The 59516-nt window shown below is 35.5% G+C and overlaps 2 protein-coding genes across 6 annotated transcripts; both read right to left on the bottom strand.

Moving 5' to 3' along the window:
- Positions 1-1883: 1883 nt before the first annotated feature.
- Positions 1884-6712, bottom strand: LOC119644443 (troponin C). Of its 5 annotated transcripts, none has more exons than XM_038043997.1 (5): positions 6653-6712; positions 5938-6024; positions 4012-4039; positions 2027-2422; positions 1884-1953 (listed from the first exon to the last, which is right to left on the bottom strand). In XM_038043997.1, exons 2-5 carry the CDS (start codon positions 5938-5940, stop codon positions 1925-1927), a joined length of 456 nt encoding a protein of 151 aa, XP_037899925.1. In that variant the 5' UTR covers positions 5941-6024; positions 6653-6712; the 3' UTR covers positions 1884-1924. The 5 variants fall into 5 exon arrangements, with proteins under 5 accessions (XP_037899925.1, XP_037899926.1, XP_037899924.1 ...); XM_038043998.1 differs by having other exon boundaries at positions 6675-6695; XM_038043996.1 differs by lacking the exon at positions 6653-6712 and adding an exon at positions 6267-6356.
- A 21012-nt stretch (positions 6713-27724) lies between these two features.
- Positions 27725-55692, bottom strand: LOC119644442 (protein Wnt-5-like; the record flags this gene model as incomplete). The annotated part of the gene is made up of 5 exons (XM_038043993.1): positions 27725-28015; positions 28091-28258; positions 30871-30973; positions 51919-52200; positions 54799-55692. Coding segments are annotated over 5 exons (1635 nt in total), but the record flags the coding sequence as incomplete, so codon positions are not given.
- Positions 55693-59516: the final 3824 nt, after the last annotated feature.

The raw sequence follows: 59516 nt of genomic DNA, 5'->3' as shown, positions 1-59516 counted from the left end.
CACAGACCGACAGACACCCTACCCAAGGTTTGTTCGCGGCCGTTACAAGTTTTCAATTGCCATATGATGGAATGTTTAAGTTTAATGTAATAGAGAACCTAAGTCTCGAAAATTGCATAAAAAAACTTTTACACTATATCCTATATTTCTTTCATGTCTTATGTATTATAAGATAATAAAATGTAGTATTAAGCGGCGGGCAATGCGTACCGAGACCTAAAAAGATCTATTGTACTCGCTCGCTTCTTAGGTGCGGATCGCCAGAAGAAAATGCTCGCCAAACATCAGGTATATGATCCTGCCGATGACTTCGTATTCGCCAAAAGACGTCCGGTGTTATAAAATTGTCGCCAAACTTCAGGTATATGATCCTGTCGATGGCGACGTATTCGCGCAGAATATGATGGGTCTTTTGGTTCGCCCCTCGCAGAATCTATATGAATCTGTGTCTGAGATGCCGATAATATTGTGCACGTGATGCCTGAGAGAGTTATAACCCACATAGAAACCAGTTACAAGACGTATGCCGCTCCTCCTTAGCTTCAGTACCTTGTGTGCTTTGCTAGAGAATTCGAGGAATCTTTTAGCTTGCCGTTGTCCTATAGTCTGCTTCCAATGGTTTACTGATTTTTTTATGCCCCATCCACTTCATGTGACGCGGAACACGCCACAGAAATGTCACGGTCCCGTCACCTTCCCTTGGTCCTCTCTTCTTCTCCTTCAATGCTTGACTGTACCCAACTGCACTTCCTTGTGCTTCCTTAGTTCAGTCAGGATTTGAAATCAGTCGAGCACAAGAAGTTACTGCTTGCCCCCAAAAACATGCTAAGCATGTTATAAGTTATTTTTTTTTTTAATTTTCTTTTTTTTTTTATTTTGCTCTTTTTTTGTGGTAGCACTTTGGGATTAAGAATTGTACCTTTCATTAGAACGTCAAGAGTAAAAGTATGTGCGCTCGTCTTTTTTTATTTCTATCATTTTCTGTTTAACTTTTCTATTAAATAATTTAGCGCAAGCGATCAAACCACACACACACTGCATTTTTCCCGGTACTTGTCCGCATGGTTTCTTACAACCTTCCTCGGTTTCTCTTGCAAGCGCATTTTCCTTTCCCCTTTTTGAACGCATATAGTTGATCAATTTGTGAGCCCTGACTGCTTGGGTGCGGCCCTTCGGGGAGTACTCGTGGTGGTTGTGGTTACACTGTTCCAAGCCAAAGTGGAACAAATCGAGTTCAGGTAGGCCTCAACACTGGCCAGAGTGGGTTTATTGATCCATACACAATAAACAATCTGGACTCTGGCCCCTAGTTTATAGGGATTGTCTAACTCGCCAGGGGCATGGGTTACGCTTAATAACCCCCGTGGCATGGGCCACCGTCAGGTTAAGCCTTGCTGGCAGGAACTCACGTTAAACCCATGCTGCAGGATAAAAAAAAAAAAAATTTTGAAATTTTTGAAAGCACAAAAAATTACATTAAACAGGGAGCAATTTTTGTTGTGACAAAGTTGATGAAACCATAACCATACAAGGTCCTTTAACTGCCAGATAATAATTTTTCAAAAAAAAAAAAAATTAATATATCAAAGCATGAACTTAGTTTCATCTAAGAAAGCATATGAAAAGTGAAGCGTGCGAAGATTTAATCAGATGTACCGATAGAATTAGGTTGAAAGCTTCCCGAAAAGGTCCCGCCCTTTTTTTACAATAACTACAATTCAACTTATGTAAAATGTAGACAATGAAAAGCTGGACGAGCCGAGCTCTCCGATATTAAAATCGTTACGTCTTGTTCTCTCTCTTTCCTTATATGATATAAATTAATTTCTTTTTTATTTTACAATAAATAAATTATAATAAATTGATTTAGATTTGTTTTTTTGTTTTTGTTTTTTAGTTTTTGAAGAAGAAATAAAATCATGTCTTATTCGCCAGTCATGACCTCCATGAATTCTATAAAAAACAAAATTAATTTAAACGTTAGTTACATTTGAATAATTAATTATATGTCGATTAAGGCGCATACCATCAAAATCTACGGTTCCTGAACCGTCAGAGTCAATTTCCTCAATCATCATATCTAAATCCTCATTAGTGAGTTTGTCGTCTAATTCACGTAGGATTTCACGTAATACACCGGTCGTTATATAACCGTTACCCTCTTTATCGTATAAGCGAAACGCTTCTTTGAGTTCTGCTTGCATCGCTTCAGCATCTTCTTCAACCAGGAAACGAGCTGCTAGCGTGGTGAATTCTTCAAACTCAATTTGACCCGAGCCATCCTCATCGACTTCAGCTATAATTTCGTTTAAGGTAGCATCGTCCAGCTGATGGCCCAACATACTCAATATTGTGCCAACCATCTGAGTACCAATATAGCCTTTCTTCTCCGGATCAAAGGCGTTGAAGGCATTGCGCAAGACTATAATGAAAAAAAATAAATAAATAAAAAACAAATATTCCAATAACAACAATTATCGAATCATGACTTTCACTTGATAGCATGATTACATGTTCAAATTTTTCAATAAGCTTTTCCATGAAAAACATGTGTGTTTTTGCAGTAATTTAATAGCCGCAAAAACAACAAAACTCGAAAATACATAATTTTTGTTTCTATGCTTTCATGATAAACGCCGCAGACTTAAGCCAGACAAACTATGTCAAATTTTAGTCGTTCTCCTGTTTTTTTTTTTTTGGTTTTTTTATTACATATTTCTAGCACAAAAATTATATGTTTATAAAGTAACTAAACTAACTGCTAGTGCATATACCTGTGTGTACTAACGTACACATATGGGCCTAAGCAAGCACACATGCAAGCATGTTGTGTGTAAATTTGTGAAAAAAAGGAGCGAAAAAGTAAAAAAAAAAAAATTTTAACGAAAAGAAAAACATACAACTTATGAGCACAGTGGGTGCAGAGTTATTGAAATTCATGGAAATAATGAATTTAACAACAACAACCTACATAAGCGAAGTCTTGAAAGAGTTTTAACACCCGACACCATTTGCGGTGCAAACGTGTATTAAGTTTATACCTATGTAAGCAAAGTCTAGGAAGGCCTTTGATGAGCACATCTTCTTGATTCTCGATCGATTCAGAGTGACTTTCTGAAGCTAAACTTGTCCGTCCGTCTGTCCGGTTTTTTTCTTCTACAACCTGTAGGCCGCAATTGTTGAGATATTTTGGTGAAAGTTAGTATACTAACGTGTCCGCCCCGTTCAGCTGTCCGTCCTTCTGTCTTGTTTGCTTGCGTGCCAGCTGCAAATTTGTTGCACTGACGCGTTTGGACGAACGCTATTGATAACGGTTCGAATCGGACAATTTTTTGTGGAGTGTAGGATATTTAATGGCCGCTTCTATACCATTATAAAGGTTTTACTTTTTTTTTCCCAATCTGTTCAAGCCACCGGCCATATAGCAAGCAACCAGAAGCCGTACATTAAATTCATTGTAACATATTTGCAAGTCATAGTAAAAAAAATTAGGGAATAAAGCAAAATTACTCCACTGAACAATCGCGAGATTATATACCCTACACTAACAGTTGCAGTTAATTGAATCAATAAGATCAGCAACCCTACCCTAACTACCATTATTTAATTTAGTTATAAGAGAAGATTCATTGTACTCACTCACTCTCTCTCTCTCTCTCTCTCTATCTATCTATCTATCTGTCTCTCTATCTCTATCTCTATCTCTATCTCTCACTCTCTCCCTCTCTCTGGATGCACATCAACGCTCCAGCTGTGTCTTATTTTCTGCTGTCTCTTGGCCTACCGCATGGTGCGATTTGTCTTACGGTCTTTTTCGATGAAATCGCGTGGGTGTTGTTTTTACATTACATTAAAAAACAAACATAAATTTTTCGCTTATTGTGCGAATAAACGATACTTTGTCTCTTGTCTTTTAAACATTTGTTTTTAACTGCCCAATTAGTTTAATTTAATGTTAATTGTTTATCTTATGTTTATGCAAAAAAGAAAAAAAAAAAAGAAAATACTTACGGGCAATTTGTTCTTTAGGTAATTCCTCCTGAAATACAGAAATTCAGAAAAAGTCAAAATTAAATTTAGTAAAAAATTTATTGCAAGTTTCATAAAGATAAAGCTATAAAGTTTTCATCGATTTCGAGGTGAGCGTTTTGACCTTCGAACTGTGTGAACAAATTGTCATCAAACAATTGAATAGAAGAAGAGTTTCGAAAGACCGCACGACTCGAAACATTTCATGGCTACAAAAGGTAGCCATGAAATTCTTATATATGGGGACTACCTTTTTGTGGTTCCGAAAGTGAAACATACTTCTGACTAAGATTTGGATGAAATTCTTTTCCAACCTACGGTTAAGTTCCATGCATATCAGATGAAGCTCATATTTGGCTAAAGGATTTCATAAACAAGGATTATTGCCCGTTTGGTGTAAAGGAAATACATCTTATGTTCCCAAAGGGTTTGTACATTTGTTTTTTGTGGAATAAAAGTGCCATTCGCTACAGAGTATGAAGACTCTTTTGAAGAATTCTTCTCATTAGTAATGTTGTAATATTCATCGAAAAAAATTAACATGAAAACGTGATATTTGTTTATATTAATTAGGTAAGGAGGCATATTTAACATATTAGGTGTTTGCAGATATTTTGATCAGCGACTTTTACAGATAAAAATGATAAAGGAATGGGAAATGCCATTCCTGTACACAATCCTTTATACTGGATATTTTGACGTTCCCCTACCTAAACTAGCAGTTTTCCATTGAACATTATTGATTTATTCAACGCGGGCCGACGCTGACCAAGGGCTGCTCAAAAATTCTCCGTCAAAATTCGTTACTTTTGTTGCTTATTTGAAGCAATCTCCTGCCGAAGCCCACCAAACACGTTCAGAGGCTTATGGTGATGCGGCTCCATTGCATCTCAATTGTCGGTTTAGGTAGCAGCGACACGAATTGTCTGAAAATGCCTTCTTTTGTCCGCTTGTTGCAAGAGCCATCCAGGATGACGCGGTCGGACTACCACTTGTTCGGAATGATGCAGCATAGCTTGGCTGGTCGGTGATTTCGCGAATTGAAGACATGAGAAAATGGATCGGCGGGTGAATCGGCGGGCTACCAAATCGATATAAATTCTTTCGAAACGATATCGTCATGTTGCCAGAAATATGGTAAAGCGTTGTGGAAAATGATGGAAAATATTTTGACTAGCATACGTTGTACCAATTTTTGCCAATAAGTGTCGAGTGAAAAAATGATCAAAATTTTTGCAAACACCTAATATTTGAAATATTTCCCATTAACTGTTCGACTCAGCCTAATGGATGTTTAGGCTTGTGCTAAAATAAGTAAATATGTTTTGTTGTTGTTTTGGAAGTACACACAAAAGCCAATTTTCTTAACATATTCTTTGCAAGGATTCCATTTTCTTGAAAATATTGCTTTCTATGGCAGAGACCGCAAACGTTCGTCGGTGCCGAGATGCAGTGTCTCGTTGCTTTCTTGCCACGTAAGAAAATAAAGAAAAAGTTAATAAACGCCAAAGCGTGGTTCAAGGCCGATAACGAAACCTTCCTGCAGTCAATCGTAATCGATTCCAGGGAGGGCATTAAACCCACTGCCCCCCAAGTTGACTTCACCTTGCTTTACATAATTGTAAAAAAAAAAAAAAAAAGCGACGATAATATCCTAAGCTATTTGGATTTTGTCATAAGGCTGAAGCTTGCAAAGAACTGCACAAAACATTTATTTATTTATAGATTTTTTTTTTTTTTTTTTGTATTTTATTTAAAAATAATGCACAGCAATAACATAAATTTTATGAACACATGCATCAATTAGCTCGTAGTAAGATGACTCAAGCGATCAACATTTACGAGTTAATAAATTTTTTTTAAATTTTCGCTAAATATTTAAAAAAAAAAAACACAGAAAGCACTTACCATTTTTAGTTATTACTTGGTAATGAGACGATGAAGAAACACTGACACTGACAAACACACAGACACAGACAGAAACGAAATCGAATCCTTTATAATGAGAAAAGCAAACGAAAACGGTATTGCAAGCGATTTTTAAGAAAAAAAAAAAGTAAATAAAAAAATAAAATCAATTTTTTTTCCGCTTTAACAGGATAACAGAGAGGATTTCGGTTTTCTTTTTTTTTTTTTCCTTCTTTTTTTTCTATTATTTAGCTATTTACTGATTATGTGATATGCTTTGATAAATTGCCTAAATGACCTTTTGGTTTGTTTTATGAGGAACACCGTACCGAACCGAACAAATGCGTTGTTAAACGTTTGGCAGAATGTTATGCTGAGAGATGATTTAGAAGAACTAAATCAATTACAAGATTTTAAGCCTTAATGGCATAGGTGCAAAAAGAAAAAAAAAAAAAAACAAACAAAAAGCAAAGAAAGAAAAAAAATTAATAAATAAAATAAAATAAGATTTATTCCTCTGGCTACATAAGAAAAAGAAAAAAAATATTAAAAATTTTCAGATAAATTAGAAAAAAAAAAATAAATAAATAAAAAATAATAATAATAATAAATGTTTAACGGGAAGTGGGTGGAGGTGAAAATGCGGCCGCAGCAGAACAAAACAAAATTTTGCAACAAAATTGTTTTTAAAGAAAAAAGTAAAACCAAATCGCACCAAGGAATCTACGAGCCTCTACCGTTAGTACCCGCGAACCGCACACCACACATTCACCGACTAATTCACCTATAGACAATTGTAACCGAGCAAACCATGCCATCTATCCGCCAATATTATTCTATTTCTACATCTTCTTCTTCTTGTTCTTGTTTTTGTTCTCCTTTTACGATTTCGTTACACTTACAAATTGTTGTTGCTACTGCTACTGTTACGGGGACAAATTATGAGATGAATGTATGTAACAAGTGCCAAAAATATAATATATTTGTATGCGTGCATTAACTCTTTAAGTGCCCAAAATATAAGCCAAGAAATCGAAGGTATAGGTGAAGCCACAGAAGCCCTTTACTGGTCATGTTTTACAAAAATCTACAAAGAGTTGACAACCCGGCACATCACTGAATAACTTCGTAGCATCTAGACTTTGTCACCATTAAAGAATTTATATGATTTTTTTGGGTAGTACGAAGCTATTGAGTGATGTGGTTACACTACCTATTAACCTGCGAATCGCTTTCAATTGTCATCAATTGATTTAATCGAATATACCTCGAATTCGTCTTAATAATTAATTGCAGTGTGAGGGATAACTGAGGACTCACGACCAGTTGGGGGGCTTCTTGTTTGAGTCGAAGGGTCTTCGATTTAAACGAAAATCAGTTTCACGTAATTCTCTCTTCATAAACCCAGTGATTTCCTCTCAAGGTACCGTAACGATTGTGGCTAAGGCCTCAATTCTTTTGTGTGAGAAATATTAAATAATCCATTTACGCAATCGTATACTAATTACGTAAACTCCCATAAATCTTGTTCTGTGATATAAATTTCTCTTAAGTGAGTATAGCGTGGAAAATTTAATACGATTTAAGGGAAATATGAAATTTCCAAAAACCATCAATCAACAAAACCTATCAGGGGCTGTTCAACTCACCAATTATGCCTTCAGAAGTCTAGCTATAGTTTTGCTAGGAGGTGCATGTCAAGCAAAACAAATAAGACTACCTTCTGTACAGAAGTATTAAAGAGTTTTCGTACGAAGGGCTTACTAGCCTATTATTCAGACTTATGAACAGAAATTTTTACTCTTAAGCTACTTGGTAACAATGCTTCGAAAAGTTGGATTGGTGAACTAAATCAATAACACTTAAACCCTGCGTGTAAGTTCTCTTTGATGTCGTCAAACTTTCAACGAGACAGAAGCAAAGATGAATAACTTGAGATAAGGTGTCTGAAGATAGAGTGCCTCCACATCTGAAACTATTCAAAATGTATGTACTTCCAATATAGTAGTAAAATGGAACGCTTAAACTAGTTATGATGTTAAGACGAAAGAAGTGTAAGTGAAATTTTTAAGTTTTATATCCCAATTTTTGCGATATTCATGGTTTGATACTTTCGATGGCTGTAATGGAATATGCAAAGAGGCAAAGAAATCGACTAACAATTCTTGATTTAGAACAAATGGACATGAGTGTTGCAAGTCGAACGACAAAATTAATGTAGAATCCATCGTTGAGCATTGTCTGTAATATCCCACAAAAACTTTATGAGTGTGAGTGCGTATGTGTTCGCTTTGCTTTGTCTCTAGTGTGGTATTTGTGTAAATATTTCACTACGTACTGATAACCTGCTAAAGGAGATCAAAATTTTTGCCAATACACACACACACACACAATGTCTCTGGTATATATACGTAAATATATATTTGCACACATTCATATATATATTTCAACATATGTTGTATGCATAAGCAACATGAACAACAATTTCATTTACAATCCGTTGGCCGTTATTGCTCACGATGCCAAAGATGAGATGTACTTGTCATGCTTGAATTGTTACCTTTGAAAAAAAAAAAAAAAAAACAAAAAAAAAATCTTTATGAAGTGTTTTTATTTAGATTGCTGTTGCTTTCTCGTTCGTCTTTCGCCGCCTCCATTCTCTCCTTCTTCCTGTCCCCCCCTTCATGTTACATATGCACATGTATATATATATATACATATATATATATTTAAAAATTCACACGTATTATAATTTCAATTTTGTTGTAAATTAAAAACCACTATAAACTTCTGTCATAAAAATAAAATTTACAAAAACAAAAAAAAAAGGGAAAACACTTCGTTAGCATGTGTTTTTCTCTTTAAGATGTAAAAAAAATCTCAGGCTCGTAAATCTTATTAAGAAAACTATAAATAAAAAAACAAAAAAAAAAAATCGTAAAAGCATTATAGTGGGACGCGACCTACCATTAAATACCATACACCATTGCGCTTAGTTTGATTTTGAAAATAAAATTTTCTACGGCCAGTAGTCGAGAAAGTGGCCCAATCGGAATCATTTTCAACAGCGTGCGTTCTTGACGAATGAAGGAGCAGGTGGGCAGACGAACAGATGGAGACCATAACTTATGGTCAGGTGGACAAACAAAACTTAGATCGATGTAAAAAATGATTCTAAATCAATCGGTAAAGATGGGCCTAACTCAAATTCTGCTCGGTGTTGTATACATCCGCGCAAACCTAATATGTCCTTGTACCGCAAGGTGTGTATCGTATAAAAATAAAAAAACCATTTTCAGCTTCGTTTTGCCATACTCTCCGATGCTGCTTGTCTCCTAAATGATTATAAAAAAATCGTTTTGACCTTTATAAAAATTTGAATGAACGCCTAAGCCCAATCTTTAATCTGGCTTTAAATTTTAGCCAGACAGCCGTCTCGTATAAGTCATGCGTTATTGCTATGGAAATTGCAATTTTTGGGGAATTTTCAAATTTCTCTCAAAGATTGCTTGAGTATTCTACGGGCGGACGATACAAGCCCATTGTGAAAGTTAAAGTGTACACGATTAGGGCATAAAAATTTGCTTAGGGTTATTCAATTCCCAGTTTTGAACTTTAAAGCGAATAGGCGAATAGGTCGATCAATAGGTCAACAATCTATCCATGTTTTTAAATACCATTGAATGTCGCGTACACAATGACGAGCCTAGGTATACCTACATCTCGCTCTCTGGTGGATGTGTAAATATGCACAACGTTAACTAATTTATATTTCGATGTTTATAAAACATTAATTAAAATTGATTTTTATTCTAATGGCTATTATGTAAAAATTTTTATAGCATTTTAAATTAAGAAAAAAAACATAAATCACTTTAAACAATTGTTGGCCACATAAACAAGAGAAAAGAGGAAAAGCGCAAGTTTCTAACACTATTGCAGCGGTCTAAAGAAGCTTTCTTTCGACGGAAAGGTATGACAATATTAACATTTAAGGACTTTGGTACCTTCCACCATACCTTCAGGAAAAAAGATGATTTTAGAAAATTTATAACAAATGGCAACATTCGACACATTCTTGCGAAGCATGTTCAGTGAAATGAGCCTAGCGTTATACTGACTCCTGCGACGTCACTTTTAATTAAAAGGAAAAGGAAGCAAATCGAATCTACAAGCCTACAGCTAGAGGAGTTCATGTGATTTTCTAAAAATATTCATTTTTGTTCTATTAGCGAGCAGAAGACAAAACACTCTTTCATTGTTAAACAAGTAAAAACACCATAGCAGGCCACGTGCAGTTATTCGTGCAAAACCTTCTCAGAATAAGAAGAGGAAGAAGACGCAACCAATGCGTTGCATGCAAAATAAATCGTACGGAAGGACGGACAGATGGACAGACAAGTTCAGATCGATTCAAAAGAAGGTTCAGATTCGATCTGCATAATACAGATAGGCCTATCTCAAGTCGTAGTCTCAGGACATAAAAATATTTTAAAATTCTTCCGTAGACCGCTGTGGTCGCATTTTGAGAAAAAAAAAAACGCTTTTCACGTCTTGCAATTTATTTATGATATGTTTTCTTATAATAATGTATTTTTTTATGACTAGACTGCAACGCCAGGACTGCAAAAATGGCTTTCCCTGTTCAAATTCTTCTCATTTTATGCTCGATTGTGCCTATTTTGCTGCATCCGTGCAAAGGCAAAATCGCACATTTTAAAGTTAGAAATCAACAGGTAAAATATTAGGCTATAACTTCCCAGCGGATGGATCGAGGATGTTTTAGTTTTTTCTGGTATGGTATAGTCATGTAAGTGACCAAATCACGGCCATTGGTTGACCTTATATTCCTAACTGATTATGAAATGTTTATGCCGAACCTCGACCCCGACAAATGTCGTTTTGTCGCGATGGAGACGCTCAATAAATGCAAGGACCCCAAGAGCAAAGCCGATGATAATGTAGCTACAGGTAGTGCCATCCATACGGGTGAGGTCGAACGTAAGCACTGAACACAAGAGCAAGCAGTCCAGACAAGTAACCCGAATGCCAAGCAAATATGCCTCAGGTAATTAGATGACAACGAAGGAAAAAGATCACCGAAACTTGCGAACCTACCAGGGCACCGTTTCGTCCTTAAAAGGCGAATGAACCAATGCAATTGATCAACGGCTTAAGCTTAAGCAAAACGTAACGGGAGATCGTTGAAAATCACATGCAAGGAGAGCAAATTCTTATAATCGATCAAGGGATGTTTGTGCCAAACTTCACTATCCTATCTTCATATTTGCGATTGTAAAGATTCACAAAAATGACCCGTGAAGTTGAGTCGCATTATGTCATATAATGCAACATATATACACATATAACATCTAAAGATACCATCTACCTCTTTAAGCAGACATCCAATGTTAATCTGCGTCAGCCATTTGCTCAGTAAAGGAGACGATTGCGTGAAATTCTTTGAAAAGCTAAATAAAGATCTCTACTTACAGTTTATATATCGCGCCTACATAAAGCCACTGGTGTATGTGCATACAATTGATGAGGTGATTGCAGTCAAAGGCATGCTTTCTTCCCGTCCTCGCTGTCCGCTCACGTTCACGTTTTATGTTAATTGGCAGCAGCAGACAATATAACGACAGCACAACATAGCTTTACAAATGGAAAGCAGCAATAATTTGAAAATATGCTAAAAACAACAGCAGCAACAGCAACAGCAACAACAACAGCAGCGCCTTGCAAATATGTAAAAAAAAAAATGGCAAGAAAATGAATTTAAAAAAAAAAAAAAAAAAAAACAATGACAAAATACCACAAAACATGCAAAGAAAAATTGACAAAAAAAAAAAAGAAAAGCAAACCATTACAACACAAAAGCACGATAATAAACAACTATAAAAATGCAATTTAAAAACAATATTAAATAAAAGGAAAGAACTTAATTTTCGTAATACAGTTTTGTAACTTATTTAATATAACATTGTTTGTGCTATGAACGAAAAGGAAATTTTTACAATGAAATTTATTTATTTATTTATTTTTTTTTTTTTTGTATGTTTTAAGCAAAACAAGAGATAATTATGGCTTAGTAAGTAAATTGAGCTCACTTTAAGGCAAATCCTAGATACTTTCCCGACCGGGAAATTTTTACAGGACCTATCTACAGAGGTTCGGTAAGCTATTTAATGCCATGCTTCAGGCTCTGTAGTCGATCGAAGGCACAACTGCCCACAATTGAAGAATAAAAATGAAAAAGCTTTCAGACATGGATCGAAATGCACCCGCAAAACGCATCAAAACAATGGGCAGTTACTAAGAAAATTTTCAACAAGATGTATTCTAAGTGGTGCTGGGGAATTTTTCATCTGCAGGTGTGAGTGTGTACACAGACAATTTCATCTGAGTCCCTTGTGGCCTTTCTTGACTTCGGAAAACCAAAGAGAAATAATGGAACAATCATAGACGTAGCACTTGTCGGTCGGCCGGGTACATTGGACACTCCCTACCTTTCTGCCACTGCCCCTATTTGACCATCTTTACATTATGCAGATACAGGGGCTATCCCCTGAGCGGTTGGTTGTGTGCATAAAACAGAAAAATAAATAAATAAAACAAACAAACAGGAAAGACAGTGACCTTAGTAAGAGTTCCTTACTGCTGAGGTTATTATGAAAGTGACCGGATTGAGGCCTTACCGAAAAGCATTGACTAACTTTGCTGGCCTTCAATTGACACCAAGTACGTGCACACCGTTTATTTTTACTAGAACATTACCCATCAATTCACTCACAGCTCGTAAAACAATGTATGTTAGATTGATTTAAAATGACGCCACTTGTTGAAAGATCTTTTCTTTTCGTACTTAGCACATAGGCATTCACTAATTTCGCAACAAGTAGTTACATATATCATAACAGGTGTGGCAAACTTTCAATTTCGTATAAGCAATTTTTTCTTCTTCAAGTAGATTGATCGTAACAGATTTTCCATTACCATACCACTACAACTGCAGCTACGTTGATTCACAGTTTCTTTCATTGTGGCGTTAATTTCCAACTTTCCTCACTTCTACAAATCAGTGGCGGCACTGCGTTCACTGCCTCAAAATCACTTTAGTAGAGATTATTATCAAATTTATGGCTACATTTGATTTATCGGTTCTTTTAAATGAAACAATAAAATGAATTTTTATTCGAATTTTTAATGGGGCTCGACGGCAGACATGCATTTGCGAAGCCTTAAAAGCTGCCAGACGAATGAAATAGAAATACAATAGAATCTTTTGCGAATATGGAGCAAATTGCTTTTATTTCTTTTCGTGACCCATTTATTTATTTGTACATTTTAACGTATCATTGCAGGAAAGTTTTATTTCTCATTTACACGGTATTGTTTTTCTCGAAATTCTCGGCCGAACAGATAGCAAAGGAATGTTCGCTTGAAGGTTGTGGACAGAAAACAAGTAAAAACGCTATGGTGGACCACGGCCTACCATCGAATACCCTACACCACTTCGTTTGATACAGTTGTTAATGTAATATCTTCTCGAAGTAAGTTGTTACATGGGGAGTGCTTGACAAAGTGGTCCGACCTAAATCATTATCAATAGTACATGTCCTTGGGCCGGTTTCCCGAATTTAATCAAAAATAGCTCAAAAATTACGATCACTTGATTGAATACAAGAAAATAAGAAAGAAGGACAGATGGACGGACGGAAAGACACGCAGAAAGACAAGCTTACTGAATCGACCGATATAATAAAAGCTGGGCGTATCTTGAATCCTTCTGTGTGTTGCGTACATTCGCACAAATTTAATATGCTCTCGACAGTGCTAAAATGTACGTGAAGAACGTGAAGCACAAAAATGGGAAAGCTCTACAACGCAGAATGTTTGTGGTTAGGCGGTCCTCTCAAACGCAGTTCCAGGCAGACGGTGGGAATAGCAAGCCCTACAAGGGTCATGGCCCGATAAGTGGCACATCCGATAAGAAATCTTATATAAAACTTTCACTATTCTATTGTAAACGTAAACCGTAGATAGGTGCGATCACGGCACTTAATCGTAGCATATAAATTTTCCTTTGGTGTACAATTTAAAAAAAAACGAAACATTGAAGATATTTGCGAACTTATGCGCCTCCGATGGAATGCTTAATAGTGGTTTCATAAAATTCTTATTTTCTTCTTTTTTATAAGAAAACTCCTTACAGCTGGGTTAGGTGATAAACATTTGCGGTTGGAGAAGCGCAGGAAGACTTCGTTTCATTTTTATTTTCAATTATTCGCTTTTGTTCTTTTATTTATGATTTCATTTCTGCGTGGACGTTATAATGAACAACCTGGACGTATATGAATCCATTTACTCCATAATAATAATTTTTAATTAAATCTTGTTTTATTCTCTAATAATTATTTTGATTGAACATTTTCGTTTACCATTATCTGGGAGGAGCTCGCCATTTCGTTTGAATAAATAATAAAACTTCTTCTTATAAAGAGATAAACGAGAAAATTATTTAAAAAAGTTTATCGAATGTCGATAATGTATTGAAACAACGCATTAACTGCCACAACCGAACTGATGCGCGATAAAATATTTCTTTGTTGAAAAAATTGATTGATTGATGTTTACTTCTAAAATACAATTAGAAGGAAACTTCTTCTCTAGGCACAAAATTTCGAATATTTATAAACAAACAGACATCAAATAGTCTTGTGACGTACTTAAAATTCATTTCCAGACCAAATATAATAGCTCTCTCTCTCTCTCTCTCTCTGCCTCTATGGTTAGCCATACTTTGGAAACCCACTCTTCTTCCATAAAGAGACGGAAAAAAAAAAACAAGTAAAAAACTATATTCGGCTGCGACCGAATGTTTTAACCCATCACCGCTATTGTAAAGAAAAAATTACGAAAAGAAGGCAAAAAATAAAGTTTCATAGTCTATTATATTGAATGGGCATGGTCGCTTTTATATATTTTTGTAGAGTAAAAATGAAAATTGACATCGTGTGTCCAAAGCAGGTATGCACAAGTATGTTTACCACACCAATTAACAGAGAGATGGACAGATGGACTGACAAACATGCCGTAGAAGGGTTCACATATTATACTAATCAATGGTATGTAGACTGCATGGGGTCTCTAAAGTTTCCTTCTGCAAATGTTTCGCGAAAGGAATATTCTATAATAATAAGTAGGCGTGGCCGATTGTTTCCAGTTTTTTGCAGCTGCTACACGTCCGCCCATAGAATATAAATACAAACTTTGAGCATAATATCCCATTCGTTATATTTTTAAAAGCAGAAATTGTGCAAGGTGTAAGGTTACGTTGTACTATGGGCGTACCGCTGTACCGATTTAGCTCAATTTCATTACTAACCTGCATGCAAGAATTTCCAATATTTCGGGGAAATTCGAAACAAATAGCTTCCTAACTACGATCAGGAGAATGTTTAACATAAGCAGACAGACAGGCAGACGGACGGACGGACGGACGGATGGACATACTTAGATCAATTTAGAATTTCATGCTAATGAATAAGACTTTATAGGGCCTCCCGAACGAACTTTCGGGAGTGTTGTCAACGTTTTGATAAAACGAATATACCGCCTATCCCTCACAAAGATGGAAACAGATCCAATAATTCAACCACACGCAATATTTTTCTAAAAATATATTCCATAATATATTCCGTTACATTGTGGGCCGTAGTACTTAAATTATGTATTTACGCATTACAAACACAATTGATGAGAAGAGAGCTGCTAACCGATCAATCAAAATATCATTTACAAAATTATTAGAATTTTCATGAGAAAAAAGAAAAATAAGAAATAAAAAAATTGTACCTTATGGACATTTTAGGGGCATATGATGAACATAAAGTCAAGCGAATGCATCAAAATCGGGAAGATTTCCTTCTCCTTTTTGATTGACAGGTGAAGCACAACAGACTCTTCAAAAGACTCTGAATCATGTTTATAGCAAATTAAAGATCGGTATCCCCTGAAAGTTGTAAGGTTAAGGATTCACTCGCACCTTTCTACACAATATTTAATCATTAAATTTAGCGACCTGTCTGCTAAGATTCAATTTCTAAAACAAAGTTTAGTTTATAGTTTATTAGAAGAGAATCTTTAAGCATAGTGTAGTCCAAGAAGCATAGTGTAAGATCGACTCTTGCTCCCATTACCTATTTGCGAGTATTTCTAGCGAAACAATTCAGCTCGCACAGTACAACTCTAGATTGGAGAGAGAAGTCGATCATCTGTGCTCACTAATGGCGAACAAGAGCAGACCTTGTCTTTATAAAATCAACGAACGCAACAAATTCAATAAAATGAAGTCACATTTCTTGCTCCTTACTTGGGGAATACTTTGTCTAATCAATAAACCAACAACAAATCTACTACTATTATAAAAATTTTTCTCACCGGATACTTGTATTGTTGTATGCGTTGGAAAAATTCTGTCCGTAACTGTACCTTAAACAAATAAAGGGGATTCTCTTTCACACACCAATATGACGAGATGCGAGAGATCATTGGGTACCAGAACCCGGACATTTCTAATTCGATATAAAACGAGCGCAGATTCAAGACCACAATGCTTCCAATAATTTCACTTATAACGTCTTCTCCATCTTTAATTATTATTATCTCATTCGTTTTCTTTTCAGCAAAAATCTCGCACTTGGTCGCGGTTTCTTACAAGTCATACTTTCAGTCAAAGTTGTAGGAAACCATAGGCAAACACGGGCTCCGCAAATGTTGACAAATGTTCGCATTATGGACGCGGACAGAGTGGCCATAGGATAAAATGTCCGTGTTCCGAACGCGGGCAGATGCTAAGAGAGTGTAATTTGAAACCAGCGCGTGTTTGGAGACTTCATATAACTTTGGCTGAAAGTGGAATCAATTCCGAGGAAAACGGAACGAAGCGAGAAGATTGTGGCCCAAAAGCGAGAGAGTCATATAATGACAATCGTAGATGAAGAAGACTTTGTAAGTGTGAAACTACTGGAAAAATGCCTCAGGGCACCATGTACTTTACATCAAATTAAGAGCGAATACTTTTGCTCTTGGGTGTAAGGAGTTTGACCATCACACTATCTTCTATTCACAAGCCGCTTGAAAGCTTCTCTGCAAACTGTGTGGAAATAATTAGCAGCGATAATGAGGTGCCAAAGGTATTTTGGAATCGAGATCGAATGGAACTAAATAAGTTTTCCACCCATCAAGTCAGAGGGAGAAAGGAGATGCTTTCCCTCATTCCGATGCGTCGTCGAAGATATACCGTCAAAGTCAAACAGCTCACACCTGGCGAAGGTCCCTGAATTGGATCATACCTAAGGTACTTTGGAAGTTGTACCAAATTCTGAATATCGTTTGAATTAAGCAACGAAATGCCGAATATTCCGATTAAAATTTATACATAATTATATAATAACGAATTATTTAGTACTTTAGTTTAGGTCAAGAAGATTGCTGCCTACATTCTTGTTCGGTAAAAGTGCGTATGTCGCGTCTTTTTAAAAATACCATTTTACATTCGCTTAAAATAAAAAATAAAAAAATTTTCTATTTTTAATTAAAATTTTTTATAAACAACTACATTATTGCTCTGCGCGTCAGTTGGCTTTCTTCTATTGCAGACGCGTTCGTGGTCTCGTGAATGTAAATCTCGTGTCTTGCGTTGGCAGACAACATATGTAATATTCTCTCTCTTCTTCTGCTTTCATCCACTGCCAGGAGGGAGCGTGAAGCAAGCAAAAAAAGAAAGGCAAACAATATCGTTTGCACGACTGTTTTCTCTCCCCTCCCCGTACCTAATCACGTCCTAATCCTTTCCCCTCTACACAGATTAAGTGTAGAAGTGGAAAATGAAAGCTAAAATAATAAAATTTTATGAAATCGAGCAAAGGGCAATGCTGCCAAAACAAAAATCTTACTGCGAAGATAGCACACACACACACACACACACACACACACACACAATTATATCTAACTACTACACAAGCAAATACATTCGAATAGAATAGAAAATGACTACAATTAGAAACAACAGCTAGAAAAATTTGTGACTCGTCGAGATAATGAAAAAGTGTTTTTTTTTTTTTTTTTTTTTTGCTAAGAACAAAGCAGAAAAAAGAATTCGTATGCGCCACCACAGAAATACTTACTTAGCGTTAAAGGTTTACATGAATTTTACACGTTTCAGAAATGTCGAGAGATGATGAATGGCGCATTGACTACATAGCAAATAAGTTGACAAAATATTGTGTTGAACGACGCGATAAACAAGAAAAACAATACAAAATTTAATAAAGAAATTTTGAGAAATTCCGCAGTGCTGTCGTGACACACGGACACGGACATATGTAACAGTTTGACGTTCGTTTTTTCTTATAAGCCCGCATATGGCAAAATGAATATGTATCGGCTTACGATGATCTGCGATCAAATTTCCCGCCTTAGACTTCAGTTAGGAGTCCAGTTTGCTTAGCAACAGTCATGGGTAACTTTTGCAAGCCGCCTTTTGTTGGCCAAGCAAAGCGTCTCTTGTCAAATTTTCTCCGATAGACTTTAGTAGTTAAGAGCTGGATTTCACTAACGACAGAAGAGTTTCTACTACACAACTCCTATAGGACGACGGCCACGAAAATTTGCTTGTAATCCTGCAAATACCTTATTCCTTACAGGTTTCAGTTAAGAGTCGATTTTTAGCAGCAAAACTTAAAAAGAAAAGTTCATGCTACACCTCCTCAATAAGGCAACCAAGCATAAGACAGTAAACCGATGTTTTCTCCCAGGTCGTATATAGGTTATATAATAACGTGAGGAAACTATCTCCCTGGTTTCTTCGGCGGTACACCGTAGACACTCTACAGATAGATTACGTCCAAGGTTAGACCGAATCGCTCAGCATCCATTACTTGTAAATATTGCTCCCAATTATCAAAACGTATCGTTCGACTTGAATGTAATTTTGGCGAAACCTGAAATGAATTTCAAGCCTAATCTACTCCGTCTATCCCCCTATCTGTCTGGGAGTCATTTTCCGAGAAATTACTACAGAAAGCTGAGACTTTGTTAAATAACTTAATTTCCCTTCACGGATCAGGTTCAAGTCGACAAATGCAACTGCTTAGGAAATAGAACCTCTTTCCTCTAACAAGTTCCGCTGTGATCGGACATGAATTACAAATTTGCTTTGAACGTCAGTAAAGGTGGGATGAAAATGATCTTGATCGGGGTTAAGTAATATGCGCAGAATTAAAAACTCTATGAAATCGCATAAGATTTGTGAAGATAAAGTCATATATTAAATATGTTACCCGGCGACAGTGTCTTCTATGAGCCAGAGCTACAACACGATTTTCACTCTCAACGGTGATTGATTGATCCAGGGTCCAGAGTTTTATTATTTAAACTTCTCCAGAATTGTCTGTTGACGGGGAGATTTTCAAAATTTTGTCAGTAAAAATATTTACTAAAACCACCCAAGGAGCATAGAAGAGCTTTACCTCTGTCAGGTTTTTAAATGAAAATTAAACAATTGTCGTATCGAACTCTTTTTCCCGCTGAATCGCCATGAAACCTATACAAGCAATTCTTCTCTCATCAATTCTTCTGCTCTTCTGGTATTTTAATCAGGATGAAATATATTTTCGTAAGCTATACATAAAGTGTTCATCAAAAAATAGAAATTCATCAGAAAAGAATTTCACTCATATTCACCGAAGTGCTTACCTACGTAGACATAGCTCGCGAGTTGGATAGACGCGCACAAGAGCGATAGGGGAAAAGAGTCATAGCTTCGCAAGGCGTCAGGTGAATTTTTTATTTTCTTCTTCGATGAGGACCGTCCTATAAATTTTGCTTCAAAGGTCTATGAAGCGCCCGTTCAATTCATATTTGAATGCCGTGCGTTATATTGTAACAAGATCTGAGAAAACTTTTAATTTTTAATGTTCACCCATAACCGCGAAAACTTGTAAAAAAAATATATTTTCCAAATGATTTGATCTTGAGAGTTTCTTAAAGGTTATCTACGATTTGTACTATGCTTGCGGCTGGCAAAATATTTTTTTTTTTGCTTTATAAAGGACAGTGAAAGTTGATTACATAAGGATATGAAAGAAACGCGTGTTGAGATATTTCTACAAGGCTTTACTTAATACTGTTATGCTTATAAGAACTTTTCAAAATAAGGCGTTATGCGGGAAGTGGTTCCAAATCATTTTTAAAAGCGTTCCTTGTTGATCGAAGACACGTCGGTGTTCCGAATTGCATTAAAGTATCTCGAAAATTATGGCTTGTAGCTTGTAGATGGGCAGACGGACAGACAAGCTTAGTTCAATTTATTGGTATGAGCTCATCTCAAGTCCATCCGGATATTGCATAGGGACAAGGTACAAGAAAGTTATACTCAGCTGTGATCGTATCTTCTACAGCAGTCACAGTTATCTTAAAAACGACTGGTGTCTTTTGACCGAATGACGAACGCGATTGAAAGTAGTTCGGATTGGCAAACTTTTTCTATTACTTCCCGTATAACGCCTTATTTGGGCTACATGAATAACTATATGGTTACTGTAGGGTGCTTAATGTTGAGTCATTGCCCACTGTAATGTTTTTATTTGTTTTCATCAGTGTTGGATATTTTAAGGAGTGTTCAGCATGGAAATGAAATAAACAATGACAACAAAAAAAAAAACGCCTCTTACCCGCTGCGCGTATAAAATAAAACCTTGTACAGTTACAGTTACAGGGGTCAGTTCGAATAAATTCCAAATTCCTTCACAGACAATGAAATGTCAAACTTCAATGCGAGTGCGAGAGATTCTCTCTCACAAATTGTGATTGCGAAGAAAGTCATTCTTAGAAATTCTCATTAGCAGAAATGTATTCTTATCAATACATTCGAGAATGTAAGAGAATAGGGGTGTGGTGGTCTTAGTTAGATAAACTCATAAATTCTCTTCGTGTTTACAGCAAATGAAATAATGATTTATAATCGACTTAACGTTAAGTTGCCTTCGCGGCGTTACCTTAACGTAATATTCGATAAGCACGCACTAATACATAAAATATGATATTCATATATATTATGTAACATGTCAATGAGTAATAAAATTAGAAAATGAATGTAAACAACGATTATCGGATTAGCTTCTGGGTGTTCAATCAAGCTGTTAACAGCTTAACAGAATATGCGATTATCGTTCGGTTCGTCATTCAAATGAATTCTCGCTGCACGTTATTTACATGGACTATCGAAGCTATCGAGCGAATTGAATATCCGATAAGTTGTTGTGCCTTACAGTACTTGTGGAAAATGTTTCGTTAGCTTGGCGTGGTGTATGCGACGTCCGGAAGGCCTTGTGAGAAAGGCCTACCCTTTTTTATATCAATCGATTCAAAGCATTCTGTGAATCGGTTCAAATACGTTCGCCTATTCGCCTGTTCGTATTCCTCTGTTCCTCTAATAAATACTTATGTTCAACTTACGTGACATATTTTGGCACTAGAGCGAACACTATTCACTGCTCCATCCGATACAATCTAAGGCTGTAAATATTCTTTACGGTTTTCGTTTCCAAAGGTGTGACAGACAGACATACAAGATTAGATCGAAACGAAAGGTCGAAAGAATCGAAAGTGATTCTAATCGATCGGTATTATACAGGCCTTTTGGGTGCCGCATACATGCACACGAACGTAATACATTCTTCAGGGCCAAAGCCAAGATACAGACGTTGTTTGCATTTATGGATAGAAAAGAAAGCTTGTGGAGCCGCTTGCACTTTATTACTTATCGTAACAATCCTTTTTACTGTTGAATGTTAAGAAGTTCGATAACTTTACAGCCTATTGGGCTTGTGGTCAGGCGAAACTTAATGCATTCACTAGATATCCTCACAAAAATACTTTGCAGCTCGGAGAGCGAATGAATTTGGGAGGAATCATAAGATTTCAGCTCTTTGGAAGCTCGGATTCCAGGCAAAGTTTGTTAACGACAACTATCATGTCTTGGTCTGGCATATTCATTTACTATGACCCTGCACTTTGTTGTTAGAAACATAATCTAATTTTCTTTATAGGTATGTATCGTACGATACGAGTGAGACGACAAGGCATCTAATGAGTGTTAATGTGGCGATAGTTGAACCATAAGAGAAGCAAAGAAAGGGCTACAGTTTCTTCAAAATGTTGTGAATACGAGTTGTTGGGAGATTAATGTCTTCATTAATATGCCTTTCAAACCAAGATTAGGGACTGAATTCACTTTCTCATTATTAAAGTCGGACGAGAAAGCAATAAAGTAAGTCGTCTACATTTATTCATTTAGTCAAAGCACGTGCGAACGAGATGACTACAACACCAACACCAAGGGAATTGCAAAACCTTACTCCTAATGCACATCGTCTGTCCAGCTGTCCGCTAGACATCCTTTTTCTTTAGACAGAAGGGCAAACTGTACGGTTTGAAAATCTTATAAAAAAAATCATTTTTAAAAAAAAAATTCCTCACAGTAATTTATCTTAACAATTACTTATGCATATCTGAAGATTTCTTAGAAGTTTTCGTTCTCGAATATATTAAATACGTGGAGAAAGTTTATACCTTGGGACAAAGTTGGTGCTTATATCACTTACCATCGAGAAGGCGTTAGGAAAATTTGAATTTTCGAAGAAGAAGAAGAAAATGTCTAAAATCTCTCTATCCAGGGCATATGCCCTTAGATTGTTGAGTTGTATAGCCTATGATGGAAATGCTGAACGATGCACCTCTGCTGAAAGATGCACCTAAAGATAATGATGACATGGGGCGTTTATTATTATTATTATCTAACATATGGTAATACTACCACTTTTGATAAAATATATATCTGTGGTAGTACGAGTTTTGATGAAACCAAGACTGGTCCGACATGCTATTAATGTTTATGTATATAAGTATATCTTCACGGATGGATGCATATTTCTAGCGGCAATGACGGTTTTAAATATATTTAGCATAGCTGAGCAGAGATAATATTGCAAAAAATATAGGAACAATTATGTGTTTTCTATAAAGTTTCATTTTCTTTGAGAATCATTAACAGATTTCGTCATACTCTAGCTTGGTACGGAAATATTATAGTGAGTCCATTTCATGTAGTGTGCAAAACTTACATTTTATATTTATCAAAGATGGAATACCTAAGATTTTTATGCCAACAATCAATGTCACTTCTTGGTGATCATGCTTTTTTTATCAGCGGGACGCAAATAACCCGTGCCGGTAAATGTAATAATAACGCGAGTTTTCTGTTTTTCTTTTGAAAAAAGAAGAAGTCACTTACGAGCCACCATTAGCATCAAATATTTCTTTACTACACTTTTTGTTTTTTTTTTTTTCTTTCTTTCTTTTATATGACTATAAACAATTGTAATAAATGTATATAAATTATAATATAATTTATAAGTCAATATTGTGTAAAACTGTGTGTTATGTGTTGCGTGCATTCTTTATATGTATTTCTGTTTTCGTCGTCTCTGCATCTCATATAACAAGAAAAACGGCACATAATAAAATTAAAAAATAAATCTGCCGCAAAAAGTTTCGTGTCCATCTTAATAAATGTCTGAAAATATAATAATGGATTTTTTAGCGAAATTGAAAAAAAAAAATACATAAACAAGTTTTAATAAATGTTTTTATTTTTCTATTTTGCTTTAGTTGAATTTTTTTTTATTCCTGCTTAAAACAAAATATCCTTTAAATTTAAAAAAAAAATATCCTTTAAATTTAATTTTTTTTTTTACTGACCACTGAATATTAAGTTTAATCTAGACTTGCCATAAAAATAGGCCTTAACGACTTAGCGCATTTTTAATCAGAATGTGATTCCGAAACGATTTATCAGAAACTAAGCAAAGCTCGCCATAAAAGTAGACCTTACAGATCTAATGAATGACATAAATTTTTGACCAGTGTATGATTGATCAGGGAGTAAGCTAGACTTGTCATAAAACTAGGGCTCAAATACCCACACAAAGGGACTACTCTAGTTTATTATTATGACAAAATGTACCAATCTAGACTTCGAAACAAGTATTAAAACTATGTTTGTGCGTTTATAACTTTGATTTTTCGCTAAGAGCCGTTAGCTAGTTTTTTTCTTTACATGGTTTAATTTTCTCTTAAATAAAGACGCAGAATTATCGTTTGTGAAATAACAACTATACGCTCTGCACAATATAGAATTGCTGGGTATGATACACAAGGAATAATAATTATATAATAATAATATAATAATAATATTAATATAATAATAAAAATATAATAATAATTCGCAACGTATTCAAGCATGCATATATGTGGTTATATGTGGTTAGCAGTCATTTGTAGATGGTATTTTGATCGTAATTCATGCAAGTGTGGTTTTACTTAATTAATATTTTTATCGATATTTTAGTCTAGAAAATTAGTTTATTAGTTTAGAGATTTTTCACTCCTTATGTGTATGTAAAAAAATGAAGTTTGAAAGCACCCGGTGTTGTTTAGATACGATATCACATTTCTGTAACATATCTGTGGGCTAAAGCTAAATGGTCTGTGTCTTTACTAGAAACGGAAAAATATTATAAAAAAGAGAGTTTTACACTGCTTTACCACTTTAACTGCATTTTTGAAGGTCTCTCTGTTTTTACGCGCAAATACGACAGTGGACCCTTGGTTTCTAGTTACCAGCGGGCGTGACTGTACTCATTTGTCCGATTCGCATAAAGCCTTGCTTTTTTTTTTTTGAATTATGGATAATACTTTCTTTGTCGAAAAGCGAAGCCTTATTAGGGTGGATAGAATTATGACAATGTCAGCGATAGATAACCGATGCAATAAGAGACTATAATGAATGAAATAAAATATTTCATTGTCAATTATATTAAAATAGTTATTAGTTAGTTAGAATAGTAAGAGGAAAACATGATTTTCTCCCAAATCTGTCAAATGACAGCGACTCCGAACACAGATTCGCACTGCCGGATTTAGCCTTTTTTTTTTTTAATAAAAAACACCTTTAGAAAATTATGGGCTTAGATGTTTAACGGCATGCAAGCATCAAAAACACTCCATGACGACCCTTCCAGGAGCTGTTGATTGTTGAACATAATGATAGAGCTAGGTGAAGGCGAACAGAGGATTAGGGCCGATGTTAGTGGATGTAGGTGTGCTTTCATAATCCTCTTTCTCACTTTCCTTCCAACCTTTGTCCAAGGTCCTACTTTTCTATAATAAGAGCTGCAGAAGTGGCGAACTTCGCCGCTCAATCAGTTTGCTCAGTTTTCAATAGAACCGATATGGCTAAGTACTCAAAGCGTTCCTTTATTTAATGTTAACGGTGTTTCCGCTCGAAGTCGAGGGATTCCGGTTAGCTGTGAACACAGACAGACTGCCAGTGACAATAATAATAGTTTTGGGTTTGCTTTTACAAGCAAAGCTCGTAGCTTAAAGGATAGCCATGGCTTGATTAAGCGGAAAGTGATGGGAAACATCTACCAAACCGTATCAAGAGGTAGTAGGTAAGTAGAATAAAATGAAACTTCACTTAAGTTAAATTTCGGTTTTTCTTTTGTTTTTTTGTTTTTTTTGATTTTTATTTATATTTATATTTTTCTCCTTTTAATTTAATAATTCTAACTGAGGGTTAGGGCTCAATGTGCTTCTTACTGTTGCGTCTTTTCATCTTATATCTATGTATATATAATTAATTTCACATTTAATACAAATAAACTAATGCTTGAATATCATCAGCCAGTCGCGTGTATAGAAAAAACATTTTCCTTTTTTGCTTATAAAATTTTTAAACATTATAATTTTTAATAATTAATTATTGAGAAAAAAAAAAAATATGTAAACAAATCAAATCAAATACTTTACTACTTAAGTCGACATCAAAAGACTAAATGAGTATAAAAAGTGGCGAGTTAGTTAGATTAAGAAATTATTGATTAAATGAAAAAAGAAAATCAAAATGTTTGCATTGAAGGGCATTGAACTGCTTTGATTTGATAGACGATACTGTTTGAAAGGTAAAAAAAAAAAAACACGTCTTCATTAAATATGAGGCAGCGTTTTGTTCCAGCGATCCATTGACCGCTTATTATATAACTTTTAATTTATTCTGTTCATTTTAAAGGGTATTCCAAACTGAACCGACATCTAAATCCGAGGCAAACAGAGGGTCGTTCGTCTTTTATCATGCAATCGCATACGCATTGGAAACTCTGGTATAGAAAGTGTACAAGTGATATAAAGAATCTGGGGAACAATAACTTCAACTTTGCGCTAATATTTTGCTTGCTACAAGATTTGTTATAGTCACGACATTGTTGAACAATTCTTCATTCCCAATCCCAATCCCAGAATCTCAATTGTACGTTTTATCAGTTTGTTTTCGAAAGTAATGGCCAGGGGAATGAGACAATGTTTCTAGGCAAGTCTTGCGAGACAGAAAGTATTTCTTGGCAATTTTTTTTTTTTTATATATTTGACTTTGTCTCTCTTACGCGAGACGTGTACTTCTCCGCAATGGAGACCATCAAACCTGCTTCGTTCTGATGGTACGACGAGGTAGTAGGGAGTTGTGGCACAATTGCATGGATGCTACGTTGATGACATCTTGAAAAGCATTTTTCTTGGAGAAAGGATAGTGTGCTCCTATGGGATGCCAGAACACATATTACGCGCAAAGGCAAGGGGTTCAGCTGTGTACAGTAAGAGATCAGGAAAAGCTAAACCGATTTGGCGTAAATCGTAAGACGGAAAGTTAAGAAATAGTGGTCAGATGAACCAACGAGGAATTCCTCTCAATAAGTATGGTATGTTTCCCGTCCCACTCCGAGGAGAATCTCCTCTTGGCGCATTTCTATCGTGGTAGCTGTGCTATTAGGTGGGCCTCAACGGCGAAAGGTTGGGTCATACCCATTTCTTTCTTGTAATTTGGTACATCAGGAGTAGTAGGGTCTCTGTAAATGAAGATTGCCTTCGGGCGCCATCAGGTAAAACTGGAAACTGGAATCTGCACTGCATTATGACTCAGTCACTTATTAAAAGTTCCCCAAACCCACATTCGTCGTCATTAAAACAATATCGAGTATTTCAGATAAGGGTCCAATTTGGAACACCCTGTAAATAGCGTAGCGAAAAGTTTATCCAAAAAAGAGGAAAAAAAGAAAAGAAGAGGATAACTGGTAAAAGCCAGTAAAAACCGAACTCTATTCGGTAGGCGTGGCGAAAACAAATTTTCTGTTTTCGAATCAAAACAGTTAGGAGCCGTTTTAAATATCACTTAGAATCTCTACAGGGTTTTTGTTTTTTTTTTTTTGTTTTTTTCTTTGCTTCATTAAATATTTTACAATTAAATTTTTTTACGACTTATTCACTAATGAAAAAATAAATAAATTTTCTTCTCTCTCTTATGCTTATGGAATATGTTTACATTTGTTGTTGTTTGTTCATTTTCGATCATTTTTCCTTTTTTCTTTCTCTTTTTCTTTTTCTCTTCATATATATAGAGTTAATGCATTTTTAAAATTATCATTGTTTTCCTTTAAAATGGTTCAATAAATTAAGTTTTCCGCTTTTCTTTAAGTTAAAGCTAAATTCTATAATTATGCAGTTTTTCTTGTTCTTTTTCTTAGCTTTCTTTTTTTTTTTTTGTTTCTTTTTTCGTTAAAATTTCTATTACAAGTTACAAATTTTACAATTATATATTTAAAAAAATGGTTTAAAAAAAAAAAAAAAACAAAAATTAAAAAATAAAAATAAACCAAAAAAAAGAAGAAGAAGGAGACATGTGTTTTAGTCACAGACGATAGCGATAGTGGCGATTATTTACAGGTATGCTCTTCGATGGTTCTCACGCAAAGTTCACATTTCACCTGACAACACCAATGAAATTTACAATTGCAACGTTCTCTTACAACAATACTTTTCGTATTATAGCCCCGTCCACAACATAGAATACCGCAACCGTCCAGGCCATTCGAGGTTTTATTACAAATGCGTCCATGAGTTCCTGGAATCACAATTTCCTCGAATTAGTAATGAAAGTTAAAGGGAATGAAAAAAAAAAAACAAAAAACATTATTACCCGGCCATTGTAATTGTCGACTACTGCGACACCAATCTGGACTTTCATCTAAATAAACCAGATCATGAGCGGTTGGCACTTTGAACTGCGCGTCCTTCACTTGCAAACGTCCGCGTTTATTGAGTTTCACTTCTGTAGACTCTTCATATTTTTCTCGCAAGTAATCACCTATCATGTGTGTGTGTGTGTGTGTGTGCGTGTGTTAAGTAAGTTTACAAGAAAAAAAACAAGAGAAAAACATAATTAGAAAGAGAAGCCTTATCAAAGACTCGAACCTATAAAAGTTAAGTTGGTCCGTTAGATAATTTGGTCCGTTAGATAGTTTGGTCCCGTTAACATTTAAGTTGTTAAGTTGGGCTTTTAACCATTTATTTATTATAAGCGACTCTGTGCTTTGCCTTTTAACAGGGAATTTATTGATTTAGCGAGGGCGTTGATTAATTTGATAATAAAAATTGTGGCAGTCTAATTTTAGGCTAACTTGTAAAATAAAAGAAATTAAGAAATTTTATAATCGCGAATATTGCGCTGTTCATGTGGATAACCTTTTTCAAACATAGAAGTGTGCCTAAAGAATTTTCAAATTCAACTTTTACTGCTGCTAGTTCACAAAAGCGGTTTCCACATAGGTTTAGCATACGAATAAATTTCAATTGCAATTTACTCATTTTCGCTAAGGTATGCGATGGAATTGAAATTGAAATTGCTAAGGTGACAGCAAGAAATAATTTAATCTTTTTTTATCCCTTTCTACTCTAAGCTCGTCAAGTTTTGTTTTTATCAATAAAATTAACGCTTCTTACCCATTAGTAATAAATTTTTTGTTATAAATGATTTTTTAGCTATAAACGTTTTACTTGCTTATACCCATCAACCGCGCAGAAAGAAACATTCGAAATCCCACAAAGTATATATATATTCTTGATTAGCATCAAATTCTATATCGAGCTAAGCATGCCCGTCTGTCCCTCTGCCCGTCTGTGTCCTGAACGCAAAAATGAAGCTACCCACTTCAAATTTGAATTGCAGATTGGTGTTGAAAATGGGTCAAATCAGTCGAAGGACACGCCCATAGCACCACATAAATTCAGAACTTCTTCGTTTTTCAAAAGAAATGAAAAATTGGTTTTTTGTTCATTACTCGTAAACTACAGCGTTGAAAGCATATTCTTTGGGGCGATGCTGCCCAATCTGAGCACAAAAATGGAAAAATTGACCATGCCTACCCAATATTATAGTGAGTCATAATATAATTATTTTTTCAATAAACGCCTTAACGTGTGAAAATTCTTGGCCGGTTACAACCCTTAAATGTACTTAAGCATGTCCGTCTGTTCGTCTATCAATCTATCTGTTTGCGTAACTTTGCAATATCAGCCTAAGTATATCGTCTAAATAATTGAAAAAGAATTTGGAATTGATCTAAACTTTTCAAAGGACACGCCCACATGTCTCTATGACAAAAGCTTTTATTTTGTAAATAGAAGAAATCAACTGCGCCCGCTCCATATTATAGCGGATGAGAATTTTGTTCTTTTGCTTCTTTTGCCTTTTTTCGGGTAAACGGTGGTGGGTATAAAAGATTCGGTCCCGACCGAATTGAATTTTCTTACTTGTTTCTTTTGTTACTTCAAAGGATTTTTTTTATTTTCGCTTGCAGACATAGGCAAAATTTGAGAAAAATACACTGCCTCATACTGTTGAGTGTAACGGATCATTTTTGAAAAGAAAAAAAGTTCCAACTGTATGTCCGTAATCTTTCACGTTCTCACTTCGCGAGCATGTTTAAAAGTTTTAGGTCTATAAGAGCCTTGAAGACTTAAGTCCACTGTAACCTTCACGAAATAGAGAATGGGTGCGCTTTAGCTCATTGGAGAGGGAACGCAAGCATAGGTTTCTAGACTGCTAAGAAGATATGTACCATAAATAGGATGCACAGACTTTTTACGATGATGTCCATATCAAATGTTTTTCTTCAGATCAAGAAGTCGCTCGCAAAGCAAGCCTATAGTCATTCCCATCATTTCCATTAGATTGTGTACGGCCACAATCATCATAAAACCCTACAAAAGTACGTTCCGCAAACGTTTCAACAGAACAAACTGATCTCATTTCATTCCTAGACGGAGGGTATGAAAATAGTAGATACATGTTTGCAATAGGCATGGCTCTATTAAAGGTGACAACCACGACACATCCCTATGTGTTATGGTATCAGAGAGTAGAACTTTTCTTCACCATACTATGACAATCTTTTACGTTTGGTAATAACTGAAGATGAGAGAGGGGTACGTTCATTTCGGCAAAACGTTTGAAACACCCAGAAGGAAGTTTCAGAGATCGCGTCAACCATACAAATTCGAAATCAATTCAGATATGTTCGTCCGTCCGTCCATCTGTCCGTCGATATATGTATCAAATAAAAGGAGCTGGAGAGAGAGAGAGAGATACAGACGGAAAATACTTTGTAAAGTACAACAGACACATGATATAAATTTCCCCATTTGTTCTGGAAATGAGGAAAATATCAATCGCGTCCATATTATAGAGTGTGGAAATTTAGCTTTTTTTCTTCTTTTAATGGTGATGGGTATAAAAGATTTTTTGATTAATTTTTTTTTTTTTTTTGTATTTTATTATTTATTTGAAATTATTTTCGGCTTTTATGGGTACCAAGCACATAATCGAACTTTTTTCACTTTCTTAACGTTAAGCACTTAAGAGGTTAAGCTTAGAAAACATTTGTTGCTTTCAGTTTAGTACGAAAATCACAAACTTACCGATCTCTCTTAAAGATGATAACTGTTGCCAACACGTAATTAAACTGCAAGAGCCGGAAACGCCATGACATTTACACGTTATTCGGGTCTTTTTGATGACAGCCTTAAAAGCAGAGAAAGAAAATGTAGAAAAAATCAATTTATGGTAATGGGTTCATTTCGCGCCATTAAACTCTCTTCGTTACTCTTAAGTAAATTAAAAAGGGGTAGGAAAGCAATAACCGTACTCGAAAGATGGATTCTGTCACTGGAAGGCTGTTTGGTAATTGAGCCTTCGCTAGCGATCGGCGCTCTAATCGCATAGCCGACAAGATGCTGGCCGCGATCAACAGATCGCCGTTCGTGGGTTAAAATCTCAATGCGGTTTGAACATATTTTCTAATAGCTAAAATGTGCACTCGTGCAATAAAGGCACACATCCATTAAGCTTCGTTCACCCCCGTATATCTTTCTCTTCCTCTTTGTCCATCTTTTGCCTATTTCTTTCTGACCATAACCGTAATACCCTGACAGTTCATTACATTGATGTTAAAAAAGAAAGAAGTTATGTATCTACCTTAAAGAAGACGCCGCTCGTTTGGAAATTAGGGGAAAAACGTTGAAAGAATTATGACTTGTTTGCATAATTGAATAAAACTTAGGAAGAAGTTGACAAGCAGAAGACAAGTCAAGCAGAGCGAACTGATGACAAGCAACACATTGTTCCCTCATCAGCCTGTTTTCGTATTCGATCAACAAGAATTGTAGCGAAGTGGAAGCAGCTTTGTTCGATTCTCATAAATTAATTTCATCGTCAGAAAGAGCACGTTGTTCATAAGGCACATCGCTATACAAACTATCAGTTATGTTTGTCCTATGCGCACGCAACGTAATAAATTAATAATTTGCGCTTGGTTTTAAATTAATTATAAGTTGTCTCTTTCTCACATGCAAGCTATAGCTGTTCTTTTACTATGCATACATATGCTTTATTGTTCATTCGTTTTTCAACCGTCAGCCACGATGCGGTCGTTTTAGCAAACAAAATGTTATCGTTCATTACACTTGCAAATAAAATCAATCAAAACTTTACGCAATCTACAAATTCATCTTTTATTTTTGCTTTCGACTCTACGATGCAATTGTAATTCTCGATTCGTTTCGCTTTTAATAGCAAAAAAAGTCAGCGTCATACACAAGCAGATGTCATCTGTAATTTTTGTTCTCCTACCCTCTCACACTTTTGTTTTTCGTTCGGGACCCCTCACAAAAACCTAAATGGTATCAGCAATTTATTCTCAATATCGGAATCGTTGAAGAATTTCAAAGCAGTGCGCTTTAATACCAGCGGTCAGGCTCTGTCGTGTTTTTAATTAAGCTCAGTAGCAAGCGTAAAACATTGTTTTTTTTGTAAACTGGTCCAGCTGTGTTTACTATTATCGGTTGTTCTAAGCGATTGCTTAGAAGCTAAACCTTTTAGGTGAGGATTTTTATTTTAAGAATTGTAGCCTTAAGTATTTATGTAATTGCGACTGCGAGGTTTTATAGCAAATAAACTTTTCAGCTCGAAATTGTTATTATAAATATTTAAGGCAGCCCTTTACGTATTCTACAAAGTCAAGTATAAGTTGTGCCCTTGAAAATTTTGTCTGCACTATAATGTAATCATCATTGGTTGCAATTTCTGTATCCAATTTGAATTAAATGAATAAATAAATAAATAAATCTATTCTTAGTTTTCAGTTCTCGTTTCGACAAGTCATTGCGTATTTGGAGAGAAAGAAAAAACGTTCCTTGCTGTCTAATGTTAGCATCTATTTAAGAATTAAATTTAATCTGTTTTTGTTATTTGGTCTGAAGTTTTCTGCAATTTAATGAAAACAAAATGAAAAAAAAAAAACAAAAGATTTGAAAAGTCAGTAACAAACATAAATCATTTCGTAGACGAATTTGCGAAAATCACGTAATGTCAGCATATTTTGCACATAAGAAACGAAAATTATGATAAAGTTAAGAAGGCGAAAGGGAAGAGGGGGAGAAAAGTTTTTTGCATTATTATGCCATCATCAAATAAAAAGTCAATGCATAAGACAGACGAAGGGACAGACATTGAAACAAACAAACAAATAAATGCAATTTATTTAAAAAAATGCGAAGCAAACCAGCAGAGACTGACAATATTGCACTTCATATACTCGCACGCGTGCATCCACACAATATATGAGTAATAAAAGCTAAATGTTTGTCATCGTGTATACGCACAAATATATAATATATATATAAATTTTTTTTTTTTTTTATGCTAAAGGAAATGGCGGGCCAAGAAAACGGACGAACAAACCAACCAGCAACTAATACCGACTACACATAAAACAATTCGTGCGAAAGGGAGAGGGTGGGAGCAGAATGAAAGCAGAGAATAAAAATATGCGTTTCTCTGCAGAAATGTCAACGTTCGGCAAAATCCTTGGAAAATTTATGACATTTTCATATTACCAGCACAAACAACGGCGGCATGTACGTATTTATGTGTGAAGTAATACTTATGATATGCTCAACCAAAAGAGAAAACCATGAAAATATATTTTTCCAGGCTAGAAGCTCGAGGGGCTGCCCCAGCAATAAGAAAAAACGCAAAAAAAAGGAACAGAAAGAAAAAAACAATAGAATAACGAGCACATATGAATTTCTTCTGACACAAAATAATTCACCAGTCAAAGTGAATTGAAACAAATAAAAAAATAAAAAATAAAAACCGTAGCGAATTTAAAGAATTTAGTTTTCCGATAAAAAAAAAAAAAAAAAAAAAAACGGAAAACCACACACAGCACTAGAAAGCTTCTTTTGTCAGGAGAACAACAGAATTTTCCAAAACGCACTCTCGAATACATTTTCAACGCTCGAATACTATGGCAAGAAAATCTATATTAGAAAAACTATATTCGTTTTAAGGCGAATTTCGGATACGCTTCACCACGCCTCAATATATGATAACCGGTCAGTTCCGTGATAGCTACCACTTGGACTTAAGAATCTTTAAATTACTTGAATTGATTCCAGTACATCGTCTCACTAGGTCGTCTTGACTGAAATGAACGCTTGAATAGAAGTAAAGTATCGTCAAACCAGTTTTACTTATCGTTTCTTTACAAAATATAGGTAAAGTACCCACGAACAACGTCCACTTTCTCCTTTCGTTAGAAAACAAAAGTACGATATCTTCAAAACAGTTTTAGAAAACAGACGTAAAGTACCCACGAACTACTTTCACTTTCTCCTTCCGATAGAAAAACAAAGTAAGATATCTTCGGACCAGTTTTAGAGAACAGAGAACTACACGAACTATTTCCACTTCTATTTTCGTTAGAAAAAAAAGTTTTGCTTATCGTTTACTCAACTCTTTAGCCACAAAAAGCTCATGTAAACGAATATCGCTACAGCATAAACGCATACCGCCTACCCGAGTAGCTAAAAGTCGTGAGTAGTCGGTCTTTGCGAGTCCAAATTTCAGTGATACGCCCATACCATACATAGCTGGTCATGGGCATAGAGTAAGTACTCAGGCGTTACATTTACCGATCCGACACGCACCCACTAAATTCTATCCACACTCTATCTCTTTTCCTTCTTCTCTTCCTTATTTCTTTTTAACCCTTGCCATGATCCAGGGACATCCCCTAAGCAATTGATCATATATATATATATATATAAAAAAAGAAAGAATAAAACGAACTTGATACCAAGTTTAAGTTTCTCGCTCCAAGATAACAGTGTTGTGTAAAACTTTCTATAAAAGTTAACATTTCCGTTGCATTAATAAATTTTCCTTTAAAGTTAAATCCAAGTAACACAGAAACTTCTTCTACTGAGTATTTTACTACACATCGTACATACAGAGGTAATACTCTACGACTTGGCGAGGAAAGATAGTAAAATCATCCAGCCAATAATAAAATTCCAGATCAATGTCTGTCATACAATGTGCGGACGAAAGTCGTTCTTCGTTTCGGTCCCATAACGATGCGAGCATAAAGATAGGGAGGTAGACTCTCCCTTCAATTGGTTGGCGTGCGTATGAGATCGCAGAAGACTGGCAATGCCAACGAGAGGTGCACAGGGAAGTGATGGTCATCGATAATCAGGGAGTTTCTTCCTTGCACAGCAGCTTTATTTAAGGACTTCGAGTCGACGCAAACAATGCTATAAATAGATTCTGGCTGGCTCAAGATCCGCCTGAGTGGCCGAGTAGGCTAAGCGCATCGACTAACAACTCTAGTGGCTTTGGGTTTAAATCTCAAGTGCGGGAGATTTTCCAGTAAAACCGATAGCCCCAGCTGCTAATGATTTAAGCCTTAAGTCTTTGCACTTACATCTCTGGCAAAATTAGTTAGAACCAGAATGCTCAAGCTAGCGTGGGATATAAAATTTATGACGGTAACCAAGCAAACGTATAGGAATGAAAGATTGATAAGATGGAAAATCTAAAACTTAGTAACAAGTGCAACGAATTCCTATTTGTATAATGCTGAACGGAAGTACTAAAAAAAAAAAGAATTTGGTTCTGAAGGGTCTTTCATTAAGAGCGTGAGTTTTTAAAATGATAACTTCCAGTGTCGAATATAGCTTTTAGTGCGCTCTTGGGTGTGAAAGTATTCATTACAATTTGCGATTTCAGCCGGCGTAACGACTCAGGACTTTTGAATGCTTAGACACTGTTAAAAAATGTTACCAGAGTGACAAATAAGTTGCGGGTGACCATCGTTTGTTCATCAGAAAATCGGGTCGCCATTATCGTTTGTCTAATCAGACCGCCATAGTCGTGCAAGTTAATACGCACGGATTATTTTCTGTGAAGCTACAGATCTATGCTGGCAAGCTCAAAACTTTGGATGATTTGGAGGTAAGTCCTCCAGGTTGGTTTTGTTCATAATAGATTGCAACTCTGCAATGTCTAAGGTTCGAAATAAATCGCAATTTTTGCACAAACTTTGATACCTTGAGTTGTTTTATTTTATTTTTAATTAAAAAAGCTCTACTCTTGATGGGTCTCACTTGAAACATGAAACAGCCGTAGGTTAATCTCTTGTGATTACAGGTTAGAAAGTATAAGGGTTTGCAGGTAAAATTAATGATATTATGATGATAAGTTGTTGTTGTTGTTCGGAGCCAAGTAAAGAAATGCATGGAAAAAAAATGCTGACATTTTTTTATGACACAAACCAAAGCATGAAGAAATTTAGGCAGAAGTGTGCAGAGGTTCTTATTGCATATGGAATTTATTCGTCCGTTACTAATACACTTGGCCACTTGAACGCTGAGTGTACTACAGCAGAGCGGCAAGATTTTCAAGGTCATCATATATAGAACATTTAAGATTTTTTTGGGTATTTAGGTTTTCCAAGGTATTACGAAAACACACCAGACCCTTATCCAAATCAATTTTAATAAAATAAAGACAAACGAACCGACGGACAAATGGAGTTCATAAAATGGATTTAGAATCGATCATATCGAATAAAAATGAAGAAATTTTTATCGAACACCATCACCTCGCTGATATCAAGTATATGGCGCGCATAGAGAATAACAAGCTTAGCATACCCTTAACCTGTAGATCGGTGATGGATACAAGGAAAGAGAAAAAGCCCTGAACTGAAAATCAAAAGAAAATTGAACCAATCTTAAACTATAAAGAAGAAGAAATCGAGACAAAGCAAACTCACACGTATGCAAACACACTCGCATACACTCACACGTACAAGCGACATATCCTTAACATTAATATTTCTATAAGTTTGATATAAAAAAAGAGTCAGAATTTAATGCTTTCGGGGTTTTTGTGTTTTGTGTGTCAAAGAGAAAAGAAAAGAAAAGAAAAACCAAATAAATAAAATAAAAATATAAAAATAAGACACATATATAAATACATACATGCATACAAAATTGTACACTAGAAATGCATGAAAATGCTTGACAATAACATTGACATTAAATTGTGTATGCACAGTGCGGGGCATGAGTGTGCGTGTGTTTTTGTGTGTGTGTGCATATATGCGTAAATTTGTATGTGCTTAAACAATAGCAACTTTACGATCTGGTTCTTTGTCATATTTCATGGATGTTGAATGGCAACGAGTCGACTCAACTTTTTCCATTGGGGTCCTCTTTATTTTCATTTCCATTTCCATTTCAATCGAGATATATTTGCTATATATTGACTCATGGCTCTTGTTGAATGTCACAATAGATATGCCTGTGAATGTATTAGCGTTTTATGCTTTTATGCGTTCGTGTGTAAATACCGCATGATGCATTCAACAGAACGTGACAAATCGTTTGGATTTGTTTATGTCAAAGTATCGGATTAGTTTTTACATTCATTTCTTTGTTTTTTCTTTTCTCTCCAAATCCCCTTTACAAATTTTATAAACACACACTAAGCCTATCAAAGAATTTGCGACCTTTCGATATCTGTAGTTGCTACTAAGCAAAAAGGCTTCCGCGTTCTCTTACACACTAGCTCCTTACTTATAATAATTACGGGATAACAATAATCACTTACAAGATTTAAGAAAATCTTAAAACTTTAGCTTTTGTCCTCGCATATGTTGCTTTCTTCACACATGTGTGCGTTGTACTTAACGGCGAAAAGAAAAAAATTCAAGAAATAAAAAAAAATAAAAAAATAATGCCTTCTCCCAGTATCTGTGTGGCGGTCGGTATAAGCCATGATGCAAAGAAATGCTACGTTGTTGCAGATTTAATGTTTTTGGAACATACGTGTCGCCGTAAGATTCTTTCGCGCGTATCTGGAGTTGCTTCTGAGCCTTTCCGTTTTTTCGTTTTTTTTTTCCCCTCTTCTTCTTCTTCTTGTTCTGTTGCCATTATTTCCTCCTCCATTCAGATGTATGTGCTTTTTCTGTTAATAATAAACGAGGTAAAGTAATTTTTATTCCATTCTGCGGAAAGATATCTGTGCAGACATATAACGGAGTACTTGATTAACATCTCTTCGATTTATTCGCTTTTAAAATTTTATGTTTTTAATCTCTCCCTACCTTTCGCAGGTACCCACATTCGTACCCACTGCGAGATAATCGAATATTTCTCAAACACATTCAGACCATTTTTGTACTCTACAGCACTGTTAAGAGTAAGGTTACATATGCATACAGCATTCAGAATGATTTGCGATTAAAACATCCCTATTACGCTAACCGATTCAGAATATGATTCCGAATAATAATAGCTGTCTGTATTTCCGCCTAAGATCAACATGTCTTTATATTCAACTTACAGAAGTTATTTCGATGAAATTGTTTTGATCCGCGAATTCTATTAAAAACTGATTGAATCAATCCTTTTTTTACTCCATTCTCCATACAACGAAAAGTGTGACGGAAATTTTCGCAAATTCGAATCGAATCGATTCATTATCTTAAGCCATTCGTACATAATTGTTCCTCTATACTAGACAAGGAAATATAAAACCGGAATTTAGCTATAAATGGTTTTGACATCACGTGTAGGAGCCATATACGGCTGAAGCTGTAGTTTTTTTCTTTAGTTTTGACATCTGGCAGTTAGTAGTACCACAAGGCAATAATAATTCTTTCATTGACAAAACCATTGAGCTTTCTGCCAAATAAAAGGCATTCACTGACAACAAATTTTCTTTACCCGAGCAATACAATAGAAAGCCTTTTTCTATCCCTTGAACCTATTATGAGAACCATAGGCGTACAAATTTACGGCGAGATCAAGGCGTACCCGTTCACACGTATTGTCAAATTGAATCACTTTTTGCAGGACTACAATATTCTAAGCTTTGCGGGACCACAAGAGTGCGGTGAAGCTATACCCAGCCGACAATTAAAGGACTCAAGCCACTCCCTGTTCAAAAAAGGAGTGAAAAAAGGGCAACAGAAGGACATTTATATGCATGTCCTTGGTCCAACAATCTATAGGCAGCATTCAACTGGGAAGTGCTAGTCCATGCGGCTTACTCATCCGCCTTGAGTCTTACTTTGGTTTGTAGGAACACGTAAAAGAAGTTATTCGATTAATAGGTCGCCACGTAAGACGAAGGCAAGGGGGAAGAATGCACACCTGGCGGTAAGCATTACTTCTAATGAGATCTTTTTTATCATTTTTATATAATAAACGTACTCTTTCCGATATATACATACATACCAGATAAAATAGGGTTTTATAAGAAATGATTGTTTAATTTTTGCTGACAATAAGTCCAGGGTGGAAGCTCGATATATGAATAAACTTAGATTGCATTGGTCTATTTCTCCGATCCTCTTACATCATATACGAAGTCTAATGAAAAGTGATCCTTTCTATGGCCTGTGGCCTACTTTTTTATGTCTTATGCCAAAAAAAATCACTCTTTTTAAATTTTTAGCTTTCATTAAACTTTGAGATGCTGTAGGCTATTTAAAGTTCAACTTTGCCCAATTATAGCGATTTTCATTTCCCTTTTTCTTGCTTCGTTTTATTAATTAACTGCAACTGAATCTCACTACCGTAGCAGATTACGAATCTGCCGAATTGTGTTACAGTAATGACTAATGTAATATTCTTCAGGTAAAAATAATAATTTCAGCGATGGCTTAATAAACTTTAGTATCCTTCTCTTATCCCCCGCCGATTACTAAGCTGAGGTTAGTTACTTAGTTACTACGCTCTTTTTGGTCGGCGTATTCTTGAATAAATAAACAGGTTTCTGGAGCGTAGACTGAGTTGATTGCTGTAATGTTCCTTAACAGAATCAACGAAATCTTTACCTCCCTTGAAAAGATCTTAGGAATACCACCACCAGTGTCATTCAAGTTCCAAAAAAAGGAATGATGGTTGAAGAAAACTTGCCCCAAAGTTTTACGCCTGCTAAACACAAAGGAACCAGAAAAAATAAAAAATCTTACTATGTCTTAATTACTGTGCACGAGGTGATCGCAAGAGAAAGAAACTCCCTCAACATACTACGAGGTTGGATATATCTTATAGGGAGAGCTTTGTTGTAACTGTCTAAAGCGGTCCAACTAGATATTTGCCTAGAAGCACTTATTTACTTTAACTTCCCAGCAAATTGCTTCGCGGAGAGTTCTTTAAATGACTTGAAGAACTGTTTGAGTTGAGATCAAAATTATCATAAAATTTGCGAGAGAACCACGATTGGTAATGGAATCATTCAGATGCGCGTTTATCGCAGACTAGACGGTCAAAGCTTTAACAAAAGGTGCCGGCATGCGTCCACCGCGTCGATGGAAAAACTGTCATGTCAACCTAACTTGATCTGTCCTTCTGTAGCGATTATAAGAAGGAGTGAACGTCGTTCCACAATTATAAAGAGAAATCTTCTCCATTTTTCTTTTACTTTACCGTGCTTCGCACGCTTTATTACTGCTTTTCGTAGTTTATTAAAAAATATGCAATAGACTGCGAGTTCAGCTAATTAACGCACATTCTAAAAGACACTTGGAAAGGTTAGCAACAATAAAATGAAATTTTTTTAATTAAACATTTTTTTTTTTATATTTCAACTTTCTTTTTTAAAAACAAGTTATTAGTTTTTAGAAGAGACGATGTTGCTTTTTCTGTGAGCATCTGTCAAAACTTTGACTTTTCCTTGCGAAAATATGAACTTAAAGCTGTCACACTACCCTGAAGGTTACGCAGCAAACTCTAAATACAAAAATGATTATTTTTGTTGCACTTTCTCTCTCGAAGAAGAAGAAGGAGAAGAAGAAAAAAGTGTTGCTAAGTTATGTGAGGTAGAAAATATGATATGTGATATGATATGTGATACGGTACCGGAATGGCAAGAAGCCACGATTTTTTCAAATGATCAGTAACACCGAATATTTTTGGTTCGCACCCATTTAAAGAATTAGAATTAGAATCGCTAAGGAGCGCCGTCAAAGATCATTGCGCCAATTATTAATCGAATTACGCCAACTATCGAGCGAAAATGGCCCCAGTATCCGAGAAGATCTTATAAGTATTACGGCGCTTGGCTGGGGAACTCGTTTAGGAAATCTTAACAATACTGAACTGGAGTGTGTTAAATCAAGGCTGAATTCAGCAGACTTTCCTACTTCTGCTTAACTCGCATTTTAACTTATGGCGTATTGGCGTTCGTAGCAGTGCTGCCATATTTAAGATGATATCCACAAAATACACACTTTCATAGCAGTGCTGCCATATTTAAGATGATATCCACAAAATACACGCTTACGTAGCATGTGGCGAGTAGAGTTTTCGGTGCGAAATTTACTTTTCTTCACAAAGATGGAAAAGACGTCAAGACATGTCGACACTGTGAATAATAATTTTCTTGAATTAATCCTTTTATACCCCAATTCACTTGTGTTACAAGGTTTTATTAGGTTCGTGCGAATATTTGCAACACATCTACAAAGACTTGAGATAGACCCATGTTTTCTTGTAGCTTTCGCTTCAGAATCACTTTCTGCTTCAATCCAATCTTGTCTGTCCGTCGGTCCATCTTGTTTTCTTGTGCTCAACCTATAAGTTGAAATTTTTGCGATATTTTAATGAATTTTTTTTCATCGACGAGCTATTGGAAATCACGTTTCCGACCACTTCCCCTACAACACCTCATTTTAAAAAGTCGTTATACGAAGTGGTGCAAAGTATTTAATGACGGACCGTGTTCAACTATAACATATCTGCTTGTTTTTCAATAAAAAATACGCTCGTGATTTATTTACATATTTTGTATGCAATTCCAAGTGGCTGTTCTCCTAATGCAGTATCTTATTATAGAGCATCAACGGAATAGTTTACGCGTTCAGCCCATTAAGGAAGACCTTGAAATTGATGACATTTACTTACTTAATAACTGAGAGAAAGAGAAAACCTTAGGCGGGGAAGAATGCTTCAAAATCATGCAATAATGCAATCATGCAAATGAAAGCATAATTAATGACTTGAAAAATTTTCAATTTTCAATTATTCACAATAAAAGCCAATGTTTGTATGAATAGACAATAAACGATATTGCCAAGTTAATGGCTTGTGCCTTATGGCTTTAGTCTTTATGCATATTCAATAAAAACTTATGCTAATTGCTTTTATCAACACTTTTATGATCGACAGCTAACAAAACCGATGCCATAAATCAATATGAGAACAAAACAAGACCACGACGGCATTCCATACCCGGCATACGCCGAGTCGATGATGTTGTAAGCGCCTAGAATACTATGACATATCTAATAAGAGCTAAGCTAAGCAAAAATAGGGCGTGCAACAGCATATACAATAGTGTGAACGTTAGTCTCCGTTCTTTTTTTTTTTTCAAACTCAACTGACACATTGAGTAATGCGGTTTATTTGTAAACAATTGTGGTTTTATTACATTAACCGCATTAAACCAAAAAAAAAAAAAAAAAAAAAAATTAAAGGGAAAAAAAACAAAATAAAGCAAACAAGAAATAAATAGAAAAAACGCAAGAGAAAAACCGAAACAGCAACATGAACATAATGCACTTAATAGGTTTGCAAATCAGTTAAGTGTTAAACAAATGTTGGTATGCATGCGTTTGTTTGTGTGTGTGTGTGTGTGTGTGTGTGCCGCGTAGAAAAATATACATAGTTAAATGAATGTTGTAATGTAACGGTGGTGTGTGGTAGAAAATTCAAAAAAAAACAAAAAAAAAACAGAAAAAAAGCCATGCTATGCAATCAGTGACAGAAATCATGAAAAATATGAAAACATTTATTATAAAAATAGAAAAAAAAAAAAAATTAAATAAAAATTTTTGGTTGCTATATAACATTGAAAAAAAAAAAAACAAAAGGTTTATAAAAACGACTAAAGGATTTTTTATTGCCCTAGTCTGGCTTAAAACAGACACACGGAATGACATAAATTTTTCCCCTGTGAAACTAGCATGAATTGATTAAAGTTTAAAAACAATTTTTTATTTATTTTTTGGTTTCAGTACATTTTTCCTTTCTTTTATAAGCCACAGAGAGAACACACAGAATAATTTCAACGTGTTTTTTAGCTGCTGCCAAAAACTATTATTATGGATTTGCAATGTTTGCAGTGGTAATGAAAATATGCGTTTTAATTAAACCCTCCGAGACGCGAACTAAGCGCGGTCGCCCAAGCCTGACGGAAACCTATTTATTCATAATTTCATACATTTTCTGCAATTTTTATTATTTTCAAAGCCTTGGAAGTCTTTTTTTTTCCAAAATGAACATAGCAGCATAGTCGCAACGTGGCACGAATATTCGAATATATCTATATATTTCCGCACATCGCCTTCAACATATATTGGTCCCATATTTGGCATAACTATCTATTAAATAATTCCATTCGATCTACTGACAAAAAAAAATGTAGATGCGACTATATATGATAAACTCGTGGCATACATTTGGATTTTCAGTTTGAAAAGAGCAAAAGATGCATAGGATTCGTAGGATTAGTTCGACAATTGCATGAAAAACTGGTAGCATACATTTCAGGGTGCTTTGTTTAGAAATGGCGCCACAAGTTCACGGACTCTATGGGGACTCGCTTTCGTTTTTGAACTCAATCGTGCCATTTCCAGCTTTGGGAATAAATGAAGTAAGGAGATGTCTTGCTTAGGTCGATACATACATAGCAAAGGATGGCTTTATCCACGTACTGCAGGTTTTTTACTTTACGACCGATTCTTTGTGATGTATTGTTGGATCTAACTTGAAGTAAGTTGGTTGCCAAAGTCAGGACGGAGCCTTCTGTTTACTGGTACAGCGGATAATAGAAGCCCTCAAAGCAATTTTCTGCTTTGTATTAGCAAGTAGCTCCGCCAATTTGGTAGTTCGATTTGATCATTGGTCACAAACATTGCCGGCGTTTGCTAGAAGACAACTGCAACGGGCTTGATGATGACGACAATCACTCAGCGGTGGTTCTCTATTCATGTAACGATTTGGTGAGAAAAAAATGGGGAAAGAGATAGAGAGGTGGCGGCTGGAGCTTCGTGGATGTGTGTCTAATCGGGAAGTGTTACGCCTTTTCCGAATGAGCCAAAGAGAACGCTCTCACACTTGAGACTTGAACCCGCGAATATTGATTTGCTAGAAGCGATTCGTACCCATTCAGCTACTCATGCCTCTAGAAGCTAAGTATGCGCAGCGACTTCGAGTTAACCTTGTTTCACTCTGTGCGCCATTGAGTGCTGCGAGAATCCATTTAAAGCTATTGGAAAAATAGTATGCCGCCATCTATGTCTAAGACATGATAACGAAAATATAGGACACTTGACTTTTTTTGATTATATATATGTATGTGATATTTATCTTTGAATGATAAAGTGACTTGTAACGGTATTTGAATTCTTATTCCCAATTAATGGGGGTACAAAAACAAGTCGGTTTGAACTCGTAACTATGTCGTATCCCCTTTGATTACTAGTTTATTGCGACCTTTTGCTTCTCTGACCCTTGGGACATAAGCATTAGCTGAAGCATAGACGACAAAATTGTTACCGCAATCGTTATGTTGACTAAAAGTTATTTCGTTTCGTTAGTTGAATGGCTGGTTTGGTGCTCTATACCTCTGGCAACTGGCATAGAAACATCAGTTCGCTTATGTCGAGTTATATAAGGCCAAGAGTTTTTTCAACGATAAACTGTCGCCAAAAAAAATTACTTTTTTGTTGTTTTTTTTTTTTTTATATCTTCTCCTCCTTTTAACAATTTTTTGGAATTTATGAAAAACAAACAAAATATCGTTGACGAACAGCCGCATGATAAATGTGAAATATTTCTTTTTTGGCCGGCCCATAACCAGTTTAAAGTAAACACATACATATGTATAAATAAACTTCCGTTTGGCATCAAAACAATTGTCTCTGTCTGGTGCAGCGTTATCAATACTCGTGATGCTGCTGCGACTATTGCTATTCGACAGCACGCTCTTTCAATTTCTATATGTCAACAACAACAACAAGAACAATAACAATAACAACAATAATAACAGCAAACTGCTGCTCTTGATATTATTGTCGTTGTTGCCATTATTATTGGTCCTGCTATGGCTGTTGACTTACAATAACAAAGCGTTACATTCGAGCAATTACTCTAACTGCCGTCTTCACAAGATATGCATCAAGTCGAAAATTTAAGCAAAAAAAAAAACAAAAAAAAACCTTACAAAAGCGTAATAAAAACTTACAAAACATAGTCGAAAGAAATGAATACAACAACAACTACAACAACAACAACAAGAAAAAAATGCAAGAGGATTGATCAACTTTTATTTAACAACAACATGTTTTTGTTTATAAAGTTCAGATTTTTGTTGATCCTGAGACTCCTCTTCTCCTTCGCACAACCAACCAATCCTTTCTTAATACATTGTTTGTTTGCTTGTTTTTCTGTGAAATTATGTTCATTTTTGTTTTGTGTTTTTTCTTTTTTCTTTTTTTTTTTCTCTTCTTTTTGTTTAGCTTTTCATTTCGTTGTCGTTGTCATGTTATTTGATGCATCAGTAAATGTTGCACCAATTTGTGTTTTGTGGACGCTTTCTCTCTCCCCCACTCTCTCTCTTTCTCACTCTCTCTATTTCTTTCTTTCTTTCCTCTCACTCTTTTGACTTATTATTCATTTTTTTTTTTTTTTTCTTGGATTTTTTGTTAAAAGTTGTCATGACTTTGGTCGCCTGAGTTTAAATTACTTAAAGGTTATATAAGTAAAGTAAATCTTGAACTTGTTCGGTACTTTAAAGAGATTATATTTATCCTCTTAACTTTTTTTTTCTTTCACTTACTTATGAAAAACTTTATTTAATTTTGTTTGTTAAATAACATACAACAATAACAAGCGAACAATTTCGCTCAGCATATATTGAACTTTCAGTTAAATCCTGTTTACATTCGATAAAAACGAATCGTAATTTAATCAAACAGTGACAACAGAAACTTTGAGTCACTTTCGAGCTTTGAACCCCTTTTGATATCTTTTGCTTATGTCATATTACCTTTCAATTTTATACTAAAAACGTAATTTTTAAGTTTGGACTTAGTTGTGACATCAAAACTAACGCTTTTCACACATAGTTAGAAAAGGGCCGTATGTCTTGGACAGGAAGAACCCAATCAAGGACGAAATTCGAAAGAGGGATGCGTTGTAGAATTGTGCATAGCATTTCACAACAATGACCGCAGTTCCTCTACAAATTATGAACTCAAGCAAAGTTCGCGGGGAACTTGCATTAACACATAAATTTGTTTTTATCTTTTAAAAATTTTTATACCTTTTATCAATTGTAAGCTCTCTTCAGCTCTTTTGCCTATGTTATGCAACACTCAGAAGGACTTGAGATTTAGTCAAATTGCATTATGGCAATCGGTTTAGATTTGCTATCTAAATCAATCTAGCCGACCAGCTATTTGTCGGTCTATCTGGGTAATCTGCCCATCTGCGGTTGGTCTCGTAACGACCGAAAAAGTAGTGCGACGTGAGCTATTTCCAGGAGGACAGTGTATTAAATTTCATCAAAATATCTCAACAATGACGACCCGCTTATAGAACGCAAGAATGCATGGCCAGAGATCAGACGGACAGACAAGCTTAAATTGAAATCTTTTCCATATAACACCATTTTCAAAATAAAGGCGTTACATCGGCAGTACGCCTTGGGTCAAAACCTATCAGTGCACGGAATTTTGCCTATAGATTGAATAGAAAAAAACTTGGATGGACATCGAATAGACAGACAGCCGGACAGACAAGGTTAAATATACTCAAAAATGATTCTAAATCGTTGACTGTAAGAAAGGTGGGTATATTTCGAGTCCTTTTAGCTGTTGCGTACATCTGGACGGAATCACTAGTAATAGCGTGGACTAGAACAGGACACATTATTTTTAGACAAAGTTCCCAATAAAAGAATTTATTTAAATCTTGCGCATGCTTAGTTTATCAAATAATTTTATGGACTTGGAAAGTTATGGCATAGGGTATAGTAGGTTTATAAGCCCATATATAAAGGCAAGGCAAAACGAACCGAAAGCCCCTATTTCTTGTACTAACGGATTGAGAAGCAGTTTCCATAGCGACGAAACTTGCCATTGGTAGCTAAATAAAAATTCCTGGAGTATGTCAAGTTATCAGGCTTGATACTTTTTAGTCTAACACGAGCCCTTTCTGGCTCATCTTTCGTAACGTCGACTTTGCTTTGAATGAAACAGCGTCACGGACCCTTTAAAACTAACTTCGATTCTATAAGATCTGTAAGATTAACATTTTTTTGGTCGCCTTTGGCCTTTTTTGCTCGCTTAAGGCTTTTCAGATAAAATTCATTAAATAGCTCAACATTTAATTTGTTTTCATATATATATATATATATACTTGTAATTTTAATTTTTATAAATATGTTTATGTGTATATGAAGGCATTTTAAAATATTTGTCGCTTACGATTATTGTGCCAAAAATTTGTTTTCATTTCATAAAATATGCATCAGTAATGACTACGTCATATGTTTGTATGTGCACGCTAAAGAATGTATTGGCATTTAACAAGTGTCCTTTGGCATTCTTACATACACAGATATATATACATATATATATATATATATAAAAGTCTTCCTGACATTGCCTGCAATACGTAACTGAAATTGTTATTTATTTACTCTTAAAGGCATTTCATGCAGAAGGAACTAAGAATTGATTGTTTAGCTGTCAGAACTTAAAAAGCAGAGAAGAGAAGACATACCCATAGAAGCAGATGTGAAAATTTCATCGATAAGTGCATGTATGTTATGTTGCCTAAAAAATATTGAGCCTTTATGAATTCCCTTTTTTTTTTCCAATTCATTAAAATTCGTATTTTCATCACTCGTGCATGTATAGAAGCGAATTGAACATGTTCCAATTATTGGGCTCAATATTTCTTGAGTATAATGCAAGACTAACGTGTATATGAAAAATCGGAAATTGTGAAAACTCTTTTTAAAATTTTCATTTTCGCAAGATCTACGTATGTGTTTTTCTAACTAGAATAAATAAAATGAGCTGTGTACCTATCGGTTTACGAACTAATGAATTCAATTTATATATATCACCTGTGATAAATTATTAGGACTAAATGAAAATGGCAATAGATTCAGGTTCGGTTAGATTGCTTCAGCCAAACAATAAATGTGCAAATAACTCACTTTCACTTTAATAAGCTCTACTAACACAGTAGTATGAATGAATGAAAACATCAAATATTTTCATTATTCATTAATATTCATATGAGTTTTTACTACCACAACTATACATACAAAACTAATTTTTTTTTTTTTCAAAATCTCCACAAAAACGAGGTAGAAGACAGCATTGTCAATGCTATTCTGCCATTTATATATATATATATTTATATATATATATAGGCGTTACCTATGAAAGAAAGTATATTAGATTTGCCATTCGATCTGTTACACCAGCATAAACGAATCGAGAGAACTTTCGCCTTTAATTACGGCAAGTTAATGATTTAGTCCCATCTTTGTGCTATAGAGCCATTTGCCAAAGACGCTCGTGTAATGACGATTAGTAGACAAAAGGAATATCTTTCGTAATTCTTCTTAAGCGACTTAAAGAATTGAGTGTTCAAGGATCCAGTGAAACATTCAGGCCAATCCCCAAGATTCACGATTTTGTATACTCATTGTCAAGGGCTTACACGAAGACTAAGATTAGTCGAACTATTTCCCTTCGAGTTACTTCCCTTCGTAATACTGCGAGGTACACATCAGGCGTCATTTTGAAATGATTTTGATCGGCCGACAATTTGAATCAATTCAGTTCTGTCCGTCCTTTGGTAGGTTAGTAGTTAAGATTTGATATTTGAAGAAAATGTTTGCAATTCGGTGACATCAACAAGCCCTATAGGCAATAAGAGTAGATTGCGGAAAAAAATGTTGATGCCTGGAACGTCGAGATTGAAAACATATATCCTCAGCCCAATGAGAAGACCAATTGATTTACTAACACTTACACATCTAACAAAATATATTCCAAATGCAATGAATTGAGTTTGAGTTAATGGATATCAACAACTAACCCTCAAGCAAGTCTACTTGAATAATTCCTATAGGAAAAGGTAGACTTGAAATTGTACGAAATGCATGTGGAATATGTACGCTTGTATAGGGAAACGTTTCGAAACGTTTTTCATACAGAAGTTTGAGAACTTCTTGAATTTTAAAAACATTGCTGATTTGCTTTCAATTCAAATTTTTTGTTTCTTTTTTCCCCTAGAGAAAAGAAGAGAAAGAGCACCACATGAAATAAATTTTTGCGAAAGGCAGCCTACGTTTGATAGTCACTATCGATGTTGTTGCTATAAAGCATAGAAGAAAACCAAACTCGCATGGGAGGAAAGTGAAGAGCACCCACACCTTAAGGATTGTATTACTTGAAAATCGATATTTGTTTTATTTTTGAAACTTTTTTTTTTAGATTTTTATATGTGAGTTATATTGGGATGCCATGTGCTTAAACTTGTGGACTTTTCCTCGAGCTTATAAAGTTTTTTTTGACTACCACTATTAATGACGCTCTTGCAAGAGTACTTAGCATTTAGGGAATCAGCTTGAGGTGTAAATGCAAAAAAGCACAGCTACAAGACCCGGCTAAGTTTAGTGAAACACTTATGTTGATCTAAATTGTTTTTAACTCAGGTGCTCATCGCAAAGTAGTAGCAGATGTTTAATTTGTTTTCGTCACTTACTGCATTTTTAACTAACTAAAATTTGTACTTAACCTCAGCATTATATAGCACGCAATTGTTTTCCTAAAAGTTCTTCTTGCAATTCCAACTTTTTAAATTTTGTGCCTTTAAATGAAATTTCTTGAGGAAATTAAGTGAAAAGCAGGTAACCTCGCTGCACCTTTTTCAAAGTCAGCATTCGTTAGTAATCACCTCGAACCAAGTGCCAAATAACTTGTTAGATTAAAAGTTGGGACGTGGGAGAGATGGAAGCCTGAGAGATGGATGCAGCTCTTCGAGGAGTGTCGTGATGTGGCTATGGTTACGCCAAATGACGCCGCGAGAGCCTTAAATAATTGGGAATGGTAGATAGGTCTAGCCTTGCCCAGATGCGAGAGTTTGGATCATAGAGAATCTTTCATACCTCGCGTTTTGGCTTTGGTTTAAACCACACAAGTTATCGCTTCCGTATAATTTTATAAAGCTGTGCGTTTGTTTCGTACCCATACAATCGTTGTGTTCCGAATGTTTTCCTTTCGGCGCCCTTCGCGCCCAAATACATTGAGCATCATCAGTTCGCGACTTAAGCACCCATATTCCCAAGATCTAGCTGGACTCAAGGTGTTCACTAATCTTGCAAGTATTCGCTTGACTCACCAATCTCGACGGAAAGTAAGGAAAGTGCCTGCCTGGGATTCTTCTTCAGCTAATCGCTGATGACTTATAACAATTTCAGGCTAACTGGATTTGGATGTCTACCTTCTTTCGGCCGCTTGACGGGCAACGATATTATTCGTAGATTATGTTGCAATGCGGGCATTCATCTTCCTATGCACTGCTCCGCTTGCCTGTTGCAACATTTAGCTTTACAGCAGAGTTAAATATTTGAACGAATAAGTTTTTCGATTTTCGATCAATGGCTTAGAGGATGTCTTCCCCTGTCAATCGGGTAAAACGTTGATGGCCAGACAAAATTGGAGATACATAAGGAGATGGGTGTGGCTGCCCAGTGAGTGTGTGCCCAATCGGTAAGTGTTACATCTGCACGGACTGCGACAAAATGAACTCTTGGAATTTGAGCCTGTGAACACTATGTAGACGCGAGCTTGTACAAGGAAGAACAAGAAAAGTATGTTCGAAAATTTTGAAAAAGCTTTCGAATATTTTTGATGGGACGCGTCCGCGTCTTCGTGGTTCGCAGTGCCAATACAACGATTGTGTAATTCACGTCGTGTAGAATCACTATTTCGGTAGAAACTTCGGTCCATACCGGTTGACTGGAATCAAGTTTGTGAACAGATGCGTTTTTTTTAAATAAAGATTTTAATAAATTAAAGAACCAGTAGGCGTTCCATTGACTTCGGTATTTGCCTCAGTACATTCGCAGCGTTTGCTAGCAGAGCTTCATTTTGAGTGCATTCATTTTCATGAAGAGTGCATCACTGCAATTTTTTGTTGTGAAAAAAATTATTTCAAAACATATTTTTTTTAAAGCAATTTAAAAACAAGTAAGTGAAGCATTGCTAACCGCTATGGATATTCTAGATGTATTGATGGCACTCGACATTGACGCAAATATCGTCTGCTTGACTGCTACTAATTCGGTTTAGAAGAGCAAAGAAGATATCAATGCCAATTGGCTTTCCAATAGTTGGCGCAGACAGAGAACAAAGGAGAATAAGAGAATTTTCGTCTGTCGTTCGTAATTAGTCTGCAAAATTTCTCTGCCGTCCACATACGCAACCCTTTAAATATGGTCTCTAAAAGCAAAGCATTTGCTTGGGTGGCACTTTTCCTTACCTCTTACCTCGATAAAAAAATGTTAAATCACAGCACCTAATTGGACTTCTAAGCCCAAACATTCCCCCTCCCCGCAAGTCATTAGTCATTATAAGAATATCTTCCTCCTGTGCGAACCTATAGCTTTAACTAAACAAAAGCGCGTTTGTTTCAACAAGAGCTAACTGATCAAAGCAAAGGAGTAACGTAATGTTTCAAATTGAGAATTCATGAAAGACAGGGTTGTTAGTGCAAGGAACACAAAAATAAAAAATACATCCTCACCATCAAATCGATAGTGAATATTAGTGAGTATTAATTGAATAACGACTGACTGAATATGCAGACAAAGAAAATCGCTTATCGCCCTATGAAAGGCCGAATTCAGAGCAAAAGATAAGAAGAACGTATAAATAAAAAATAATTTAATTTTAATATTATGATTTGTTTAAATGAAAAGCAATCTATGAAAAATTTAAGTGAAAATTTATTTAAATAAATCAAAGATAATTTGCTCTCGGTTTACGTGGATTTTATGGTTTAAATGTTACTCACCCTTCTGCCTGCTTCGTTATTGTGTAAATTCATTAAACTGCGTGCTTTCAATGAAATGCTGTTTTTCCATTTGCTACTGCTGCCGACGGCCAGTGAAGGACCGACTGCATAACCCAGATTACTGCCACCGCTATTATAGCCGCCAACATCTGCTACCATACCATTGACAGCTCGTTGATTTTTACGTTTTCTTTTACGACGATTGCTTGTCGATGTTGCACCGGCCGCCGCCGCATCCATATTGAAGACTTTTGAATTTAAAATTTCACGATTGATTTTTTCCTATTTAATATTTGGAGCACCACAATAGCCGTTCAATTTATTCCCCAACAAATGATCAAAACCATATGAAAAAGAGAGGAAGAGAAAAAGGAAAAATTATATTAAATTTCATTTTCCGTTCAAATAATGGCGAGAACAAAAAAGGCAGGTACCCCTGCAGGATAAAAAACTGAAAAATTAATAATAAACGTTATAACAAGTTGAGGAAAGTTGAGCATAAATGCAAAAAACTATACACATTCATCTACATATATATATATATATATATATGTATGGACGTGTGCACGGACAAAAAACCTTGTTTGCTATTCGCTTAGTGGACCAAAAAAAAAAAGAAAAAAATCCTTTAATAATTGTTCCTCACGTTATAGGAAAAGTTTTAACCAAGAGGTAAACTTAAATAAAAAAAACAAACCGAAATTCATTGCAGAGTTTTGATATTTTTTTTTTTTTCTGTTGTTCTTGTTTTTGTTAAATTTCCTTTCGACAATTTAAAATGTTGTATTATCAATCAATCGAAAAATTCCCAATATATTGTCCACCTTCGATGGGCAAATATGTCGATGACAGTTTCTTTATTAAAATATGATTTTATATCCAAAGGAAAAAAAGAAAGAGGCAATCATTGTCTTTTGAGGACTACCCAAAAAAAAAAAAAACATGGCAATGTTGAAATATTCTTCAAGCCTCTCATAGATATATATCCGGAATATTCCTGGAAAAGTCACAGTCACACCATGAAACCATCGAAATTGAAGTCACTTTTTCAATAAATACTGAAAGTAACTTCAATTTGCTCATTAGTTTTAATTATGTTACAGACCAATACCAATACAAGTTCTTATGTACTACAATTTGCCGTTTTGTAACAAATTCAATGACATTAACCAGGGTATACGAAACTTCTTGGGACGTGTACAGCAATCAGGAGAACTTGAGATGGACTCCTATTTTATTATACAGATCGAATCCGAAATTGATTCTGAAGCATTTCCGCGAACGATGCAGGCTTTTCTATTCGGCTGTGCATTTGCCGGTCTGTCCGTCTGATGTCTCTCGACGCAGTGGAAGAGAAAGGAATGTTCAACCTGCAGATCCCATATGTGCGACTTATCTTAGGCTTGTCTGTCCATCTGTCCGTCTATAGGAACATCTGGTTGCTCATCTATCTTAATGATATTTCGCATGTTAATGTGTTTCGGCTCAAGGGCAAATACTGTTGAAAATGATTTGAACCGGAGCACATTTACGTTCCCTTCCTTATAATGCTTTATTTCGAAAAGTTATTATGTGACTAAAAAAATGGTGTAAACTATAAAGCTTTCGCTTAGTTTTCATGTTGTTAATATGTACTTTTTACTCGTAGAACAACAAACTCTGCGACGTATTAAACGTTATCTCTAGTGACTTTCTGGCCCCGAGAAAGATAGCAAATTAAGTTCTTTTTAAAAAGGTTCATCAGACTTCATAATGTTGCCCCGCCACTAAGGCAAAAAAGAGTAAAAAGTGAAGCGAATTTTGCGTCTGTAAACTGGTTGGCAGTAGACTGAATTTATTGATCATTGTTTTCATCAACAGGGTATTTCTGCGCTAAACGTTCGGGTCGCGCATGGCATGCCAAAGAGTTGGGACGCGGCGTGGCATGCCAAAGAGTTGGTTGGTTAGAAAGCAAGTCCGTTTGTAGTAACATTGGTTTTAAGCTTTTAGGCTTGAAGGCAAGTCTGTTCGGTTACAAGCAATGTTATTATAGCTTTCCCACAGATTGGCGGATAAAGAATCGCAATTGTATGTCTTTTGAATCTCATAGTGATTAGAGTTATGTTAACGCTCATCCACAAGGGATGAGGATGGGAGAAATTAATGTTTGTTAAGCGAAACTGCAATATGTGCGATCTGCCACTCAGGGGACATGCCTTGTAGGGGTAACACGGCGTTGATCAGGCAGAAGTGGTGAAAGGGTGGAGAAAAACTTTAATTTGTGTGTGTGTGACCGATCGGCCCGTATTGTGTCTTTACCACAGCTACGAACAAGTACGATCTACTGCACATGGGACATGAGTCGACTTTGTAGTCGCGACTCTTAATTATCCAGCTATATGCCGCAATGAAGCATATTTCGATATATGAAAATACAAGAGGCAACTATTTATTTGCCGCCAGAGAAGACGTAAAGGAATAGTAAAAAGTTATTTTTATTTGCCTTTTGAATGGAATGCAGAGTCGATGTTAAGTGTAAATAGAAGAGAGGGGAAAAGGGGAGAAATTTTTTAACCAACTTTCATGGTTGAGAAAATTTTCTGGTAATTGTCCAAAACTCTTAGCCAGAGTTGCGCTTTTTATATACTCTGTCATGAAAGCCATGATATTGAAAGCAAGTTAAACTAAACTATTATTGTTGTACTGATTGTTGTTGTCGTCGTTTAGGTTGTGTCAGTGGCTGGTAGATTTTAAAGTAATACATACACATATATATATATGTTATATATATATATATATATATATATATATGTATATATTATATATATTTATATATACGCACACTTATATATATATATATATATGTAGAGGTAAGTAATGAAACAATTTGGTAAAGTTTACCTGCAATTCAAGCATTTCCTTTTCCTGTAATTTCGAATTGAGTATTTCCTTTGTAATACGCTCCTGTAACTCTAATAAATCTTCCGGCTTAATGCGTCCTGTATTGTATTCCTCTGAAGAGTCTTTCTCTTGACGTGGCACAGCCACAAACGATGATCTACTAGCAGATTGCTGTGGCATAAGTGGTAATGGTGGTAATGGTTGAGCGTCTACAGTTAATGTCAAGTTACTCGAAATGGTCGAAGGAGATGAAGAACCTCTAAAAGAAGAAGACGATGATGGCGACGACAACGACGACAACGACGACGACGACGATGTGGTTGATGATGCGGGGGGCTGGATGGAATAACTGCTAACACTTGACGTTGTTCTGTTGACATTGCTGCTGCTGTCGGTATAAGTGTTTCTAAGGTTTATCGCTTCGGTGTTGACAGTTTTATTGGAATTTTCTAGTGATTTGATATCGTGGCGAGTGAGGGCAATGTCATCATTAATGCTACCAATGGAAACGGCAACAGCTGATACCAAAGTCGCAGTATTACTGTTATCGTAGTTGTTATTATTATTATTGTTGTTGTTGTTGTTGCTTTCACTTTTGCTTTTACCTTTGCCATTGTTTGCTGACAATCTTTGTTGACTTTTTGTTAATGTTGTTGAACTGTTCAAATTGGTATTTACCGTGGAAACTGTTCTCGGTAAGGCAGCAAAGTCGGAGGCATCATCTGCAAGCATTTGTTGTTGTTGTTGTTGTTGTTGTTGCTGATGATGTCGTTGCCTTCTCGTTTGATATAAGCGTAGATTTTTACGTTTTTCAGGATTACCCACACCACGTGTACCTCGTCTGGTTTCCTTTTCACGTACATCGATAAAATCTGTAGCGAATCTGTAGCAAAATATTAACAAAAGAAAAAATAAAAAAATAGATAAATAAAAGAATGTGAAATATGAAAATAAAAAATGGAAAAAAACAAAATCAAAAATGCATCAAATTTTACATTAATTTGATGAAATTTTGTTTTTGTTTAAATTTCAAATTTTTTAACTTGATATAAAATGCAATTAAAAATTTTAATTAGATACAAATGAAGCCTACAAAATCAGTTTTCGGTAGCAAACGCCCCATCGTATACGAAAAATAGGAAAATCCATTCGCTATCTCAGGGGGATGTTTGTTGTTTGTTTCTTTTGTTCGTTCGCTTATTGCCATAAATTAAATGTATAATGATTTTACAACAATAACATAAACACCCACCACCATCGCCATCATCACGACACACACCGTGCCACTTATCAGCCCTTTTGAAGCTTATTTTATACAACGCGCAACGCCCTACTTTTTCTTGTTTGTTTCCTCCGATAGAAACTTAATTGCATTTGTTGCACTTGGCGACTGGTGGTATACAATAATTGTACGCCCTCGAGCAGCTTAAGTTACGGGTGCAAAGATTTGCACTTATATTTGTTTCCATATGCAAAACTGTACGATATTATGCCACTTGTATGAATAATAGTCGCTCTACTCTCTTCTATACTTAATATTTGTCGTTTTTAACGCTTTCGCCTTACAATAGGGTTAATTTGCCCTCAAGCCCCTTTGAAGAAGAGCAAGAAGAGGTAGGTAAACGGTAAAGGTAATCATGGCGGAGATGTTCATTGCTGCATATGTTTAAACTTGAGTGGTGGTTTTCTTATATGAAATAAAAATTCAATACTAAGGCTATCTATCTATTTTCAAGCCATATACACTGCACAGTATATTCAAGCGTACATACATTCATTGGATGTCTGAAAATTTTCAATTTAAAACAGTAAGGATTGGATTTACTTCGTAGTACAAACATCTCGTTTAAACTCTACTCGCTTCAACTGCATATCGTTGCCTAGTTGAGTGTAAGCTGACCATGACATGAGATGGGAAGAAAGGGGAGATGAGAGACTGTTTTTCAATTTTTTGAAATCCGTTACATTGGTCTTAATTAAGAGAAAAAAGGCGACAATAATTATACACCTCTTCCGTAAAGCAAATGAAACGATAAAATGAACGAATTACGAGGAAAGCTTTTCTAGTACGTTCTACTGATGTGAGCGCGATGAGTCTTCATAGTAACATTGAGGGATTGTCTAACCTTCAATACTCCAAAGTAAAGATTTCATCGAAAAAAGTTTATCCATTTAATGCGAAAGGTCTTGATATCAGTAAAATTTATAATCTTGTGAAAAAACAAAAGAAAAAAGTATTTTTTATTCAACAATAAAGTAAAGAGTAAGTAAGAAAGCACTACACCCAAGTGACAAGTGGGAACATCAAATACATTTCACTCCTTCGCTTAATGCATTAGCTCACTTACTTTTCTCTTATCATATCATGTTGTCGTCGCATAAAGGCTTCATTTTAATGAGATGCCGTGAAGCGACTTATTTCAAATTTAATTAACTATATTTTCACTTTACTTGCACGTTTCGGTTGCGCTTCCGGTTTTTGTTTTAATTTGCAGTTGCCTTGAAAATTGCAAATTTCAAAGTTACTTAAGAAAAATCGCTGAGTAACACTTTTTTGGCTCAATAAAGTGATGCGAAATATTTGGGTTGGACCAAGAGCGAAGCTTTATACGGCAAGGACGTTTTACTTTTAACATTCCGTACTAAAAGTTGGTCCATCATTGTAGTTTGTCATACGAATAGACTGCAGCAAGTTTGGGGCATGCAGATCTGTGATAAGAACACCAATAAAATTTAGTCCACGTTTTCAGTTAGCTTCGATGTAAGTGTTTCCTATGAAGGATTATATTATTCAAACCGGTGTAGGGTAGGGGACTGGGTAGCGTCGGCCTTGTCCGACTACAATGCTTTTGCTTCTTATATTCTACACCAGTCAAGATTAAAGGGTCTACTAAATTCGTGCCGATGTATGCAACGCGCAAATGGACTTGAGAAGGAATCACTTGTGATTATACCGATCATTAGTAATTGTACCGAATTACTTTCTGAATCATTTTCTGAATTGATCTAAGCTTGTTTGTTCGGCTGTTCGTCTTGTTCTCTTGTGTTCAATATGCAGGACGCAGAAACATTTGCACTGACATGCTTTGGCCCAAGGACGAACGCTATTGAAAACGGTTCGAGTACGAACTCTTTTGTAATGATATCCCCTCTCAAACTGGTGCAAATTTTAAGCGATATCTCTCCATCCCTCTCCCGCTCAGTCTATCTGTCTGTGTCTCTCTCTTTCTGTTTCTCTCTCTCTCTCTTACTTACACCTGCTGTCTGACTGCGAAAGAGCAGAGGAGGGAAATTTCTTGCCTACTAGTCTCTGTTCTACAAAAGCATTTCCTTCCATAGGAAGTATTTCGATTACTGTGCCACTTGAAATTACGCCTTGAATATGTTCATCCTTGTGATGTTATATTTCTAATTTCCATTTTATCATATGTTACAAAACAGTTCAGTTTACTTTGAATGAAATCTATACGGAAAGCTTTTCAAAAGACATTAAAATAATTTCTTATCTTTTTGTAACATACACAGCCCACGAAGCCAGGCATCATAAATCCATGCATGTAGAAACGAATATTTCGTGAAAGGTTTATTTGGATATTTGAGAAATTTATAAAAATCAACAAAATATTACTTTTCAAAAAAATTTCAGTTTCTTTCTCTCTCGTTTGGTTTCATGCTTTAAATAACTTAAATAACAAAAGTTTTTATTATGCTTATCTTAAAAGTAAAAAAAAAAAAAGAAAATAGGCAAATAAAAAAACAAAAAATGAAATTGCGGTCAAGTCTAAAAAATATAAACATAAGCAGTAAAAAGAAAAAAAAAAAGATTTATTTTGTTTGGTAAATCACTGCCAAATGCAAACAAATACAAGTAAGCATAGATAACTACACCGTAAGTAGTAAGTAGTAGTATTAGTAGTAGATAGAAAGGTGGTTTCCGAGAGGTATACGGCTATGGGTTTGCTGTTTTTTTATGTGTGTGTTTGTACGTGAATATATCCGGAGTTTATCTGGCACATATTTAAAGACTTCCATGTGTGTTATCAGCATAACCTCCTCGCAGTTATTTCTCAATCGTTAAAGCTATATAAGTATACATATGTATACATGTATGTATGGATGTGTGCTTGTTTGTTTGTTTGTTTGTTTACTTGCACACTTCCTTGCAGTACTCATTCCAAGTCACTACAATAACCGCATTTTAAACTAAACCAAACATAATAGAAATCGCACTTCTACAATAGAATATAGTGACGTGTGTGCGTGTTTTTAAGTTCACATATATATTTATATTCATATATATATATGCGTATGTGTTTCCATCATTATGTACATTTATGAAATGTTCTGCAAAATATTTGTATTAAAACGCAAGAACGCCCATTATAAAGGCAGACAGATAGAGAGAGACAGACAGACAGACGGACGGACGGACAGATAGAGCACATATGTGTTCGTTGCTATTGCTGCGAATAAACAAACAAACACATCAGCGCGCATACAAACACACACATGCATGAACACACATATACCAAAACCATAAGCTTATCTGTCATTGAGTTGCTAAACAACACGGCAGCCAGTATACATTAGATAAGTTGAAATCCTTAAAGCCTTGTGGCAAATAAAATGTTTTTTCGTCTGTTTATTTTTATTTATTTTGTTTTGTTTTGTTTTTTTTTTTACATTTTTGTATTTCTTTTGTTGCTGCTTTCTGTCAA

Source organism: Glossina fuscipes, unplaced genomic scaffold, assembly GCF_014805625.2.
Source record: "Glossina fuscipes isolate IAEA_lab_2018 unplaced genomic scaffold, Yale_Gfus_2 117029, whole genome shotgun sequence".
Lineage (NCBI taxonomy): Eukaryota > Metazoa > Arthropoda > Insecta > Diptera > Glossinidae > Glossina > Glossina fuscipes.
Note: the sequence above shows the minus strand (reverse complement) of the source record. Positions and strands in the feature narration are given on the sequence as shown.

Bases quoted from the DNA above. Each gene is read 5' to 3' on its own strand.
- LOC119644443 (XM_038043997.1), bottom strand. The intron at 2,423-4,011 runs GTAAGTATTTTC...TTTTCATTATAG, and splicing joins ACCTAAAGAACAAATTGCCC to TCTTGCGCAATGCCTTCAAC. The intron at 1,954-2,026 runs GTATGCGCCTTA...TGTTTTTTATAG, and splicing joins AGGAACCGTAGATTTTGATG to AATTCATGGAGGTCATGACT.